Source organism: Amblyomma maculatum, chromosome 3 (genome assembly GCF_055883805.1).
Source record: "Amblyomma maculatum isolate TAMU_Amacu chromosome 3, ASM5588380v1, whole genome shotgun sequence".
In the NCBI taxonomy this organism is placed as follows: Eukaryota; Metazoa; Arthropoda; class Arachnida; order Ixodida; family Ixodidae; genus Amblyomma; species Amblyomma maculatum.
In genome coordinates, this window is record NC_139346.1 from 160,993,531 (window position 1) to 161,065,619 (window position 72,089).

The 72,089-nt window shown below is 45.1% G+C and overlaps 2 long non-coding RNA genes across 3 annotated transcripts; both read left to right on the plus strand.

Moving 5' to 3' along the window:
• The first annotated feature begins 5,996 nt into the window (after positions 1-5,996).
• On the plus strand, positions 5,997-12,928 carry LOC146196657 (uncharacterized). Of its 2 annotated transcripts, none has more exons than XR_014705645.1 (4): positions 5,997-6,178; positions 7,717-7,957; positions 8,368-8,498; positions 11,085-12,928. It is a non-coding gene; the product is annotated as an uncharacterized LOC146196657 (long non-coding RNA). The 2 variants fall into 2 exon arrangements; XR_014705644.1 differs by having other exon boundaries at positions 7,738-7,957.
• Positions 12,929-22,956: 10,028 nt separating this feature from the next.
• LOC146196658 (uncharacterized) lies at positions 22,957-26,530 on the plus strand. Its single transcript, XR_014706135.1, has 3 exons — positions 22,957-23,459; positions 24,989-25,139; positions 26,358-26,530. It is a non-coding gene; the product is annotated as an uncharacterized LOC146196658 (long non-coding RNA).
• Positions 26,531-72,089: the final 45,559 nt, after the last annotated feature.

The following is a 72,089-nucleotide window of genomic DNA, read 5'->3' on the forward strand; positions in this document are numbered from 1 at the left end:
AAATATCCACCTGTGCTGCCTTCCAGGTGCGACGCACCTGCATGCGTTGCCTCCCCCTGCGCTGCACAGAACTCCTACTATCGTTCGCGGTCGGGCAACCAGTGTGACGTAGACCCCTGTGGAGAGGAGGAGCGCGCAGGCCTTGTCCAGTCTAGGTGCAGCGGCCGACGCCACTGGGGTCCCGTACTAGGGACTCTCGCCTTCGAACTGCAAGCTATCTTAAACGCCATAGAAGCGTTACCTGCCGACCCTACGTTTAAACAAGTACATATAATGACTCGCTCTAAAGAAGCCCTAAAGCATTTAAAGAAAGTTCATGGCACTCTTAGGGTCGCACAGACTATACATGCTGCTTGTCACCGTTACGCAGTGACTATAATCATTCTCTGGGTTCAAGACAACACAAATTTGAATACCATAGCAGCAGACGTGCTTCCTCATGCAGCAGATGTGTCGCAACCTATTCATGATTCCTTCCTTGCCACCGGATCCACTCCTGACCCATTTGACATCATCAGCAACATGGTAAGCTGCATGTAACACTCTACACCATGTATTATTGTGTATGCTTTTATGCTTTAGTATATTGTAACGTAACGTTACAACGGTTTGCAGAGCATGACAAGGTGCGGCCTCTTCTTTAGGGTTCGCTCCGGCGGTGCATAAATGAGGCAAGGCAGTAACATCGTGAAGGACGGCAACAGCCGTGTCCTTTGCGAGATGCCGCATCTCCTTAGCAAAATTTGTCAGGAGGACAGTAGCACAGCTGTTCTGAAGTTGTACGAGTCCTCGAGCAACGGCTAATTCCTTCTCGAGTAGTAGCGGAAGGTGCCCATCCGCGATGCCCTCGTAATCGTGGAATAAGTCATGCTTTACAAGAACCAACACACTAGAACGTGCCGGAACCCTCACGTCATCGTCGACTATACGCAAAACGTTCAGACCCGGATCTTCGTTTTCAATGCGCGCCACGGCTCGTTTCGTCGAAAAGGAAACACGCGCTTCTTTCAGGTCAATGACAGCGCCGTTGGTCTGCAGGAAGTCTAGAGCAAGGATCAAGTCTTTCCAACATTCAGGAAGCACGATAAATTCTCCGACATACACAAAACCACGGATGCCGACCCGCGCTGTGCACTTGCCTGCAGGTTCGATCAAGTGACTTCCCGCCGTGCGAATTTTCGGGCCGGACCAATGTGTCAAAACTTTCTTCAGTTCTCGGGCGAGACCACGGCTCATTACTGAATAATCGGCACCAGTGTCGAGTAACGCGGTGACATCCACTCCATCAATCGTTACACATAAATCGGAGGTAGTATGCCTGATGCTGTCGCTACCTGACACAAGCGAAATCTCGTCGGGTCGGCCTGACGATGACGGAGGATCTTCACATTTCCCGACATCAGCGACCCTGCCTCCGAAGGCCGCTGGTATTAGTTTTCCCGGCTAGGGCTGGGAGAGGAGCGGCGTCAGGAAGAGTGGGGACTTGTCGAACGGTAGCTCGTCGGGGACGTAGATCGACGCTCTTGGTAACCGGACGTGACGGGATACTGTCGCGCTGCAAGGTCGCTTTCAACCTCAGTAGGCCGTTCGTCATTCCGAGGGTAGAGTTCCTCCGAGGCGAAACCCCTCATGTTGACGCGGCGGTACGGGCACGCCCGGTAAAGGTGACTGGCTTCCCCGCAATGATAGCACAGGGGCCGACGGTCCCGGGGCCGCCATACTTGACTTTTACTGGCTGGTAGATTGGCGGAGGGGAGTAGTGAGGCTCCCTGCGGCTCCATGCGAGTCCCTCCATGCGATGACCCTGCGGCTCCATTGCTGGAGCTGCGGCGTTGATATGGTCCGGCGGGGGAGCCCTAGGCAAGACGGACGCGTAGGTGGGCCTCGCGTCGAACGTCTGGTGGGGAACGCGTTGCTGGGGAACGTCAGCAACTTGCTGAGCTGCCATACGCACCTCGTCCCGGACGACTTCAGCCAGTGAAGGAAAAGCTGTTGTGTTGCAAGGCATCCGGAGCGCTTGCAGTTCCTCCCGCACGACAGAACGGATGAGATTTCGTAGTGCGTCCATGTCGCTGCCGACATGCACCCAATGACGTTCACGTTACGGTTGTACTGACGGGCTCGGTGTTGCAGCGTTGTCTCCATGGTCGCTGCCTCGCTGAGAAACTCCGCCACAGTGCACGGTGGACTGCGCACCAGTCCCGCGAAAAGTTCTTGTTTAACGCCGCGCATCAGGTGACGCAGTTCCTTATCTTCAGGCATTTGTGGGTCTGCACGCTTGAAAAGGCGTGTCATGTCCTCAAAGAACATACGCACGCTCTCGTTCTGGCGCTGATTGCGCGAGTGTAGCGCAGCTTCTGCTCGCTCCCGGCGGTCGGCGCTAGGAAAGGTGGCTTTCAAATCACGACAGAAGGCTGCCCAGGATGGAAAGGAAGCCTCATGGTTTTCAAACCATGTCCGTGCAGACTCTTCAAGAGCGAAGTACACGTTGTGCAGCTTGCGCTCATTAGTCCACCCGTTGTAACGCGCAACTCGCTCGTAGTTCTCAAGCCAGTCCTCGGCGTCCTCGAACACGTCGCCATGAAAAGAGGGGGGTGTTCGCGGCTGATGACACAGGATGTTGGTGGGAAGCCTGCTCTCAGATGTCATTGCAGCAGGTTCTACGGCCGTCTGAGGGTGCGTCGTCCTGGTAGCGGCCGGAAGCGGTCCGAATTCAGGAGGCTCTCCACGTAGGCGGCGGCCGAGGCGTTGATGTACGGGGGTAAGCTCCGTATTGGCAGGTTGATTATGCAGGACTGGATCGGTACCCGGCAATTCCTCCACCAGATTTGTAACGTAACGTTACACAGAAGGCGCTCTGACACTCTGGCACCGAAGAACACCAACAGTCAGTCAGGGCAGCACAAAAGCGGAGCACCGTTTCGCTTCGTCGTCTTCTCCGAATCGCCCGTTCAAATCTTCGTCGTCTATGGATGGCATGTGTCAATATTATGCTCACAGCCCTTCCTGTTACAATCCCTGATGGGATTCACAGTATCAAATAAATAAATAAATAAATAAATAAAATTTACTAGCAATTCCTCTCTTAAAGCACCTGGCCTTGCTAAAGGAGCCGAGCTCCTTCTTCTTCTTCTTCTTCTTCTTCTTCTTCTTCTTCTTCTTCTTCTTCTTCTTATTATTATTATTATCATCTATTCAGCGCGTAGTGACCAGACTTGTCATTCCACTGAGCAACAGGTATCCCGTGCCTTTCGGCGTTTTGAAAGTGTGAGGCGGATGTGTGACTGGGCCGAGGAGCGAGAAAGGCACAGGAGATAAATCAACAAGACAAAAGACTTCCGGAGATATACTGCCAGCGGTCCTTGCTTGGAAAGGAGAGAGCACATGCACAAAAAGAGGCGATGAGGCGGCGCGGCCGGCCACAGGTGTGTGGCCGGCCGCGCGTGTTAGAACAACGTGTTAGAACAAAAGTTCTTTTTCGGTCATTTCCTGCCTCGTGCCACACGCGTACTACAGAGACACTTGTGCCATGTGTGTGTGTGTGTGTGTTGAAAAATAAATAAAAAGCAAAGCGAAGAAAGCCGCTACCCGTTCATGCCGTCTGGTAAAAGGCCGCCAGCGCTTTGGGCGCTTCTACCGGCGGCACTTCGGTTTCTCTTTTCTTTGAAGTAGGAATTCAGAACCCGAGCAATATGGCACATTGAAAGTAAGGAGATAAATAAAACAAAAACTAAGCCAGTGTGCAATGCGCAGCATTGGCTTTTCCCCTCGGTAGAAGTGTATGTGTAGACGGCATGCTAGACCCCCCCCCCCCCACCCCCCCCACCCCGAAGCGAGAGCCAAGAGCTGGGCTCCGTCGGTCAATAGAAAGGCTCCTACAAAAAAAAAAAAAAGGAAAGAAATCTTCGGCAGGATGGGACGAGCAGGCTGTGTCTGGAGATGCGTCCTAAGGCGCGGGGCCATGCGTGCACGTGCTTTTTCGGCGCTTGGCAGTTCTGCCGTAGTTTTTATTTTCTACTCGGTGCGTCGAAACGTGCGGTGACTTGTGACAGTGCAGTGCGCGGAAAAAAGAAAAAAAGAAAAACAGGCATGGCTGAGCAAGCTCCGCAGCTCGGGCTGTTCTGTGGATTTCGGGCGATCGAGAATGTTGAGACTTAATTTAAGAATAATTGCTTGGTGCGCGGTCAGAAACTGTACGAAGCCTGCCCGTATATGGAGTACACGAGGAACTTCACAGTGCAGAGGTGAGTTTTATTCGGCCCTTTCGGCGTCTCTTCACCACATATATAATTCGTTCTTTTTTATGTAATTGTTGGCAAACGCATGCAATATCACGAATGTCAGTTGTATCTGCAAGACCGGGTGCCACTGTTAACGATGAGTCACATCGCTCTCGTATGATTTTTAAGGAAACCGAGAAACTTGATCATTCTGTTGCTTCCGGACGCTTTTTTTTTTCTTTATATCTATTATCACACCCATAAACACAGCAGTAAATCGAGCAGTTAGTTTAAAAGGACGTTTTCTCTTTGCGGCGAGCCATGAACGAGTGGCAAGACAGAAAGCGCACACGATCCTGCAATGTGCTTCGCTCTTGATGTTGTGCTTCCACGTAAGGCTAGTTTTCTCAAAAGCGAGCGTCGAGAACAGCCGAAAACTATAATTAGGAAGTGGCTAAAAAGAAAGAAAAAAACTTCCGCTGGGCAGGCTCCGCGCTCTCTACAACACAGGCTGTGTCCGAAGACCTGCCGAGCGCTGGTTCCAACCATGCATACATAGTAGGACTCTAGAGCTCGAGCTGGGGGCTCAGAAGTAAAAAACAAAAACAAAAAACCCTACCTTGTTTGTTTTTTTTTTGTTTTTTTCGCGTGCTGCGCGCTCGATACAAACAAGCGATCGTTCGTGCATGTTTGAAAGAAATCTAGCGAGCAGTACTGAACAAAAAAAAAAAAAAAAGAAAAGAAATTGGGAAATACGCAGCCGAAACGAAAAGCAATGGGTGCGATATGAGGTTGGAAATGACTATACAGGCCACAGTGAGTAGATCGATCATGGAAGACAGTTGGGCTAGTTGGTGTGTATTCGTTAATGACTGCGACATTGCAACTATAGCGTGGAAAAACACAAAGGACAGCGACAAAAGGTAACTAGCGTGCTGTCCCGTCGTTACCTTTTGTCCCTGTCCTTTGTGGTTTTCCACGCTTGTTACAATGTCGCAGTCATTAACAGTAAGTATAAGACCCTTGTTTCAGTCGGCGTTTATTTTTTTATTCTTACAGGGAGCCAGAAAGAAATCGGAACACAGCTGCGCGGCAGCATCTTCTGACGGCGCCACATGTTCGCCCAAAGCTGCAGCGCACCAGGCCCACAGCATAGGAGAGACGGCACACGGAGCACGCGAACTTGTGCACCGTATTTATAATAATGCCTTCGCAATAATGCCTTCGGGCGCTGCAGGAACTTGTAATAAATAAATAAATAAATAAATAAATAAATAAATAAATAAATAAATAAATAAATAAATAAATAAAAATCTGCACTCATAGCGAGACACGGCTGCGCACAATAGACAACGGACTTTCTACTCGGATTCCAACTCTGCCACTTCATTTGTAGTGCTGCCGATCATAAATTTGAGATAGTTGCCTCGTTTTCTACTGATGTTCTACAACAAATTTCTTGTGCGCTTTGTTCGGCTTCGCTGATCAATCAGTGGAAAATGCTGCCATCTGAAAGCAAGCAGCAGGTCGTTATTCCATATTGTCCCCAACTAGAAATTTCCTGGGTATTGCTCTGGTTTCTGCTGTCGCCAATATGCCCTTATGCCAAAGTACAGCATTACAAATAACACTAATACTACTAAAACTCGGAATACGCTCAAGTGTCCTTTTTGTAACGAAACTAAAACAGAAACTCTATGGTTTCACCATTTCACCGCCAGGCGACCCAGGCTACCTTAATTGCTCTCGCCAACATGGCTGCTTGCGCGTCGTAAACATTATAGTGAACTAGTAAACATGGAGGAAGTTCTTCCTCCATGGTCGTAACTAGAATTCTAGTTCATTATACGTAAGTGTATACGCCTGTGAAATGCTGTAGACAGTTGACGTTTAATGCAAACGGGCATTTATCGCGCTGACAAGTTTGCAGTGTTCGTGGAGGACGTCTAAGGCAAAAGGTAAGCATATTGTTCACATTCCGAGGCCGGCTGTGTGGGAAGAGCAACAATGGCCGACCGCATTGTTGCACTGGCTGCCGTTTGTTCTGGAATGTGACAGAACGGGCTGAAATGGAAAAGTCTGGAACGCACTTGATTTCAGCTGGCAGCCAAAATGTCATCGCTCATCAAGGTGGAAGTCGCGCCGATTGTTTCCGCAGATTTGCCGCAAGAAAATGGGACTCCTTTCCTAAAAAAAAAAAAAAATTAGCATATGCGTACTGTGCTTTCTTGCCTTTAATACGCGCAGGGGGTTCATGAAACGAAATGATTTTCTTGGCAGTTGGGTGATGAGCGCTGATTTGTCAAAGTCGGCCTCGTTCTGCGCGTTTCTGTTCGTGCTAGCTCACGTTAGTAAAAAAGGAAACACTGACACTGTGTTTGTACATAAAATGTTTAGCTGACTTTCAAGGTAATGCTAGTACTTTGCGGACGTAGGAACTCAAACCACTTTTTTTTTTCCATCCGTCATCGTGGCTTTTCCGCTCCGCTAATCATCCCAAGGTAGCAGGTTAGATTGAGGTGATATGGAGAAGCGCATAGATAGTGCCTTTTGAGTGCACGTAGCGGATTCACTGGGGTCTAAAAATATTCCTGGGCGATCCCGTATGATCATAGTCCATTTGCCTCTGCGGGAAGTTAAACCGCATAATTTACAAAGCATTATTTTGGGTTTCTACTATGCCCGCATTTCCTCCCGCATCAGGATTTACATTTTTAATCTCGATATGAGCTGTTTTTATCGTGAGGGTCTTGTATACGCTTGTCTGGAGTTAGTCTTTCAGTTTGTGATGCTTTTCGTCCCACTCTGACTTGTGTAAGTGTTTGTTCATGCAACTTTCCCAGCTTGAAAAATTACATCTCAACAGCATGTTCTATACAACCATCATCACTCGTCTGAATATCATGGGTTCAGTATGTTAGGTGTCATCCGGTGGCTTTGGAGATTGATAAAAAGGGGAACTGCGCAATGTTCAACCCACTAGCCCACAAAGACACACTCGTGAGCTTTGAAGAACACATTCACATTTAAATTTTATGCTGTCATTATTGTTTTTTGAACCTAATGGGTGACATCTCATCAATTGTTTTCTTCCACAGTTTCTGCCAAGATATTAAAAAAAAAACTTTCTAAAATTTCTTCAATAGGTGCTTTTTTTTTCAGTCATTCTGTGTGCCAGTATGCAAAGATCTGCATATTTCGGAACTCTGGAAATGCCTGTGTTGTTCTGGCACTCAGTGTAGCTGCAAAATGCCAATACCATTTCTGAATTTTTTTTTTCTCTCAGAAGCAAAAAGCTATCTCATGTAAGAATTCAGTAAATGGAGCAATATTGTGCAGAATAGTGCACCAACATTGGATATTTATGCCAGTGGTTATTGAACTGAATATGGAACTGTTACTTTTATATTTTTCAAAATACCTTTTTGCCAAAACCGATTGCACTTTAAGACATGCCAATGCCATTATTACTGCTAATCGGTCTTTTTTAATACAGGTTTGTCTAATTTACCTGCAGCTACTTCGGAACCCTCTGCTATGCCACCACTTATCACTGACAAGGACAAGGTGGCTCAAGCTGCAGTGCATTCTGTGGATCCAGCTTCAGACCATTTTTTGCCTGTCAGCTGCCCTGCTGCACACTCTCTGAGCTCTGGTATATTTATGCAAGCCATCACCCTCCTGCAACTGCCTGGAGCATACAACTAGAGTGAATGAAGTCATGCTTTTCAACTCAGGTTAGTTATGAGACGTAAATAATTATTAATTTTGGTATATCACCTCCTTTGACAGTGACATTTGTTGCTGATTATTATAATTAAGGCATCTACAAGGCCCATCAGGAGACATCAAACTAAACCCTAGACCACACACAGGAGCCTGCCTGCATTCCTTGGAATTTATCTTGAAAGCTTTATTGTGGCTGGAACTTACGTCTTAAGAGTCTTACAAGCAAAAACCCCTGATTGAGGTTGTCAAACTGCGCTAGATGGAAAAAAAAAAGGCATATTCTCGTTTTTTTTTAAATTTTATTATTATTATTTTTTTGTCGCGAAGTTTGAAAAATTAACCTCCTTGGCTGTATGGCTCACATTCTTTTTTTGTGTGTTTGATACCACACATTGCAGTACAATACGCTTATTTACAGGAAGATGTGCTGCCGGATTCCTGAACAAAATATGCCAAGTGCCTGTGATAGGTGGCCCCTGCTAGATTTTCTTTGGATCACATCCATACGGTCCGATATTCACATCTTTTTTTTTTTTTTTTGTCCCGAAGGTAAGGTTTGTTTTCGGTTTAACAGCTCTAAGGTTTAATTTCATGCTGCAAAGTGCAGGTTTTTTTCCTGTGAGCTGTTCCAAATACGAATTTTACTGCTCCAAAACTAAGATTTTGCTGCTCCAAAAATTGCTACAAATCCTATTTCTGATGTTGCACCCCTGATATCGGTTTCTTTCTGCACCTTGATGAAAAGTATAGAAAATGTCCACTCGGAGATTCACTCTCAGTGACAAACACACGACAACACTGAGAGTTGCACGCAGTTATCAAACTTTATTCCATCACAGATGATAAGGATAAGGATGTGTTCAGATAAGAACTACAGAGGTCCCATGACCATTTATTGTTTTCATTGAAAGTTGTGTGCGTGTTAGGCAAACGTTTCAACACAAAGAAATTAGCTTTAGTTTTGCAAGATACTGCATAGTTTTCTTGGGAAAAAAAATTGTATGTTTCTACAGGTAGAAAACGCCATTTTTGCCCTTTTAGAAAGTTTTTGTTGCGCTGTTTTTTCACTAATGGATAATCAACACGCCCAAGCAGCCGTTGTTGCAAAAAGAACCTAGAGGTTGGCTGAAATTAGCGGCCTGACGAACGTCACTGTGCCCCTTTAAGGAATCGGCGTCAAAAGTCCTATTTAGTATTTGCTGAATTTAGTTACATTTTAACTTATGCGATATCCATAGCCTTCTCAGTGCTTGTCATTTTCTGCTTGTTGGCAGTGTTGATGATTGCTTAAAGTGGAATAACTCACTATTTCTGCCAATTTCATAGAATACTAGTGACTGCTGAACTTTTTCTATATCCTGCATATCTTTTTTTGTTGCGAGGAGCTGTGCTATTCAATCCAGTTCTTAATTATATTATTTCTTTTCTCCTTCATGACAAAATTAACAATACTTAGTTCTAAAAGACCATTTTTCTAATGTTCACATAATTAGTCATAAGCAAAACGCTTTGCAGCATGATAGTTGAGGTGTAATCTTACATTTCTTTATAGCAGCAGCACGGATGAGATGAGATTAGCATTCTTGTTGACAGAGCCATCAAGGCCAGAAAAAAGGCCAGTCAATACGGAGTGAATCCGCGTATGCTTTGCAGGTTAGGTGGGAAAATTTTAAATTCCATGGAGAGCTAAACTTCATTTTGATTCCGTGGCACACTGTCTTCAGGGTTTGTTATAAGCTTTACAATAGAGACATTTAGTATAGCGTATGGACTTTCATACGATAAACGCCAGCAAATTACGGGATGTTACTCCGTGTGTCGCCTCGGCGCATTTAGTTGACCGTACGAAAACACGAGCGCATTTTTTTTTCACTCTGGAGCCAAAACTAGCCAAGTCGCGCCGGTACTTTAGTCAGTTATTTTGCTCCTGTGTTGAACACAGAGCCAGGATAACACATCACAAACTGCCAATTTCATTTTGCATCAATATTTGTGTTGTCATTATGGTGCGTACCGTTCAAAACTTCTGTTCACGGAAGCAAGCGTGTAAGCAGTGCAAGCCAAGGCAATCAACTTCATGGCATTGCCATGCCAACAAAACACCAATTTCAGGCTTAGGGACTGCTCAGCCGCTGAGCAAAATGAGAAAACAACATATAAATCACTAACTGTTTGCGCTGAAGGTAACATGAGGCAAAGCGAAAGCTCTGTGTACCATTTATTTATAGACATCAGCATGCCCAAAAACACGCTAACAAAGATAAATTCACACTGAAGCGGGTGACCTGGACGCCGCCATCTTGCCAATGCTATTTCCCCATCGTACGTGAGGGCCTGGCACGATAAACTCAAAATTTCGCGTACGCTGGCCGATCATTTGTGAGAACTCGTTCTCAGCTATCGTATAGCGCGTGCGCTGTGCGCATCACAATATTTTTGGCGTGCGCTATTTCTCTGCATGTGTTTCTGTGCGCTATACTAAAAGTCTCTAATCACTAGCTTTAAATATCGTATTGTGCAGAAGAAAATAATTCCTTTAGAGCTATGGTGATAAATTAAAGAGGAACAGAAGCATCAAAGAGCCTTAGAATTGTGAGCAAGAGCGGGTGCTACACTGTATCTGCAGATCAAGTAGTTTCCTGATCATACAACATGAAAAAACTGAAATGCTGCTTTCAAGTAAAGGGTAATTTTTAAAATGTGAAGTCTTTACCCACATACTTATCTGTCAGCATTCTACCTGTACTCATGCAACCTTTTTTTCTGCCTTATAACAAATTGTTAATGACATTTCTAAATGGCTTGCAGATTACAGTTGGCAAGGCAATTGTGTCGTGTTTGTTTTCATCTGTGTTTAATTTAAATTACAAACATAATGTGAGAATTTGAAATAATTAGAAAAAAAATGAAAGCTACCAATTTGGAAATTATAGATATGCTGGCCTTTGCCCAAAAATTTACATTTGGCTTAAACAGCTGTTGTGTGCATAAATATCAATCAAGCCATTTGTAACGTTAACATCCTTTGTATTGCAGTGAAATAATCTATAGCAATTAAGTAGCATTAAAAAGAGTGGGTTTGAAGGAATATCTCTTCAGCAATCAGTTCTGATGCAATTTTTATTGCCACCACAGGACTCCTGTTCCAGCTACTCCTGTCAGCATATACTTCGGGGAAAACATTGAAGATGCCAACCAGCTGCACATCCGGGTGGACCGTGAAAAGCTGTTGTCTTTGACAAGGGGAGGAGAGACTGGCAGCTGTTTTGTCCACCAAAATGGTCTTCAACATCCAGTATGACTTCAAACTGTTCAACACTTCTTTCATTGTGCATTTAGTGTACCTAGAGTGGTGGCTACAAAGTTCTGGAACATTTGCATAAAGTATGTCAATTTTAATCTGCTAGGAGTTGTATGTTGTGTTGTTTTGTCATAAATTTACTTGTCTTTTTTTTATATCTACACATTTCTTAGCCATTCCTATAGGAGAGGGTCCAGTTCACTAAATAAGTGATGCAATATTTTGCTCTGATATGTCTTTACATTGTGATATGCACTGTGATAAATTGTAGACATCCCTGCAGCCTAAGTAATTTTGAAATGTCCAACTCTATAAACCTGCCAAGAAAAGTAAAAGCTCGTTTATCGGGATCTCATTAACTCAGAGGTTTGGTTAACTCGTACTCACTGCGCTGTCTCGGCAAGACAGTATAGTTCAATGGCGGCAGACGCTCATTATCTCGGAGGCATTTACCTGCACATCAGTTAACTCTGAGGATGAGAGCTACTGACTTTCCTGCGTTACCGTACAATACAGCATGGATGTGCATACACAGCAGGCAGGCAACGGGAAATCCTATGTGAGACGACTTGGTCTCCGCGCTACTTGGCAAAAACAAACAGCAAAAAAAAAAAGCTGAAGGGCACGAAATGTGATGATGATAATAGCGGATCATGTAATTCATTTTGGATGAAAAACAGCACACAGGGACGTAAGACAAAGATAAGGAAACCACACGGACCAATTTTTTTGACAAAGATAAGGAAACCGCGCGGACGAGAGCTGTTTTTTAGACAAAGATAAGGAAACCACACAAACGAGCGCTTTTTTTAGGCAAAGATAAGGAAACCACACTTTTCACCAAAAATGAATGTATACCAACTCGCCCAGCTTTTCATTCTACTACAGGGGATCATATAAGCAGTGGCTAGGTGGCGCTGGTGACCATGCGCTTCAAAGGGAGAATCCATATCATCATCATCAGGGTGGCGAGACTGTATTTTGCTGTCAAAAATGACTGCCACTGCTGTCCCGCGGCTGCACTCACTGCACGCCTGATTTCTTTGTTCTTTGACCTGATTGTTTGTGATGTGATGGGGACCGCGCGCGAATCATGAAAATAAGTGCCCGTTTGCTTTGTTCGACTGTGTTTGGGGCCCGCTGCCGCTTCGCTCCACAACGATGGTGACCGCCACTCCAGTGAAGTGACGACGATGTTGTTGTTGCTGGCATGCTGACCGTTGACGACACATTATCGGAAGTTCTCGGTGAAGACTGAAATTGTTCTGGCAAAGAAAGTCATGAGCAGCCGATGTCGCGCTGTGCAAGAGGCCGCCGAGGCTCTCGCTGGACTGGGGAATTTTGCGTCAAATCACGCGACAATGAGCGTGCGCACTACAACTTGATGGGACTGAAAAAAAAAATGTTATCATGCAAATGACAATGAAAAAAACACAAAAATAATGCAGTTTTTCATGCAATAAAGGTATGTGTATGCCCAGTACATTTTTGTTTTGTTTTCATGGTAAATTCGATAATCCGGAATTCGGTTACCTCAAACATTTTTGCCAGTCCCTTGCGATCCGAATTAATGAGGTTTTACTGTAGTTTGCTGATAGTGTGAATAAACTTTGCTACCAAAACTGTGTCACTTGTATATGATTGTAAAGCTGCTTTGAGTAAAATGTAGTCAAGTGTATATTTGCCCTTGCTGCACCCAATTTTTCACATTACTGTTTCAGGAATCGCCTTGCCCTATTCTTGATATGTTCTTGGTTGGCATATTTGTCTGAACAATTGCCAAGCATGCAGGCATGCAGATAGGCCATGACATGCCAGGTACCATGACATGCAGATAGGCCTTCAAATGGAGCACTATACATGTCTAATTGTGTCTCAGCAAAATTACATATACCTACAACATTATATCTATGGAAAGTATTTTTGTTAGATGCTTATAGGGTGCTCCACATAGAATCATGAAGCAGAAGCCTGGGATTGATATGTGGCAGGAAATGCATGCACAAATATAGAATTCTGTGGGCCCGTATTCTTAGTTTGCATCGTTTTCGCCTTCAGCATATTGGTACAAACACATGAGCTCGTCAATGCTGACTGGCAACCGAACAGACATCTCTGCAATGCTGTAACCAGTGCCGGGGAAAGTAAAAATGACGCTTCGGGCATGTCAGGGGTACATGAAAACTTTGAATATCAGGGGTGGAATAATGTAACGATCCTATTCCATCCGAAAACTATTCCATTCCATCGCCTTCTCTGCCATTGGTCAAATAAAATTGAATCTGTGCATAATGAGGTTGCATTGCAGGACTTCACTGGACATCGGAAGTAAGTTAAGTGCACATAGTCGTTACCTCATATGCAATTTTGACATCATCGCCAACGGAATTGAATAGGTTTTGGAATCGCTATAAGATTTCGCCCTAGTTTTCATGCACCCCTGACCTGTCCGAAGTCTTCCGCGCTGGTAAAAGCATTGCAGAGATGTCTGTTTGCCTGTCAGCATTGACAAAAAGTTCCTGTGTTTGTACCAATCAGTTGAGAGCGAAAACGATGGAAACGAATATGGGCCCACAGAATTCTATAGTTATGCATGCATTTCCTGCCACACATCAATCCCAGGCTTCTGCTTCAGGTCGAATCTGTGTGGAGCATCTTTCGAGCACACTTAAAATTTTAAACTTGGCACACTTCTTTAAGGGTGCGGTATCTGCACCCTATTGGTTGTGCCCTTTAGGTAAGAAAGGGTGAGTGTCTGGGGACAAGCTGATTTGCATCCTTAAGGGTGAGAAATTGTTCAGCGTATATCTCACCGCAGCGCGGGCACGTTGAAGGAGCACTTTTCTTTCTTCCACCACGACTGAATGCGACGGTTGGCATCCTTTGATCTTGGCATCCATGACTGGGCATGGATAATATAGGAGGCTATGTCCCAAAAACAGCTTGGCCTGCTGTGTTCTTCCCTGACACGGAGGTGGCCCGAGCTAGCAGCGTGGCGTTTGCTCTGAGATCAAAGCTCGTGGGCCTCGTTGAACCCCCACGAAGTTCAGAACAGTGCACCTGAAAAAATTGCCATCTTTGTTTAACCTGTGTTATTCTACAGTATTCATGTGCCAGTAAAAAAAAATGGTTCTAACCAAAACTGGTCATTTTTGTGTAGTTTCTGATTTCGATTTTAACTGAATGCTGCATTTTTTAAGAATGAGCTAAGATACCGTAAGACCTGTATGCTGTCCATCCCTTCCAGATAATTTAACGTTATTTCAAATGAGAATATTGTCACGATATTGGCGACTAGGGCTAGGTTATCAGAGCCGGTGCAGGTGGAATTACAAGGTCCAAGCTTTAGGTACGTCCTTCTAGTCCGGAGCCGATTCACTTCGCCCTTTTTCTCCGAGCGCCACTTCAACGTCTTTCGCTCCGAGCGCCCCCTGGCATTCCTCCCTCCTTAAGCGTGACGCACACGGCACATGTGCACACAGGTGGACAAAAGCAAACGAAAAAAAAAGTTTGCAGATGCCGTCTTTCAGTTACCGCGTAAAATACGGCTTCATACGTAGGACATGAACTGTCTCTGGACGAGGTAGCCGACGGCCTCTCTGCTCTGGGCCATCTGGGAGGACCTCATAGTTAACGTCGCTGAGGCGCCGCAAGACTTTATATGGTCCGAAGTAACGACAAATCAGCTTTTCTGATAGGCCACAGCGTCAAACAGGAGTCCACACCCACACCTGGTCCCCGGTGTTGTAGGAAGCTTGTTTGTGGTGGAGGTTGTACCGGCGTGAATCCTTGTCCTGTTGCTGGGCGATGTGGACGCGTGCTAGTTGGCGTGCTTGCTCAGCATCTTGGGCAAAGTGTTCGGCGTCGGTAGAAAGCTCGGTATCTGTTTCGCAAGGGAGCATTGCGTCCAGCATCGTCCGAACCTCCCGGCCGTAAACTAGGCGAAACGGCGTGAAGCGTGTCGTCTCTTGTACTGCCGTATTGTACGCGAATGTCACATATGGTAGGATAGCATCCCAAGTCTTGTGCTGGGCGTCGACATACATCGCCAGCATGTCCGCAATGGTCTTATTAAGCCTTTCCGTCAGCCCGTTGGTCTGCGGATGGTAAGCAGTAGCTTTTCGATGCACCGTACCGCTGAGATGAAAAACTTCGGCCATCATTTGTGAAGTAAACGCAGTCCCTCTGTCAGTAATAATGCAGGTCGGAGCACCGTGCCGCAGCATGATCTGGTGTACAAAGAAATGGGCAACCTCCGATGCTGTACTACTAGGTAACGCTTTGGTCTCGGCATATCGAGTCAGGCAGTCTGTGGCGATGATTATCCAGCGGTTGCCCCCGGAGGATCGAGGGAAAGGACCGAGAAGGTCCATGCCGACTTGATCAAACGGTGCGCGTGGTGGTATTATGGACACGAGAAGGCCTGCAGGCTTTGATTGCGGAACCTTCCGACGCTGACATTGCCGACAGCTCTTAACATAGCGCTTAACGACAGTGGCAAGGTTGGGCCAGTAGAATGTTTTTCGTATTCTAGCAAGTGTGCGAGTATAGCCCAAGTGGCCAGAAGTTGGTTCATCGTGGCACGCGGAAAGGATTTCCTCTCGCAGAGCTGCGGGTACCACGAGGAGGTAGGTTCTCGAATCGGATCTAGAGCTGTGCTTATAGAGTACACCACTTCTCAGGCAGAGAGTTGAGAGGCTCCGAGAAAAGCACTTAGGTATTGTGGCTGGCTGACCTTCTAAATAATCGATCAGGGCTCGTAACTCTGGATCAGCGCGCTGCTGATGAGACATATCTGGAGCATCAACAGCTCCGAGAAAACTGCCAGAGTCACCCGTGTGTGGTGAAGCGAGCTCGACGGGCGCACGAGAGAGCGCGTCAGCATCTTCATGTTTATGTCCGGACTTATAGACTATAGTAAAGTCAAACTCCTGTAGGCGAAGGCTCCATCGCGCCAGGCGGCCGCATGGGTCACGCAGGTTGGCCAGCCAACACAAGGAATGGTGGTCAGTGACCACTTTAAATGGGCGACCATAAAGGTAGGGGCGAAATTTTGCAGCAGCCCAAATAATGGCGAGGCATTCCTTCTCAGTAGTTGAATAGTTCATCTCGGCGCGGTATAAAGCACGGCTGGCATAGGCGACAACTCGTTCCACACCCTCTTGACGCTGCACGAGAACCGCCCCAAGGCCAATATTACTGGCGTCAGTGTGGATTTCTGTCTCACCGTGCTCATCGAAATGGGCTAGAATAGGCGGCGATTGGAGACGGAGACGCAACTCGGTAAAAGCAGCTTCTTGCTCGTGACTCCAAACAAAAGGGGTGTCTCCCCGGGTGAGCCGAGTCAGCGGTTCAGCAAGATCAGCGAAGTTATCGATAAAACGGCGGTAATAACTGCACAAGCCGAGAAATCTGCGAACAGCTTTCTTGTCACGTGGAATCGGAAATTCCGCAACAGCAGTAAGCTTGTCAGGGTCAGGCTTCACGCCGGCAGCGCTTACGACATGACCGAGGAATTTAAGCTCTTGGTAGCCAAGTGACATTTCTGTAGCTTAAGTGTCAAGTTAGCGGATCGAAGGGCTTCGAGTACTGACCGCAGGCGCTTAAGATGTTGTGAAAACGATTCTGCGAAGACCACCACGTCATCTAGGTAGACTAGGCAACACTGCCACAGTGTCCATCATCCGCTGAAATGTGGCCGGCGCGGAACAAAGTCCGAAAGGTAGAACTTTAAATTCGTAAAGTCCGTCGGGTGTGACAAAGGCCATTTTTTCACGATCTCGCTCATCTACCTCAATCTGCCAGTAGCCACTTTTCAGATCGATTGACGAAAAGTACTTCGCACGCCGAAGGCGGTCGAGAGAGTCGTCAATCCGCGGCAAGGGGTATACATCCTTCTTGGTTACGGCGTTCAGCTTGCGGTAATCGACGCAAAAACGTAACGTGCCGTCTTTCTTTTTAACTAGAACGACTGGGGAGGACCATGGGCTATTTGAAGGCTGGATAACATCATCTTCGAGCATTTGTTTAACTTGTGACTTAATAACTTCGCGCTTGGTCGAAGAGGCGCGGTAGGGGTGCTGGTGAATTGGGCGCACATCATCGAACGTCACGATCTGGTGCTTGGCAATGGGAGTCTGATGCACTTTTGACGATGATGCAAAACACTCTCTGAATTCAAGTAACAATGAAAACAGCTGTTCACGCTGGCTCACCGATAGCTCTGAGCTAATATCGAGGTTGTCGAGGGATGTGGGCGGTGGCACGGTTTCTGTGGACAAGCACTCGGAGACTTCAGATATGCGTTCCGCGAAAGCTACGGAAGTATTCCGAAAAAGGTGTCGATACTCGTGCGAAAAATTGGTAACAAGTACCCTGGACTGACCACAGTTAAGATGGATCAAACTGCGAGCCACGCAGACTCCCTGCGTCAACAGTAACGAGAGGTTAGTTTCGGCTATTGCATCACCATCGTGAAGTGCATTGCATTTGACATTAACGAAGGTGCTGGTTCGGTGTGGAAGCGTGACACTGTCCGCGTAAACTCGAAGCACATTGAGTGGTCGCTGTGTACTGCTGAGGGCCACTGCTTTCTCAGTTGAAAACGAGACCTTAAAATCCCGGAGGTCAATAACTGCGCCATATTCACGAAGAAAATCTACTCCCAGAATTAGGCCACGTGAGCAGCTTTTCAGAACGAGGCAGCTTACCACAAATGTCGACTGTTGAATTTGAACCCTGGCCGTGCACATGCCTAGAGGAGTAAACCACCCGCAGTGGGAACGTGTGTGCCAGCCCACGGAGTCAAAACCTTCTTGAGAATCGCGGCAAACTGGCTGCTCAAAATAGAATAATCAGCGCCAGTATCCAACAAAGCTCGAACATGGCGACCATCCAGTATTACTGGTATGTCCAACGACAGCTTCTCGCGAATATCAGGCTTCTGAGTGTTTGAGTGCTCTGCGTCGGTGTACGCGGTATGCTTCACCTGCAATTCGTCGTTGTTGCGGGTGCATTGTTGCGTCGTCTGTTTCACCGGCAATTCGTCGTTGTTGCGGGTGCATTGTTGCGTTGTCTGTTTCCCCGGCAATTCGTCGTTGTTGCGGGTGCGTTGATGCGTCGTCGGTTCCACCGGCAATTCGTCGTCGTTGCGGGTGCGTCGTGGTGGCGTCGAGGTAGCGTTATAATCGGCAACTACGGACCTTTCCAGTGTCGATTCGTAGAGTTTCCGTGTCCGCGTCGATGGGGGGTCTCCCGCGCAGCGATGTCCAGCGAGCCTACCGCCGAAGGTCGCTGGTTTCAGTTTTCCCGCTGGGGGCTTGGCAATCGGCCCTGCGCTGCCCATGAGGACCTCGCAGCAGATGGCGAAGGGCGAGCCCTAGGCGACGGTGATCGAGATTGCCGCAGACGAGACGGAACACCACGGCGCTGGTCATTGAGGAAATCTTCAACGGCTCGGGGCCGTTCGTCGTAGCGAGGCCGCGGAGGATCGGCGGAAAAACCTTCGAGGCTCAGTCGACGATAGGGACAGCGCCGATAGACATGTCCCGGTTCACCGCAGTGAAAGCATAAAGGCCGTCGGTCGGGGGTACGCCACTCGTCTGCTTTCCGTCTAGACTGTCGGGAATTCGTTACGTACTGGATCACGGGGGCCGGTGTTTTTGGTACAGCTACGTTAGCAGGAATGAGGGTCGGCGACTGGGGTGGCGAGTATTGTAGCACCTCGGCGTATGTGGGACGCTGGCACTCAGGTGGCGTAAGAGGAGGAGCAGGGTGAGGTTCACAGCTTGGAAACGGAGGCCGGAGCGCTTGCTGCACTTCGTCGCGGACAACGCTCGCAATGGAGGTAGAAGCTGGTTGATGCGCGCCATACAGCAGTCTGAGTTCGTCGCGCACAATCGAACGTACGAGCTCACGTAGCACCGATGCGTCCATGCCATGCGATGGTAACTCGGCAGAGACGGAGGTGGCGTGGACGGTACGATTCTGTGCCGAAGCTCGCTGCTGAATCACGTTTTCTATCGTGGATGTTTCCGCAAGGAATTCTGCGACAGTTTTCGGTGGGCTGCGCACCAGGCCAGCAAAAAGCTGCTCTTTAACGCCAAGCATGAGGTAGCGCAGCTTTTTGTCCTCGGACATTGTAGGGTCTGCCCGCTTGAAGAGGCGTGTCATGTCTTCGATATATGCCGCGACGGTTTCGTTAGGCATTTGAACCCGAGATTGGAGAGCGCGTTCGGCCCGTTCGCGGCGATCTGAGCTACCGTAAGCAGCCGCAAGATGACGCTTGAACTCACTCCAGGAAGACCGCTGGTCTTCATGGTTCTCGAACCATGTCCGCTTTTTAGTAAACATGAAAGCCCAATCTTAGTCTTTAGCAATGGTAGTTTGTGTTCTGCTAGTGCTTTATTTTTGGTGTTTTTAGATATTACTATGCTCTAAAAAATCGCAGCCAAGCAGTAAACTTTCCCGATATGCGTAATACTTGACAAGATTGATGTGTGCAATTGAAGAGAGTGATCGAATTTTGAATCACTTTCAAGACTGTCAAAAGCTGCGGTGAATCATGTTAGAAAAATGCCTTTCATGCACATGGTCACTGGCAGGTGATGAGCCACTGAGTATATTGTCATAGTAGTGTGAAACTATATTTTGTCTCCAACTGCATTCTGGTCTTAAGCGCACAAGATATTAAATTTGATAATACTTTGCTTGTCACTATGAATATACAGTGCGCAAAGCTGTTCCAGCTGTTAGTGAAACAAGCATGTGTAAGGTGGGAGAAAACTCTGCTTTGCTCTAACATTCAAAATCAATGTGGTAAGCATTGTTATGCTGCAGACTGGGTCCACATTCCTAATATTTCATTTTTCATTTAAATCCATTTGGTCCTGTGGCTTCTTCACGCAGCCACAGTGGTTAGGTACACATATATTATGCTGAGGCATGCAAAAGGAAAGAAAAATAAAGAGCCTCTGCCCGTGTCACTGGTTAGGTACACAGTCGAACCCGGATATATTGAACTCGAAGGGGAGCGCGAATAGTTCTATATAACGATAATTCAATATACAGAAATTGGCTTGAGATGCCACTTGCGATCGTGAAAAGTGTTACTGTATTTGTCGCGTAGTCAATCCACTCATAATGAACCCACTCTCCACTTTTGCCCCCGAGAATTTGAAAAAGAAAAACGTTCAGTGGCGCATCCCGCCGTTTCGACCATCGCAACCACAGCTCATTTTTGGCAGCGCGCCAAGATGCTACGCAGCGATAATGTCACAGCGTGTTTATCTTTTGACTAATTTTCATAGAACCTGCGGTAGCAAGAAGCGAACTTGGCAGAGTGGCTGTGATGGCTTGATAGCACAAGCCTGGTTCTCTTTATCACGTCGCACTTCGGGCGGGCTCAGTCCACTGTCACAAAATCATTGGAAAACGCGATAACTACAAATGCTGTTCGAAGCGAACAGTGCTAAAACCCGGTGTCATGATCGTAGCTGGCCGCATGCTTTCGTTGATTCATAAATGCAAGAAAAATAATCTGCGCCTTAACGTCCGCAGCCGCCATAGCTTACGCTGCGCCGCACGTTCAGTACAACAAGTAAGGACAACTCTGGCAAAAAAAAAAAACAAAATTGCTGCTTCTTAAAGTCCATAGCTGCCATAGCATACGCTATGTTACAAGTTCAGCACGACGGCAAAGATGAACGATTCTCGCAAAAAATAAACTGCCGCTTCTTAACATCCGCAGCCGCCATAGCTTACGTTGCGCCGCACGTTCAGCACAAGTAAGGACAACTCTGGCAAAAGAAAAAAAAATTGCTGCTTCTTAAAGTCCTAGCCGCCATAGCATACGCTACGCTGCGAGTTCAGCACGACAGCAAAGATGAACGATTCTCGCAAAAAAAAAATTGCCGCTTCTTAACATCCGCAGCCGCCATAGCTTACGTTGCGCCGCACGTCCAGCACCACAAGGACAACTCTGGCAAAATAAAAAAAAATGCTGCTTCTTAACGTCCATAGCCTCCATAGCATACGCTATGTTGCAAGTTCAGCACGACGGCAAAGATGAACAATTCTCGAAAAAAAATTTGCCACTTCTCGCAAAAAAAACAACAAAATCTGCCGCTTCTTAACATCCGCAGCCGCCATAGCTTACGCTGCGCCGCACGTACAGCCCCACAAGGATAACTCTGGCAAAATAAAAAAATGCTGCTTCTTAACGTCCATAGCCGCTATAGCATACGCTATGTTGCAAGTTCAGCACGACGGCAAAGATGAACAATTCTCGAAAAAAAAAATTTGCCACTTCTCGCAAAAAAAAAAATCTGCCGCTTCTTAACATCCGCAGCCGCCATAGCTTACGCTGCGCCGCACGTTCAGCACAAGTAAGGACAACTCTGGCAAAAGAAAATCAATTGCTGCTTCTTAATGTCCATAGCATATGCTATGTTGCAAGCTCAGCACGACGGCAAAAATGAAAGATTTTCGAAAAAAAAACCTGCCACTTCTTAACGTCCGCAGCCGCCATAGCTTACGCTGCGCCGCACATTCAGCACAAGTAAGGATAACTGTGGCAAAAGAAACAAAATTGCTGCTTCTTAACGTCCATAGCCGCCATAGCATACGCTATGTTGAGATGTTCGGCACGACGGCAAAGATGAACGATTCTCGCAAAAAGAAACAAAATCTGCCGCTTCTTAACATTAGCAGCCGCCATAGCTTACGCTGCGCCGCACGTTCAACAGAACAAGGACAACTCTGGCAAAAGAAAAAAAATTGCTGCTGCTTAACGTCCATAGCATACGCTATGTTGCATGTTCAGCATGACAGCAGAGATGAACAAGTCTCGAAAAAAATATCTGCCACTTAACATCCGCAGCCACCATAGCTTATGTTGCGCCGCACGTTCAGCAAAACAAGTAAGGACAACTCTGGCAAAAGAAAAAAATTCTTGCTTCTTAACGTCCATAGCATATGCTATGTTGCAAGTTCAGCACGATGGCAAAGATGAACGATTCTCGCAAACAAAATCTGCCGCTTCTTAAAATCCGTAGCCGCCATAGCTTACGTTGCACCGCATGTTCAGCACAACAAGTAAGGACAACTCTGGCAAAAGAAAACAAATTGCTGCTTCTTAACGTCCATAGCATATGCTATGTTGCAAGTTCAGAATGACGGCAAAGATGAACGATTCTCGCAAAAAAAAAAACTCTGCCGCTTGTTAACATCCGCAGCCGCCATAGCTTACGTTGCTCCGCACGTTCAGCACAAGTAAGGACAACTCTGGGAAAAGAAAAAAATTGCTTCTTAAATTCCATAGCCGCCATAGCCGCTGTTGCAAGTTCAGCAAGATGGCAAAGATGAACGATTCTCGCAAAAAAAAATATCCGCTTCTTAAAGGGGTCGTGAGACGTTTTCCGGAAATTTTGCACGGCTTAGTTAAATGGAATCCTTGTCCTGCATCATATAATATACCTCGATTCGTTTCATCGCCCGCGTTGATTTAATAGCGACAAAAACAGAATTTCGATTTCCTAGCGCGCGTTCTCCTCAACTCAACAGATACGTCATAGCGCTAAGCCAATGAGAAGCTCCCGTTGCCGGAGCCTGCTGAGCCAAAGTTGACCAAGCTCGGTGTATTTTAGAGGTTCTAATTGTGCCCTACTCTACGCTCACACAGGGTTTTTTAATATGGCCGACGCCTAGGTTGCTCCGTGGGTTCCAGCGTCGCTGTGCTGCTATAGTGAACTAGAATATAGTCGCTACTGTTAAAACATGGTTACATCGTGGGCTTTGAGTCTTACGCCGACGCAACTTTTCGGGTGCCAGGTCGGCGAAGATGGACCCTGCGAGCGACCGGTACAGTAACACTTGTGTCGAAAGGCCGCGGTAACCGCGGCACAACTCCGGCTTGCAGAAGCCCCGACCGTCAGCCTCCCGATCCCAGCCGTTTCGGAACTACGCATTGGTATGTATGTCCGAGTCTTGCAGCCTAGCCTACGTTTGACCGTTGCGAGTGCGCAATCGCTAACCGAAGCTTTCGAACAGGTGCAGCTGCGGGCGGTGCGTGCCGATGCCGACTGCTCTTGAGAGCATCTGGCGAGATCCCGGCGGCGACTACGTAGTTGAAGCAGCCGTCTGGGTGTTACAGATCATCCGCATTTACTCCAAATGCTTCTTGATCATGGACTGCTAGTTGAGAACACAAGGTAAGAACCTTGAGCGAAAGGCGACATAACTTGAACAAGCGGCACCTGTTTTTCATTTTCTCGAGCAAGAAATGCTGTAATGAAATCTATTGCGGAAGGCAGTGTTAATAAAATAAAGCTTCCCCTTTAACGTTACTTACCTGCGATCATCTACACTGTCTACAGTGTTGATATTGCGCCACGTTAGTGCGAACACATCGCTGGTTTTCATATTTTTCTTGTTTTCGTAGAAGCGCATGAGCATGACGTTTCACCATGCAAATTACTGGTTTGCTTAATTCCATGCACGAGTAAATGAGAAAACACGCATCATCTGATAGTGTGAACTTGCTAAATGGAAAGGGCATGCACATTGATGTGAAGTAACGAGGGGGGCGGGGGACGCTGTCCGGACACATTTGCTTGTTTTATTAGCCAGGTATGACCTTCAGCAAGTGCAGCACTTCAAAACATAAATACATAAGGAATGCCACAAGAAATGCAGTAAATAAGTACAAAAGCAATCTCATTTCGGAGGACTCTGTGCTAAGTGAAATTGCATGCAGTGAAGTAGCCTGTCTCCTGCGGAAGCCGTGGGAAAATGCACTAAAAAACGACACAGAAAAGAAAAACACACAGAGCAGGACTGGCTTCTGCAGACGATCACTAACTAGCCCGACAACTGTTGTTATAGCCTGTCCCCACTTGCTGCCAGAACAATCACCATACCAGCACTCAAAGTTTTATTTGCTAGTTTTTTTTTACCCACTTGCATTAGGTGAGTGTTGTATAGTGTGCAAATATAATTAAAAAAATTGACTTCACTGATACCATCATCAACACCTGCACACAGTAAACCTCTCCAAAATGCTTTGACACTGACATTTTACATGTGCTGAAATGTAACAACCAAAAAAAAAGAAAGACGTTCTCCCAAAGGCCAGTACACCGAAACTTCCACAGTTTGAGTAAGTGTTGGAAATTTTACAGTTAGCAAATGAAGTTATAGAGTAGTTTTGCGGCACTTGCAGAAAGTTTGGCACGTGCCGTGTTGTGGGAAAACAACGGAGAGCTGTTGACAGAAGTGCACTTGTAGTTTATGGCTCCTTCGAATAGAATGACTCCATGCACGGAGCTGCTTAATGCATAAGTCGCATACTTAACATCTTCGTGCTATGCGGATGATATCAGCGTGCACATTGACATCGGCCACAACACTAGTATAGAGGGTGTAAGACGACTACCAGGTTTTGTCAGTCAAAAGCTGCATTGCCTTCAGGCATTATTTTGCTGCAGTAGCAAATTGTGATTGCACTGGAGTTCTAATATTGGGTGGGTCTCATTCTCTCTCAATCGCCTGCAGCAGAATTCAAAGTTTGCCATACTTCCAGGGAGAATAAATTGACAGTGAAAGTTACACTGTACAGCTTCTGTTAGACGGGAATTAATTGTACAGATGCATGAATAACTTTCAAATTTGTAAAAGACCTAAATCATATTTTCATTTTGCTATGCTGAAAAGTGAATATTGCTTTTTCTCTTGTCAACAGGAGGCACCACTACATCTGCTACAGCCAGCTTGCGCATGGCTTTGGGGATGCCTCAGCAGACATCACAGTAAAGTCCTCCCTATTTGTAATGCAAGCCAAATAAGGGAAAGGTTTCCATCTGACAGTTACACTGGTTTCCAGTTTGTGCAAGGTTTGTAGAGTCATCACCTTATTCATTCTGAAACAAGCCGGAAAATATGAGAAGAGAGAATTGCAGGACAGCTGGACTAATAACTGGAATTTTACTAAAGGATAGAGGCAAAAGAAGACTTGCACAGAGATGCACATGTAAAAAAGGCCCCAAAAGACTGACCGATTTCTTAGCCACACACACGTCCTTAGCCTTTGCAGTATAGTGTGCCTTTGGACGGATCTGTGGCTTCCCTTTTGTAACGAGTGGTTCTTGACCATAAGGAATTTGCTTTTTTTTAGATTTTGATTTTTTAGACCCTTTCTGCTTTCCACGCTTTCACTGCTTTGCGGGGTTTTTCGTGCACGTGCATTTCTGTGCGAATCTTCTTTTGCCTCTGTCCTTCAGTAACATTTCAGTTGTTAGTCAAACTTTGTCTTGTGCTCCTCTCACGTGTTTTGTCTTCTGGCTGGTTTTAAGATGAATCAGTACCAACTCATCCAGTTGTTAGTCTTGTTGATATCACTAGCCTGACTGCACCCACTGCTGGGTAAATGCTTCTCCCATATCCATCCGAATAACCCGATCCTGTGCCAGGTGCATGATTCTCGCAAACTTCCTAATTTCATCTACTTGCCCGAGTTTCTGCCGCCCCCTGCTAAACTTGCCTCCCCTTGGAATCTAAAAGACATATATAGGCTCACTTAGAATGAATTTTGTGTACTCACTCCCTTCCTTTACCTTTGACGGGTAGAATTTTTCTTCTTTTGGAACTGACCGCAGATACATCAGCTGCATCCATATGATCCCCGCAGACTTCCTAATCTCATCTGTCTGCCCGTATTTCTGCCGCCCCCTGCTACGCTTGCCTTCCCCTGGAATCTACAAGACATATATAGGCTCACTTAGAATGAATTTTGTGTGTTCACTCCCCACCTATACCTTTGATGGGTGGACTTTGTTTTAGCACTGACCGCAAATGCATCATAATTGTGCAGTTGTGTATATACCTGCTTGTATAGATGTCTCTCCCATATCTATCCAAATAACCCGATCCTCTGTCAGCTGCATCCATCTGATCCCCGCAAACTTTTTATCTGCCTGCCTGAGTTTCCGCTGCCCCCTGCTATACTTGCCTTCCCTTGGAATCTACAAGACATATATAGGCTCACTTAGAATGAATTTTGTGTACTCAATCTCTAACTATACCTTTGTCGGATGCATTTTTTTTTTATTTAGCACTGACCTCAACACATCATGATTGTGAAGCTGTATATACACATTTGTATATTTAGGAGAGAGGAAGACAGCAAAGAAGCGTGAATAAAAGATGCCTTGCTCTAGGTCAACTTCCTTCTAGCCTAAAAATTTTGTATGCACTGATGAACCTGCGGCCAACCAATAAATTATTTTGAAAGCAACATGTCTCTAACACTCATTTGGCAACATTAGATAATGCCCAAATGTACTACAAAGTGGTGGTCCTTGTGGCACTGACAAACCTAGATTTTCTAGTTGCCGCGTTCACCTTTACACGACCTTGAAAAATAGTGGCTCATGGGGAATAGAAAAATCAAACCGTTTTCTGCAAAAGCTGCTTTGAAAGGTGGCCACTGTTTTCAGCATTTTGCAGTCTCATTCAGAAGCAAGCCAGCATAATCTGCAATCTGTAGACATGCATACAATAATATGTGCCTTATACTTTGAAATGTACCAGACTTTAACCAGTCATAAAACAGCGTGCTGAAAAGGTATGTATAGTAAAGCCTCCTTCGTTGATGATACCCGTAGTTTGCATGAAAACATCTGCACTAGAACCTGCATGACGTTGAGTTAATTGGCCTTCTGGTTGAATATGCCACCAAAATGCTGGTAATACAATGAACTTTGTCGGTGCTGGGGTCAAGTCTAGAAATATAAAGTTGGGATGATTTAATTGTGAAACCTTGCTGCTGAATTCACTGCAGGCTAGAATGTAACAGGATTAAAGGGCAGCTGTAGACGTAAGGGCAGTCCACATTGTCACGGCATCTTATGCGTCCTAGTACACATATCTACATACCGTGCATGTTTTGCTAGTAAACAATGTAACCACAGATTTGCGAAGCTCCAAGAATGCTACACTGATGCTGTTTGAGTAGCTGCTTGTGTCGCTGAATATTGTGAAAGCCTTTTGATGGAACGAAAACCGCTTGGTGAATACTTATGCAGAGTGAGGTTGGTCAGGAGCGCAGGTGATATGTACACCCTCGCAATTTAACCATACAAGCACAGACTATGACACTCATACAAATTGAAAAATATAAGGGAAGGAATTGAACTGAAGACTTCGCGGTTCGACAGTCCAAACTTCTACTACATATGCTTTGGGCTGTGTGTGCTAGCCCGCCTGCAATCTGATTGCCCGAGCTAGGAAAATGGTACACACCCATATGAGCACCACTCCCAGCACTCTGTAACATGTACATAGAAGTGCAGGTGCTTGGGATAAACTTTGGCTGCTGCAATACACCTCAAACAATGGCATGTTAGCCAGAATAGCAGGTTGGGCTTGTTGGTTTTCCATCCTGAGGTAACAGCGCAAAACGTGGATGGGAGCACAAGACGAGAAGACGATGAGACATTGTGTCGTCTTCTCGTCTTGTGTTCCCATCCACGTTTTGTGCTGTTACTTCAGAATGTCACGTGCCTGCCCAATATCTACATAATTGTCACACGAACCACTTTGTGTGCATTTACGACTACTTGCACAACACCATTGCCACCCACTGATGATGAGCAGCTGAACAGCAGTTTTTCACGTACACTCCGCTGCCATTAATTACAAATGCTATCACGCTACGACTTCCCATACCACCCCACCCAACCTCTGTGTGTAATGACTCAACCTTTGGTGCGTTTGCATGTTCTCGGGATACTGGAGAAATCCAAGATATCAATTAGTAGATTCAAGCAACTTAATCTGACATACATCTGGTGAGAATATTACAACTCTATCCATGTATACACAGATCTGTATCACCGCAAGCGTCGCCTACAATTGTGGTGATGCCGCTCAGAACATGACTCATCTTTTTTTTAAGGGCATAATTCTCCACAAACCGCTGCTGAGCTTGTAGCCCCTTGGTAAGAGGCTTTCCACATCTGTGGGAAACTACTTTAGAAGTGGTGTGAATTCACAGTTTCAAAGCCTGCATTACAAATTTTTGGAAGTTTTCAACACCACACCCTTACCAGCCTTTGGCACTACACATCACTGAGTTCCTTATATCTACTTGTGCTCAAGGCCACAAGGTAGTGCTTTAGTGGATCCATACCCACTTGCCAATTATATGCCATTATGCATGCTTTCTCCATAGACTGCATCTAAATGTGGTTTCACACGCAAATATTTATACTTAATTGGACAGGCGGACTGCCCAGAATGTTCCACATGTGACATTACGGAGACTGGAGCGTGTACTAGTGGTGTGTCCCAGTATATGCGTGCAAAACAATAACTCGAGTTACTTCTTTGAAGTGTTTTGGCAACAGGCCTCTCTCAGAGGACTTATTGGCCGGTTGGCCAGAAATGGAAGGCTCTACAGGCAGTGCAGGCTTTCTGCTGCTTCTTGCATGACACAGGACTTGACTCGTGACTGTGGTGCAAGATTCCTGTATATATTTTAATCAAGTCATGACCCTCTTTGTTCTTCTCTTTCTGTAGCAGGTCAGATATTAAACTTTTAAGCCAATCTATCCGCCTTTCCAATCAATAACACTTGCGTGAATGCATTTCTCCTGGATGGTTGATCTGGTAATCACACCATCGTAATGCAAGGACATGGGGCGTATGAGCTTTTGAGGTGAACAATTTTTACCCTAGAAATGTCTTTTAAATGATGTGAAGGATTCTGTATATATTTTAATCAAGTCACGACCCTCTTTGTTCTTCTCTTTCTTTAGCAGGTCAGATATTAAACTTTTAAGCCAATCTATCCGCCTTTCCAATCAATAACACTTGCGTGAATGCATTTCTCCTGGATGGTTGATCTGGTAATCACACCATCGTAATGCAAGGACATGGGGCGTATGAGCTTTTGAGGTGAACAATTTTTACCCTAGAAATGTCTTTTAAATGATGTGAAGGATTCTGAGCTCTGCTCAACATGATCCTCCTCTTTGGAGTCTTCATCAGGTTCTATGGGACTAGATGAGTTCTGTGGAAAAAACGTGATCGAAGTGGAACCAAGGGGCCTGTTCTGGGTGGTACGATATGCTGGTAGGGGCACCTGTTGTGCTGGCCTCACGGTATCGTTCAAAATAAAAAAAAAATCCAAAATGCGCATATTACTGCTATGAGGGCAATCTGGCAGGAAACAATCAAATAGAACTGGTGGCTTCTGCGAGTCGAGTAGTTCTCAAATAAGCATATCTGTAAGGCTACAAATCGCAACTACGTTTACTGCCTTTATCATGCGAGCGAGCTACACTTTTTTTTGCCAATGCACTGAGCCAGCGGTTTTGCGTCGGTACGACGCATCGTTTGAGGTGAGCTTTCTTCGTTTCCGGTCCATGCCGAGGCTTCGAATGACGCCGAGGTTCATTTAGGACTTCCAGTAGAAAGTAGTACGAACACATGAACCCAATCGGTGTGCCAAAACTTGTGAAAGCGAACGTTACTTCCACTCGGAGAAGCCGTGCTGCAATCGATCGCGACGTACACGGTTGGCATAGTGAGCACTCAAACCCGCAACCCACGCCTAAACCCAGAACCTAACGGTGACAGGAAAAATAGGCGAAGTCTGAGCACTGTAGACGTTGTAGGAAGTATGCTTCCTCTTTTTTTTTTCTTTCTTTCTTTTTTTTTTGAGAAAGGTTACGAGAGAGGCGTCGGGAAGGTGGGGGAGCAAAGCTGCGACAACGCGTATGGTGAAAGGGCCACCCAAGTACATTGTAGCAACCTTTTTTTTTTTCGGTTTCCGGCTTTCCGTGTAGTGCCATAGTTCAGGTCATCCGGCCGAAATAAAGGAAGTGAAGCTCGACACGCTATTCTCAGTGATGCAGCGCGGAGGCGAGCAACTAATATACGAGTACGCGCCGCGGCGCCCGCTCCTGAAACACTCCACCCACCACTCGGATTGAACACACTTGTCGATTTCTTTGACCTGGAACCGTATTTAGATCGTATCTTTAATGACGCCAAGAATAATAATAATAATAAAAATTACAGCAGCGGCCGCACAACCAAGTTGTGTTGGTGGTATGAGACTGCTCAAGACGTTGTGCTCCATCACGAATGTTCACAAAAAAAGAAAAAGAAAATAACAACAACAAATTAGATTGGAACCATTGTCATTTGGAGTACCCGGCGGAGCGAGGTATAGCCGTCGTTACCGAAAATCTGAACTTGAGCGTCACCTCTCGCTCTGTTCCAGAGCGCAGCGAGAAGCAGACACCACCCGTAAAGTGGGCTTTACCACCCGTCCTGCTCTGCCGCCGCCGCCGACCGCGCGTCACGTGACAGTATTGTTGAAGAAATGCGTTTGCGTGAGCGAATAATTGATATAATATATTTTTATTTGCTAACTTTAACAGCAACCTATTATTGTATGGGAAATAATGATTATATCTGCGTTTCCAAATGGCTAAACATGACGTAGGCGAGTACTTCTAATTCCGGCCTACAGGGTCGCATGGTCGCTTCAGGAACGCAAAAATGCTTTGATTTCAGAATGGTATTATTAAATGCAGAAGCAATATTTCGACGAGATATTTTGGAATAGGCATACCTAATGTTTACTGAAGCAAGGAAAATTGCAACTGGGCTGCTACATTTTCGTTTCACGACCCCTTTAACATCCGCAGCCGCCATAGCTTACGTTGCGCCGCACGTTCAGCACAAATAAGGACCACTCTGGCAAAAGAAAAAAAATTGCTGCTTAAATTCGATAGCCGCCATAGCCGCTATGTTGCAAGTTCAGCAAGACGGCAACGATGAACGATTCTCGCAAAAAAAAATCTGCCGCTTCTTAACATCCGCAGCCGCCATGCTTACGTTGCGCCGCACGTTCAGCACAAGGACAACTGTGGCAAAAGAAAAAAATTGCATCTTAAATTCTATAGCCGCCATAGCCGCTATGTTGCAAGTTCAGCAAGACAGCAAAGATTAACGATTCTCGCAAAAAAAAAATCTGCCGCTTCTTAACATCCGCAGCCGTCATAGCTTACGTTGCGCCGCACGTTAAACACGAGTAAGGACAACTCTGGCAAAAGAAAGAAAAATTGCTTCTTAAATTTCATAGCCGCCATAGCCTCTATGTTGCAAGTTCAGAAAGACGGCAAAGATGAACGATTCTCGCAAAAAAAATCTGCCGCTTCTTAACATCCGCAGCTGCCGTAGCGTACGTTGCGCCGCACGTTCTGCACAAGTAAGGACAACTCTGGCAAAAGAAAATAAAATTGCTTCTTAAATTCCATAGCCGCCATAGCCACTATGTTGCAAGTTCAGCAAGACGGCAAAGATGAACGATTCGCGCAGAAAAAAACTGCCGTTTCTTAACATCTGCTGCCGCCATAGCTTACGTTGCGCCGCACGTTCAGCACAAGTAAGGACAACTCTGGCAAAAGAAACAAAATGCTGCTTCTTAACGTCCATAGCCGCCATAGCATAAGCTGTGTTGCAAGTTCAGCACGACAGCAAAGATGAACAATTCTCGAAAAAAAAAATTTGCCACTTCTCGCAAAAAAAAACATCAAAATCTGCCGCTTCTTAACATCCAGAGCCGCCATAGCTTAGGCTGCGCCGAACGTTCAGCACAAGTAAGGACAACTCTGGCAAAAGAAAAACAATTGCTGCTACTTAACGTCCATAGCATATGCTATGTTGCAAGTTCAGCACGACGGCAAAGATGAAAGATTTTCGAAAAAAAAACCTGCCACTTCTTAACGTCCGCAGCCGCCATAGCTTACGCTGCTCCGCACATTCAGCACAAGGACAACTGTGGCAAAAGAAACAAAATTGCTGCATCTTAAAGTCCAAAGCCGCCATAGCATACGCTATGTTGCAAGTTAGGCACGACGGCAAAGATGAACGATTCTCGCAAAAAAAAAACAAAATCTGCCGCTTCCTAACATTAGCAGCCGCCATAGCTTACGTTGCGCCGCATGTCCAGCACAACAAGGCAACTCTGGCAAAAGAAAAACAAATTGCTGCTTCTTAGCGTCCATAGCCGCCATACCGTGTGCTATGTTGAGATGTTCAGCACGACGGCAAAGATGAACGATTCTCGCAAAAAAAAACAAAATCTGCCGCTTCTTAACGTTACCAGTCGCCATAGCTTACGCTGCGCCGCACGTTCAGCACAACAAGTAAGGACAACTCTGGCAAAAGAAAAAAAATTGCTGCTTCTTAACGTCCATAGCATACGCTATGTTGCAAGTTCAGCACGACGGCAAAGATGAACAATTCTCGAAAAAAAAATCTGCCACTTCTTAACATCCGCAGTCACCATAGCTTACGTTGGGCCGCACGTTCAGGACAAGTAAGGACAATTCTTGCAAAAGAAAAAAAATTGCTGGTTCCTAACGTGCATAGCCGCCATAGCATATGCTATGTTGCGAGTTCAGCACGACGGCAAAAATGAATGATTCTCGCAAAAAAATCTGCCGCTTCTTAACATCCTTAGCCGCCATAGCTTACATTGCGTCGCACGTTCAGCACAAGTAAGGACAACTCTGGTAAAAGAAAAAATTGCTGCTTCTTAACGTCCATAGCATATGCTATGTTGCAAGTTCAGCATGACAGCAAAGATGAACGATTCTCGCAAAAAAATCTGCCGCTTCCTAACATCCGTAGCCGCCCATAGCTTACATTGCGTCGCACGTTCCGCACAACAAGCAAGGACAACTCTGGCAACAGAAAAAATTGCTGCTTCTTAACGTTCATAGCATATGCTATGTTGCAAGTTCAGCACGATGGCAAAGATGAACGATTCTCGCAAAAAAACAATCTGCCGCTTCTTAACATCCGCAGCCGCCATAGCTTACGCTGCGCCGCACGTTCAGCACAACAAGGACAACTCTGGCAAAAGAAAAAAATTTGCTGCTTATTAACGTCGATAGCCGCCATAGCATACGCTATGTTGCAAGTTCAGCACGACGGCGAAGATGAACGATTCTCGCAAAAAAACAATCTGCCGCTTCTTAACATCCGCAGCCTCCCATAGCTTACATTGCGCCGCACGTTCCGCACAACAAGCAAGGACAACTCTGACAACTGAAAAAATTGCTGCTTCTTAACGTCCATAGAATATGCTATGTTGCAAGTTCAGCACGACGGCAAAGATGAACGATTCTCGCAAAAAAAATCTGCCACTTCTTAACGTCCGCAGCCGCCATAGCTTACGCTGCGCCGCACGTTCAGCACAAATATGGACAACTCTGGCAAAAGAAAAAAATTGCTTCTTAAATTTCATAGCCGCCATAGTCACTATGTTGCAAGTTCAGCAAGACGGCAAAGACAAACCATTCTCGCAAAAAAAAAAATCTGCCGCTTCTTAACATCCACAGCCGCCGTAGCTTACGTTGCGCCGCACGTTCAGCACAAGTAAGGACAACTCTGGCAAAAGAAAAAAAATTGCTTCTTAAATTCCATAGCGGCTATGTTGCAAGTTCAGCAAGACGGCAAAGATGAATGATTCTCGCAAAAAAAATCTGCCGCTTCTTAACATCCGCAGCCGCCATAGCTTACGTGGTGCCGCACGTTCAGCTCAAGCAAGGACAATTCTGGCAAAAGAAAAAAAATTGCTTCTTAAATTCCATAGCCGCCATAGCCGCTATGTTGCAAGTTCAGCAAGACGGCAAAGATGAACGATTCTCGCAAAAAAAATCTGCCGCTTCTTAACATACGCAGCCGCCATAACTTACGTTGCGCCGCACGTTCAGCACAAGTAAGGACAACTCTGGCAAAAGAAAAAAAAATTGCTTCTTCAATTCCATAGCCGCCATAGCCGCTATGTTGCAAGTTCAGCAAGACAGCAAAGATCAACGACTCGCGCAAAAAAAAACTCTGCCGCTTGTTAACATCCGCAGCCGCAATAGCTTACGTTGCGCCGCACGTTCAGCATAAGTAAGGACAACTCTGGCAAAAGAAAAAAAAAATGCTTCTTAAATTCCATATATCCGCTATGTTGCAAGTTCAGCAAGTCGGCAAAAATGAACGATTCTCGCAAAAAAAATCTGCCGCTTCTTAACATCCGTAGCCGCCATAGCTTACGTTGCGCCGCACATTCAGCACAACAAGTAAGGACAACTCTGGCAAAAGAAAAAAATTGCTGCTTCTTAAAGTCAATAGCCGCCATAGCATACGAAATGTTGCAAGTTCAGCAAGACGGCAAAAATGAACAATTCTCGCAAAAAAAAGAAATCTTCCTCTTCTTAACATCCGCAGCCGCCATAGCTTACGTAGCGCCGCACGTTCAGCACAAGTAAGGACAACTCTGGCAAAAGAAAAAAAAAATGCTTCTTAAATTCCATATATCCGCTATGTTGCAAGTTCAGCAAGTCGGCAAAAATGAACGATTCTCGCAAAAAAAATCTGCCGCTTCTTAACATCCGTAGCCGCCATAGCTTACGTTGCGCCGCACATTCAGCACAACAAGTAAGGACAACTCTGGCAAAAGAAAAAAATTGCTGCTTCTTAACGTCCATAGCTTACGCTATGTTGAAAGTTCAGCACGACGGCAAAGATGAACAATTCTCGAAAAAAAAATGCCACTTAACATCCGCAGTCACCATAGCTTACGTTGCGCCGCACATTCAGCACAAGTAAGGACAACTCTGGTGAAAGAAAAAAAAATTGCTTCTTAAATTCCACAGCCGCCATAGCCGCTATGTTGCAAGTTCAGTAATACTGCAAAGATGAACGATTCTCGCAAAAAAAATCTGCCGCTTCTTAACAACCGCAGCCACCATAGCTTACGTTGCGCCGCACATTCAGCACATATAAGGACAACTCTAGCAAAAGAAAAAAATTGCTTAAATTCCATAACCGCCATAGCCACTATGTTGCAAGTTCAGCAAGATGGCAAAGATGAACGATTCTCGCAAAAAAAAAATCTGCCGCCTCTTAACATCCGCAGGCACCGTAGCTTACGTTGCGCCGACATTCAGCACAAGGACAAGTGTGGCAAAAGAAAAAAATGCTGCTTAAGTTCCATAGCCACTATGTTGCAAGTTCAGCAAGACGGCAAAGATGAACGATTCTCGCAAAAAGATAAAAATCTGCCGCTTCTTATCATCCGCAGCCGCCATAGCTTACATTGCGCTGCACGTTCAGCACAAGTAAGGACAACTCTGGCAAAAGAAAAAAAATTGCTGCTTCTTAACGTCCATAGCATACGCTATGTTGAAAGTTCAGCACGATGGCAAAGATGAACAATTCTCGTAAAAAAAATGCCACTTAACATCCGCAGTCACCATAGCTTACGTTGCACCGCACATTCAGCACAAGTAAGGACAACTCTTGCAAAAGAAAAAAAATTGCTGGTTCCTAATGTCCATAGTCGCCATAGCATATGCTATGTTGCAAGTTCAGCACGACGGCAAAGATGAACGATACTTGCAAAAAAATTGCAGCTTCTTAGCATCTGTAGCCGCCATAGCTTACATTGCGCCGCACGTTCAGCTCAACAAGTAAGGAAGCTCTGGCAAAACAAATGGTTGTTCCTAACGTCCATAGTCGCTATAGCATATGCTATGTTGCAAGTTCAGCACGACGGCAAAAATGAATGATTCTCGCAAAAAAATCTGCCGCTTCTTAACATCCGTAGCCGCCATAGCTTACATTGCGCCGCACGTTGAGCACAAGTAAGGGCAACTCTGGCAAAAGAAAAAAAATTGCTGCTTCTTTATGTCCATAGCATATGCTATGTTGCATGTTCAGCACGACGGCAAAGATGAACGATTCTCGCAAACAAAATCTGCCGCTTCTTAAAATCCGTAGCCGCCATAGCTTACGTTGCGCCGCAAGTTCAGCACACCAAGTAAGGACAACTCTGGCAAAAGAAAACAAATTGGTGCTTCTTAACGTCCATAGCATATGCTATGTTGCAAGTTCAGCACGACAGCAAAGATTAAGGATTCTTGCCAAAAAAATCTGCTGCTTCTTAACATCCGCAGGCGTCATAGCTTACGTTGCGCCGCACGTTCAGCACAAGGACAACTCTGGCAAAAGAAAAAAAATTGCTGCTGCTTAACGTCTATAACCGCCTTAGCATACACTATGTTGCAAGTTCAGCACGATGGCAAAGATGAACGATTCTCGCAAAAAAAATCTGCCGCTTCTTAACATCCGCACCCGCCATAGCTTAAGGTGCGCCGCACGTTCAGCAAATCAACTAAGGACTACTCTGGCAAAAGAAAAAGATTGCTGCTTCTTAAAGTCCATAGCCGCCACAGCATACGCTATGTTGCAAGTTCAGCAAGACGGCAAAGATGAACGATTCTCGCAAAAAAAAATCTGCCGCTTCTTAACATCCACAGCCCCGTAGCTTATGTTGCGCCGCACGTTCAGCACAAGTAAGGACAACTCTGGCAAAAGAAAAAAAATTGCTTCTTAAATTCCATAGCCGCTATGTTGCAAGTTCAGCAAGACGGCAAAGATGAATGATTCTCACAAAGAAATTCTGCCGCTTCTTAACATCCGCAGCCGCCATAGCTTACGTTGTGCCGCACGTTCAGCTCAAGTAAGGACAACTCTGGCAAAAGAAAAAAAATTGCTTCTTAAATTCCATAGCCACCATAGCCGCTATGTTGCAAGTTCAGCAAGACGGCAAAGATGAACGATTCGCGCAAAAAAAACTGCTGCTTCTTAACATCCGCAGCCGCCATAGCTTACATTGTGCCGCACGTTCAGCACATGTAAGGACAACTCTGACAAAAGAAAAAAAATTGCTTCTGAAATTCCATAGCCGCCATAGCCGCTATGTTGCAAGTTCAGCAAGACGGCAAAGATGAACGATTCTCGCAAAAAAAAAATCTGCCGCCTCTTAACATCCGCAGGCGCCATAGCTTACGTTGCGCCGACGTTCAGCACAAGAACAACTGTGGCAAAAGAAAAAAAATGCTGCTTAAATTCCATAGCCGCTATGTTGCAAGTTCAGCAAGACGGCAAAGATGAATGATTCTCGCCAAAAAAAAATTTTCCGCGTTTTAACATCCGCAGCCACCATAGCTTACGTTGCGCCGCACGTTCAGCACAAGTAAGGACAACTCTGGCAAAAGAAAAAAAATTACTTCTTAAATTCCATAGCCGCTATGTTGCAAGATCAGCAAGACGGGAAAGATGAACGATTCTCGCAAAAAACAAATCTGCCGCTTTTTAACATCCGCAGCCGCCATAGCTTACGTTGCGCCGCACGTTCAGCACAAATAAGGACAACTCTGGTAAAAGAAAAAAAAAATTGCTTCTCAAATTCCACAGCCGCCATAGCCGCTATGTTGCAAGTTCAGTAATACTGCAAAGATGAACGATTCTCGCAAAAAGATAAAAATCTGCCTCTTCTTATCATCCGCAGCCGCCATAGCTTACATTGCGCAGCACGTTCAGCACATGTAAGGACAACTCTGACAAAAGAAAAAAAATTGCTTCTGAAATTCCATAGCCGCCATAGCAGCTATGTTGCAAGTTCAGCAAGACGGCAAAGATGAACGATTCTCGCAAAAAAAATCTGCCGCTTCTTAACATCCGCAGCCGTCATAGCTTACGTTGCGCCGCACGTTCAGCACATATAAGGACAACTCTGGCAAAAGAAAGAAATTGCTTCTTAATTTCCATAGCCGCCATAGCCGCTATGTTGCAAGTTCAGCAAGACAGCAAAGATGAACGATTCTCGCAAAAAAAAAAATCTGCCGCCTCTTAACATCCGCAGGTGCCATAGCTTACGTTGCGCCGACGTTCAGCACAAGGACAACTGTGGCAAAAGAAAAAAAATGCTGCTTAAATTCCATAGCCGCTATGTTGCAAGTTCAGCAAGACGGCAAAGATGAACGATTCTCGCCAAAAAAAAATTTCCCGCTTCTTAACATCCGCAGCCACCATAGCTTACGTAGCGCAGCATGTTCAACACAAGTAAGGACAACTCTGGCAAAAGAAAAAAAAATTGCTTCTTAAATTCCATAGCCGCCATAGCCGCTATGTTGCAAGTTCAGCAAGACGGCAAACATGAACGATTCTCGCAAAAAAATCTGCGGCTTAACATCCGTAGCCGCCATAGCTTACGTTGCGCCGCACGTTCAGCACAACAAGTAAGGACAACTCTGGCAAAAGAAAAAAAAATGCTGCTTCTTAATGTCCATAGCTTACGCTATGTTGAAAGTTCAGCACGACGGCAAAGATGAACAATTCTCGAAAAAAAAAATGCCACTTAACATCTGCAGTCACCATAGCTTACGTTGCGCCGCACATTCAGCACAAATAAGGACAACTCTGGTGAAAGAAAAAAAAATTGCTTCTTAAATTCCACAGCCGCCATAGCAGCTATGTTGCAAGTTTAGTAATACTGCAAAGATGAACGTTTCTCGCAAAAAGATAAAAATCTGCCGCTTCTTATCATCGGCAGCCGCCATTGCTTACGTTGCGCCGCACGTTCAGCACATGTAAGGACAACTCTGACAAAAGAAAAAAATTGCTTCTGAAATTCCATAGCCGCCATAGCAGCTATGTTGCAAGTTCAGCAAGATGGCAAAGATGAACGATCCTCGCAAAAAAACCTGCCGCTTCCTAACATCCGCAGCCGCCATAGCTTACGTTGCGCCGCACGTTCAGCTCAAGTAAGGACAACTCTGGCAAAAGAAAAAAAATTGCTTCTTAAATTCCATAGCCGCCATAGTCGCTATGTTGCCAGGTCAGCAAGACGGCAAAGATGGACGATTCTCGCAAAAAAAATCTGCCGCTTCTTAACATCCGCAGCCGCCATAGCTTACGTTGCGCCGCACGTTCAGCACAACAAGTAAGGACAACTCTGGCAAAAGAAAAAAAATTGCTTCCTAAATTCGATAGCCGCCATAGCCTCTATGTTGCAAGTTCAGAAAGATGGCAAAGATGAACGATTCTCAAAAAAAAATCTGCCGCTTCTTAACATCCGCAGCTGCCGTAGCGTACGTTGCGCCGCACGTTCTGCACAAGTAAGGACAACTCTGGCAAAAGAAAATAAAATTGCTTCTTAAATTCCATAGCCGCCATAGCCACTATGTTGCAAGTTCAGCAAGACGGCAAAGATGAACGATTCGCGCAGAAAAAAACTGCCGTTTCTTAACATCTGCTGCCGCCATAGCTTACGTTGCGTCGCACGTTCAGCACAAGTAAGGACAACTCTGGCAAAAGAAACAAAATGCTGCTTCTTAACGTCCATAGCCGCCATAGCATAAGCTGTGTTGCAAGTTCAGCACGACGGCAAAGATGAACAATTCAGAAAAAAAAAAATTTGCCACTTCTCGCAAAAAAAAACATCAAAATCTGCCGCTTCTTAACATCTAGAGCCGCCATAGCTTAGGCTGCGCCGAACGTTCAGCACAAGTAAGGACAACTCTGGCAAAAGAAAAACAATTGCTGCTACTTAACGTCCATAGCATATGCTATGTTGCAAGTTCAGCACGACGGCAAAGATGAAAGATTTTCGAAAAAACCTGCCACTTCTTAACGTCCGCAGCCGCCATAGCTTACGCTGCTCCGCACATTCAGCACAAGGACAACTGTGGCAAAAGAAACAAAATTGCTGCATCTTAAAGTCCATAGCCGCCATAGCATAGGCTATGTTGCAAGTCAGGCACGACGGCAAAGATGAACGATTCTCGCAAAAAAAACAAAATCTGCCGCTTCCTAACATTAGCAGCCGCCATAGCTTACGTTGCGCCGCATGTCCAGCACAACAAGGCAACTCTGGCAAAAGAAAAACAAATTGCTGCTTCTTAGCGTCCATAGCCGCCATAGCATATGCTATGTTGAGATGTTCAGCACGACGGCAAAGATGAACGATTCTCGCAAAAAAAAAATCTGCCGCTTCTTAACGTTACCAGTCGCCATAGCTTACGCTGCGCCGCACGTTCAGCAGAACAAGGACAACTCTGGCAAAAGAAAAAAAATTGCTGCTGCTCAACGTCCATAGCATACGCTATGTTGCAAGTTCAGCACGACGGCAAAGATGAACGTTTCTCGCAAAAAAAAATCCGTCACTTCTTAACATCCGTAGCCGCCATAGCTTACATTGCGCCGCACGTTCAGCACAACAAGTAAGGACAACTCTGGCAAAAGAAAAAAAATTGCTGCTTCTTAACGTCCATAGCATATGCTATGTTGCAAGTTCAGCACGACGGCAAAGATGAACAATTCTCGAAAAAAAAAAATCTGCCACTTCTTAACATCCGCAGTCACCATAGCTTACGTTGGGCCGCACGTTCAGGACAAGTAAGGACAATTCTTGCAAAAGAAAAAAAATTGCTGGTTCCTAACGTGCATAGCCGCCATAGCATATGCTATGTTGCAAGTTCAGCACGACGGCAAAAATGAATGATTCTCGCAAAAAAATCTGCCGCTTCTTAACATCCTTAGCCGCCATAGCTTACATTGCGTCGCACGTTCAGCACAAGTAAGGACAACTCTGGCAAAAGAAAAAATTGCTGCTTCTTAACGTCCATAGCATATGCTATGTTGCAAGTTCAGCACGACGGCAAAGATGAACGATTCTCGCAAACAAAATCTGCCGCTTCTTAAAATCCGTAGCCGCCATAGCTTACGTTGCGCCGCACGTTCAGCACAACAAGTAAGGACAACTCTGGCAAAAGAAAACAAATTGCTGCTTCTTAACGTCTATAGCATATGCTATGTTGCAAGTTCAGCATGACAGCAAAGATGAACGATTCTCGCAAAAAAATCTGCCGCTTCCTAACATCCGTAGCCGCCCATAGCTTACATTGCGTCGCACGTTCCGCACAACAAGCAAGGACAATACTGGCAACAGAAAAAATTGCTGCTTCTTAACGTTCATAGCATATGCTATGTTGCAAGTTCAGCACGATGGCAAAGATGAACGATTCTCGCAAAAAAACAATCTGCCGCTTCTTAACATCCGCAGCCGCCATAGCTTACGCTGCGCCGCACGTTCAGCACAACAAGGACAACTCTGGCAAAAGAAAAAAATTTGCTGCTTATTAACGTCGATAGCCGCCATAGCATACGCTATGTTGCAAGTTCAGCACGACGGCGAAGATGAACGATTCTCGCAAAAAAACAATCTGCCGCTTCTTAACATCCGCAGCCTCCCATAGCTTACATTGCGCTGCACGTTCCGCACAACAAGCAAGGACAACTCTGACAACAGAAAAAATTGCTGCTTCTTAACGTCCATAGAATATGCTATGTTGCAAGTTCAGCACGACGGCAAAGATGAACGATTCTCGCAAAAAAAATCTGCCACTTCTTAACGTCCGCAGCCGCCATAGCTTACGCTGCGCCGCACGTTCAGCACAAATATGGACAACTCTGGCAAAAGAAAAAAATTGCTTCTTAAATTTCATAGCCGCCATAGTCACTATGTTGCAAGTTCAGCAAGACGGCAAAGACAAACCATTCTCGCAAAACAAAAATCTGCCGCTTCTTAACATCCACAGCCGCCGTAGCTTACGTTGCGCCGCACGTTCAGCACAAGTAAGGACAACTCTGGCAAAAGAAAAAAAATTGCTTCTTAAATTCCATAGCCGCTATGTTGCAAGTTCAGCAAGACGGCAAAGATGAATGATTCTCGCAAAAAACATCTGCCGCTTCTTAACATCCGCAGCCGCCATAGCTTACGTGGTGCCGCACGTTCAGCTCAAGTAAGGAAAACTCTGGCAAAAGAAAAAAAATTGCTTCTTAAATTCCATAGCCACCATAGCCGCTATGTTGCAAGGTCAGCAAGACGGCAAAGATGACGATTCTCGCAAAAAAAAAATCTGCCGCTTCTTAACATCCGCAGCCGCTATAGCTTGCGTTGCGCCGCACGTTCAGTACAAGTAGGGACAATCTGGCAAAAGAAAAAAAGTTGCTTCTTAAATTCCATAGCCGCCATAGCCGCTATGTTGCAAGTTCAGCAAGACAGCAAAGATCAACGACTCGCGCAAAAAAAAACTCTGCCGCTTGTTAACATCCGCAGCCGCAATAGCTTACGTTGCGCCGCACGTTCAGCACATGTAAGGACAACTCTGACAAAAGAAAAAAAATTGCTTCTGAAATTTCATAGCCGCCATAGCCGCTATGTTGCAAGTTCAGCAAGACGGCAAAGATGAACGATTCTCGCAAAAAAAAATCTGCCGCCTCTTAACATCCGCAGGCACCATAGCTTACGTTGCGCCGACGTTCAGCACAAGGACAACTGTGGCAAAAGAAAAAAAATGCTGCTTAAATTCCATAGCCGCTATGTTGCAAGTTCAGCAAGATGGCAAAGATGAACGATTCTCGCCAAAAAAAAATTTCCCGCTTCTTAACAACCGCAGCCACCATAGCTTACGTAGCGCCGCATGTTCAACACAAGTAAGGACAACTCTGGCAAAAGAAAAAAAATTGCTTCTTAAATTCCATAGCCGCCATAGCCGCTATGTTGCAAGTTCAGCAAGACGGCAAAGATGAACAATTCTCGAAAAAAAATGCCACTTAACATCTGCAGTCACCATAGCTTACGTTGCGCCGCACATTCAGCACAAGTAAGGACAACTCTGGTGAAAGAAAAAAAAATTGCTTCTGAAATTCCATAGCCGCCATAGCAGCTATGTTGCAAGTTCAGCAAGACGGCAAAGATGAACGATTCTCGCAAAAAAAAATCTGCCGCTTCTTAACATCCACAGCCCCGTAGCTTATGTTGCGCCGCACGTTCAGCACAAGTAAGGACAACTCTGGCAAAAGAAAAAAAATTGCTTCTTAAATTCCATAGCCGCTATGTTGCAAGTTCAGCAAGACGGCAAAGATGAATGATTCTCGCAAAGAAATTCTGCCGCTTCTTAACATCCGCAGCCGCCATAGCTTACGTTGTGCCGCACGTTCAGCTCAAGTAAGGACAACTCTGGCAAAAGAAAAAAAATTGCTTCTTAAATTCCATAGCCACCATAGCCGCTATGTTGCAAGTTCAGCAAGACGGCAAAGATGAACGATTCGCGCAAAAAAAACTGCTGCTTCTTAACATCCGCAGCCGCCATAGCTTACATTGTGCCGCACGTTCAGCACATGTAAGGACAACTCTGACAAAAGAAAAAAAATTGCTTCTGAAATTCCATAGCCGCCATAGCCGCTATGTTGCAAGTTCAGCAAGACGGCAAAGATGAACGATTCTCGCAAAAAAAAAAATCTGCCGCCTCTTAACATCCGCAGGCGCCATAGCTTACGTTGCGCCGACGTTCAGCACAAGAACAACTGTGGCAAAAGAAAAAAAATGCTGCTTAAATTCCATAGCCGCTATGTTGCAAGTTCAGCAAGACGGCAAAGATGAATGATTCTCGCCAAAAAAAAATTTTCCGCGTTTTAACATCCGCAGCCACCATAGCTTACGTTGCGCCGCACGTTCAGCACAAGTAAGGACAACTCTGGCAAAAGAAAAAAAATTACTTCTTAAATTCCATAGCCGCTATGTTGCAAGATCAGCAAGACGGGAAAGATGAACGATTCTCGCAAAAAACAAATCTGCCGCTTTTTAACATCCGCAGCCGCCATAGCTTACGTTGCGCCGCACGTTCAGCACAAATAAGGACAACTCTGGTAAAAGAAAAAAAAATTGCTTCTCAAATTCCACAGCCGCCATAGCCGCTATGTTGCAAGTTCAGTAATACTGCAAAGATGAACGATTCTCGCAAAAAGATAAAAATCTGCCTCTTCTTATCATCCGCAGCCGCCATAGCTTACATTGCGCAGCACGTTCAGCACATGTAAGGACAACTCTGACAAAAGAAAAAAAATTGCTTCTGAAATTCCATAGCCGCCATAGCAGCTATGTTGCAAGTTCAGCAAGACGGCAAAGATGAACGATTCTCGCAAAAAAAATCTGCCGCTTCTTAACATCCGCAGCCGCCATAGCTTACGTTGCGCCGCACGTTCAGCACATATAAGGACAACTCTGGCAAAAGAAAGAAATTGCTTCTTAATTTCCATAGCCGCCATAGCCGCTATGTTGCAAGTTCAGCAAGACAGCAAAGATGAACGATTCTTGCAAAAAAAATCTGCCGCCTCTTAACATCCGCAGGTGCCATAGCTTACGTTGCGCCGACGTTCAGCACAAGGACAACTGTGGCAAAAGAAAAAAAATGCTGCTTAAATTCCATAGCCGCTATGTTGCAAGTTCAGCAAGACGGCAAAGATGAACGATTCTCGCCAAAAAAAAATTTCCCGCTTCTTAACATCCGCAGCCACCATAGCTTACGTAGCGCAGCATGTTCAACACAAGTAAGGACAACTCTGGCAAAAGAAAAAAAAATTGCTTCTTAAATTCCATAGCCGCCATAGCCGCTATGTTGCAAGTTCAGCAAGACGGCAAACATGAACGATTCTCGCAAAAAAATCTGCGGCTTAACATCCGTAGCCGCCATAGCTTACGTTGCGCCGCACGTTCAGCACAACAAGTAAGGACAACTCTGGCAAAAGAAAAAAAATTGCTGCTTCTTAATGTCCATAGCTTACGCTATGTTGAAAGTTCAGCACGACGGCAAAGATGAACAATTCTCGAAAAAAAAAATGCCACTTAACATCTGCAGTCACCATAGCTTACGTTGCGCCGCACATTCAGCACAAATAAGGACAACTCTGGTGAAAGAAAAAAAAATTGCTTCTTAAATTCCACAGCCGCCATAGCAGCTATGTTGCAAGTTTAGTAATACTGCAAAGATGAACGTTTCTCGCAAAAAGATAAAAATCTGCCGCTTCTTATCATCGGCAGCCGCCATTGCTTACGTTGCGCCGCACGTTCAGCACATGTAAGGACAACTCTGACAAAAGAAAAAAATTGCTTCTGAAATTCCATAGCCGCCATAGCAGCTATGTTGCAAGTTCAGCAAGATGGCAAAGATGAACGATCCTCGCAAAAAAACCTGCCGCTTCCTAACATCCGCAGCCGCCATAGCTTACGTTGCGCCGCACGTTCAGCTCAAGTAAGGACAACTCTGGCAAAAGAAAAAAAATTGCTTCTTAAATTCCATAGCCGCCATAGTCGCTATGTTGCCAGGTCAGCAAGACGGCAAAGATGGACGATTCTCGCAAAAAAAATCTGCCGCTTCTTAACATCCGCAGCCGCCATAGCTTACGTTGCGCCGCACGTTCAGCACAACAAGTAAGGACAACTCTGGCAAAAGAAAAAAAATTGCTTCCTAAATTCGATAGCCGCCATAGCCTCTATGTTGCAAGTTCAGAAAGACGGCAAAGATGAACGATTCTCAAAAAAAAAATCTGCCGCTTCTTAACATCCGCAGCTGCCGTAGCGTACGTTGCGCCGCACGTTCTGCACAAGTAAGGACAACTCTGGCAAAAGAAAATAAAATTGCTTCTTAAATTCCATAGCCGCCATAGCCACTATGTTGCAAGTTCAGCAAGACGGCAAAGATGAACGATTCGCGCAGAAAAAAACTGCCGTTTCTTAACATCTGCTGCCGCCATAGCTTACGTTGCGTCGCACGTTCAGCACAAGTAAGGACAACTCTGGCAAAAGAAACAAAATGCTGCTTCTTAACGTCCATAGCCGCCATAGCATAAGCTGTGTTGCAAGTTCAGCACGACGGCAAAGATGAACAATTCAGAAAAAAAAAAATTTGCCACTTCTCGCAAAAAAGACATCAAAATCTGCCGCTTCTTAACATCTAGAGCCGCCATAGCTTAGGCTGCGCCGAACGTTCAGCACAAGTAAGGACAACTCTGGCAAAAGAAAAACAATTGCTGCTACTTAACGTCCATAGCATATGCTATGTTGCAAGTTCAGCACGACGGCAAAGATGAAAGATTTTCGAAAAAACCTGCCACTTCTTAACGTCCGCAGCCGCCATAGCTTACGCTGCTCCGCACATTCAGCACAAGGACAACTGTGGCAAAAGAAACAAAATTGCTGCATCTTAAAGTCCATAGCCGCCATAGCATAGGCTATGTTGCAAGTCAGGCACGACGGCAAAGATGAACGATTCTCGCAAAAAAAAACAAAATCTGCCGCTTCCTAACATTAGCAGCCGCCATAGCTTACGTTGCGCCGCATGTCCAGCACAACAAGGCAACTCTGGCAAAAGAAAAACAAATTGCTGCTTCTTAGCGTCCATAGCCGCCATAGCATATGCTATGTTGAGATGTTCAGCACGACGGCAAAGATGAACGATTCTCGCAAAAAAAAAATCTGCCGCTTCTTAACGTTACCAGTCGCCATGGCTTACGCTGCGCCGCACGTTCAGCAGAACAAGGACAACTCTGGCAAAAGAAAAAAAATTGCTGCTGCTCAACGTCCATAGCATACGCTATGTTGCAAGTTCAGCACGACGGCAAAGATGAACGATTCTCGCAAAAAAAAATCCGTCACTTCTTAACATCCGTAGCCGCCATAGCTTACATTGCGCCGCACGTTCAGCACAACAAGTAAGGACAACTCTGGCAAAAGAAAAAAAATTGCTGCTTCTTAACGTCCATAGCATATGCTATGTTGCAAGTTCAGCACGACGGCAAAGATGAACAATTCTCGAAAAAAAAAAAAATCTGCCACTTCTTAACATCCGCAGTCACCATAGCTTACGTTGGGCCGCACGTTCAGGACAAGTAAGGACAATTCTTGCAAAAGAAAAAAAATTGCTGGTTCCTAACGTGCATAGCCGCCATAGCATATGCTATGTTGCAAGTTCAGCACGACGGCAAAAATGAATGATTCTCGCAAAAAAATCTGCCGCTTCTTAACATCCTTAGCCGCCATAGCTTACATTGCGTCGCACGTTCAGCACAAGTAAGGACAACTCTGGCAAAAGAAAAAATTGCTGCTTCTTAACGTCCATAGCATATGCTATGTTGCAAGTTCAGCACGACGGCAAAGATGAACGATTCTCGCAAACAAAATCTGCCGCTTCTTAAAATCCGTAGCCGCCATAGCTTACGTTGCGCCGCACGTTCAGCACAACAAGTAAGGACAACTCTGGCAAAAGAAAACAAATTGCTGCTTCTTAACGTCTATAGCATATGCTATGTTGCAAGTTCAGCATGACAGCAAAGATGAACGATTCTCGCAAAAAAATCTGCCGCTTCCTAACATCCGTAGCCGCCCATAGCTTACATTGCGTCGCACGTTCCGCACAACAAGCAAGGACAATACTGGCAACAGAAAAAATTGCTGCTTCTTAACGTTCATAGCATATGCTATGTTGCAAGTTCAGCACGATGGCAAAGATGAACGATTCTCGCAAAAAAACAATCTGCCGCTTCTTAACATCCGCAGCCGCCATAGCTTACGCTGCGCCGCACGTTCAGCACAACAAGGACAACTCTGGCAAAAGAAAAAAATTTGCTGCTTATTAACGTCGATAGCCGCCATAGCATACGCTATGTTGCAAGTTCAGCACGACGGCGAAGATGAACGATTCTCGCAAAAAAACAATCTGCCGCTTCTTAACATCCGCAGCCTCCCATAGCTTACATTGCGCCGCACGTTCCGCACAACAAGCAAGGACAACTCTGACAACAGAAAAAATTGCTGCTTCTTAACGTCCATAGAATATGCTATGTTGCAAGTTCAGCACGACGGCAAAGATGAACGATTCTCGCAAAAAAAATCTGCCACTTCTTAACGTCCGCAGCCGCCATAGCTTACGCTGCGCCGCACGTTCAGCACAAATATGGACAACTCTGGCAAAAGAAAAAAATTGCTTCTTAAATTTCATAGCCGCCATAGTCACTATGTTGCAAGTTCAGCAAGACGGCAAAGACAAACCATTCTCGCAAAACAAAAATCTGCCGCTTCTTAACATCCACAGCCGCCGTAGCTTACGTTGCGCCGCACGTTCAGCACAAGTAAGGACAACTCTGGCAAAAGAAAAAAAATTGCTTCTTAAATTCCATAGCCGCTATGTTGCAAGTTCAGCAAGACGGCAAAGATGAATGATTCTCGCAAAAAACATCTGCCGCTTCTTAACATCCGCAGCCGCCATAGCTTACGTGGTGCCGCACGTTCAGCTCAAGTAAGGACAACTCTGGCAAAAGAAAAAAAATTGCTTCTTAAATTCCATAGCCACCATAGCCGCTATGTTGCAAGGTCAGCAAGACGGCAAAGATGGACGATTCTCGCAAAAAAAAAATCTGCCGCTTCTTAACATCCGCAGCCGCTATAGCTTGCGTTGCGCCGCACGTTCAGTACAAGTAGGGACAATCTGGCAAAAGAAAAAAAGTTGCTTCTTAAATTCCATAGCCGCCATAGCCGCTATGTTGCAAGTTCAGCAAGACAGCAAAGATCAACGACTCGCGCAAAAAAAAACTCTGCCGCTTGTTAACATCCGCAGCCGCAATAGCTTACGTTGCGCCGCACGTTCAGCACATGTAAGGACAACTCTGACAAAAGAAAAAAAATTGCTTCTGAAATTTCATAGCCGCCATAGCCGCTATGTTGCAAGTTCAGCAAGACGGCAAAGATGAACGATTCTCGCAAAAAAAAATCTGCCGCCTCTTAACATCCGCAGGCACCATAGCTTACGTTGCGCCGACGTTCAGCACAAGGACAACTGTGGCAAAAGAAAAAAATGCTGCTTAAATTCCATAGCCGCTATGTTGCAAGTTCAGCAAGATGGCAAAGATGAACGATTCTCGCCAAAAAAAAATTTCCCGCTTCTTAACAACCGCAGCCACCATAGCTTACGTAGCGCCGCATGTTCAACACAAGTAAGGACAACTCTGGCAAAAGAAAAAAAATTGCTTCTTAAATTCCATAGCCGCCATAGCCGCTATGTTGCAAGTTCAGCAAGACGGCAAAGATGAACAATTCTCGAAAAAAAAAATGCCACTTAACATCTGCAGTCACCATAGCTTACGTTGCACCGCACATTCAGCACAAGTAAGGACAACTCTGGTGAAAGAAAAAAAATTGCTTCTGAAATTCCATAGCCGCCATAGCAGCTATGTTGCAAGTTCAGCAAGATGGCAAAGATGAACGATCCTCGCAAAAAAAAACCTGCCGCTTCCTAACATCCGCAGCCGCCATAGCTTACGTTGCGCCGCACGTTCAGCTCAAGTAAGGACAACTCTGGCAAAAGAAAAAAAATTGCTTCTTAAATTCCATAGCCGCCATAACCACTACGTTGCAAGTTCAGCAAGACGGCAAAGATGAACGATCCTCGCAAAAAAAAACCTGCCGCTTCCTAACATCCGCAGCCGCCATAGCTTACGTTGCGCCGCACGTTCAGCTCAAGTAAGGACAATCTGGCAAAAGAAAAAAAGTTGCTTCTTAAATTCCATAGCCGCCATAACCACTACGTTGCAAGTTCAGCAAGACGGCAAAGATGAACGATTCGCGCAAAAAAAACTCTGCTGCTTCTTAACATCCGCAGCCGCCATAGCTTACATTGCGCCGCACGTTCAGCACATGTAAGGACAACTCTGACAAAAGAAAAAAATTGCTTCTGAAATTCCATAGCCGCCATAGCAGCTATGTTGCAAGTTCAGCAAGACGGCAAATATGAACGATTCTCGCAAAAAAAAAAAATCTGCCGCTTCTTAACATCCGCATCCGCCATAGCTTACGTTGCGCCGCACGTTCAGCACATATAAGGACAACTCTGGCAAAAGAAAAAATTGCTTCTTAATTTCCATAGCCGCCATAGCCGCTATGTTGCAAGTTCAGCAAGACAGCAAAGATGAATGATTCTCGCAAAAAAAAAATCTGCCACCTCTTAACATCCGCAGGTGCCATAGGTTACGTTGCGCCGACGTTCAGCACAAGGACAACTGTGGCAAAAGAAAAAAAATGCTGCTTAAATTCCATAGCCGCCATAGCCGCTATGTTGCAAATTCAGCAAGACGGCAAACATGAATTATTCTCGCAAAAAAAATCGGCGGCTTCTTAGCATCCGCAGCCGCCATAGCTTATGTTGCGCCGCACGTTCAGCACAAGTAAGGACAACTCTGGCAAAAGAAAAAAAAATGCTTCTTAAATTCCATATATCCGCTATGTTGTAAGTTCAGCAAGTCGGCAAAAATGAACGATTCTCGCAAAAAAAATCTGCCGCTTCTTAACATCCGTAGCCGCCATAGCTTACGTTGCGCCGCACGTTCAGCACAACAAGTAAGGACAACTCTGGCAAAAGAAAAAAAAAATTGCTGCTTCTTAACGTCCATAGCTTACGCTATGTTGAAAGTTCAGCACGACGGCAAAGATGAACAATTCTCGAAAAAGAAATGCCACTTAACATCCGCAGTCACCATTGCTTACGTTGCGCCACACATTCAGCACAAGTAAGGACAACTCTGGAAAAAGAAAAAAATTGCTTCTTAAATTCCACAGCCGCCATAGCCGCTATGTTGCAAGTTCAGTAACACTGCAAATATGAACGATTCTCGCAAAAAGATAAAAATCTGCCGCTTCTTATCATCCGCAGCCGCTATAGCTTAGGTTGCGCCGCACGTTCAGCACATGTAAGGACAACTCTGACAAAAGAAAAAATATTGCTTCTGAAATTTCATAGCCGCCTTAGCAGCTATGTTGCAAGTTCAGCAAGACGGCAAAGATGAACGATTCTCGCAAAAAAAAAATCTGCCACCTCTTAATATCCGCAGGCGCCATAGCTTACGTTGCGCCGACGTTCAGCACAAGGACAACTGTGGCAAAAGAAAAAAAATGCTGCTTAAATTCCATAGCCGCTATGTTGCAAGTTCAGCAAGATGGCAAAGATGAACGATTCTCGCCCAAAAAAAATTTGCCGCTTCTTAACATCCGCAGCCACCATAGCTTACGTAGCGCCGCATGTTCAACACAAGTAAGGACATCTCTGGCAAAAGAAAAAAAATTGCTTCTTAAATTCCATAGCCGCCATAGCCGCTATGTTGCAAGTTCAGCAAGACGGCAAACATGAACGATTCTCGCAAAAAAAAAATCTGCGGCTTCTTAACATACGTAGCCGCCATAGCTTACGTTGCGCCGCACGTTCAGCAATACAAGTAAGGACAACTCTGGCAAAAGAAAAAAAATTGCTGCTTCTTAACGTCCATAGCTTACGCTATGTTGAAAGTTCAGCACGACGGCAAAGATGAACAATTCTCGAAAAAAAATGCCACTTAACATCTGCAGTCACCATAGCTTACGTTGCGCCACACATTCAGCACAAGTAAGGACAACTCAGGAAAAAGAAAAAAAAATTGCTTCTTAAATTCCACAGCCGCCATAGCCGCTATGTTGCAAGTTCAGTAATACTGCAAATATGAACGATTCTCGCAAAAGATAAAAATCTGCCGCTTCTTATCATCCGCAGCCGCTATAGCTTAGGTTGCGCCGCACGTTCAGCACATCTAAGGACAACTCTGACAAAAGAAAAAAAATTGCTTCTGAAATTCCATAGCCGCCATAGCAGCTATGTTGCAAGTTCAGCAAGATGGCAAAGATGAACGATTCTCGCAAAAAAAAATCTGCCGCTTCTTAACATCCGCAGCCGCCATAGCTTACGTTGCGCCGCACGTTCAGCACAAGTAAGGACAACTCTTGCAAAAGAAAAAAAAATGCTTCCTAAATTCCATATATCCGCTATGTTGCAAGTTCAGCAAGTCGGCAAAAATGAACGATTCTCGCAAAAAAAATCTGCCGCTTCTTAACATCCGTAGCCGCCATAGCTTACGCTGCGCCGCACGTTCAGCACAACAAGGAAGGACAACTCTGGCAAAAGAAAAAAAATTGCTGCTTCTTAACGTCCATAGCTTACGCTATGTGGAAAGTTCAGCACGACGGCAAAGATGAACAATTCTCGAAAAAAAATGCCACTTAACATCCGCAGTCACCATAGCTTACGTTGCGCCGCACATTCAGCACAAGTAAGGACAACTCTGGTGAAATAAAAAAAAATTGCTTCTTAAATTCCACAGCCGCCATAGCCGCTATGTTGCAAGTTCAGTAATACTGCAAAGATGAACGATTCTCGCAAAAAAAATCTGCCGCTTCTTAACATCCGCAGCCGCCATAGCTTACGTTGCGCCGCACATTCAGCACATATAAGGACAACTCTAGCAAAAGAAAAAAATTGCTTCTTAAATTCCATATCCGCCATAGCCGCTATGTTGCAAGTTCAGCAAGATGGCAAAGATGAACGATTCTCGCAAAAAAAAATCTGCCGCCTCTTAATATCCGCAGGCGCCATAGCTTACGTTGCGCCGACATTCAGCACAAGGACAAGTGTGGCAAAAGAAAAAAAATGCTGCTTAAATTCCATAGCCGCTATGTTGCAAGTTCAGCAAGACGGCAAACATGAACGATTCTCGCAAGAAAAAAAAATCTGCGGCTTCTTAACATCCGCAGCCGCTATAGCTTATGTTGCGCCGCACGTTCAGCACAACAAGTAAGGACAACTCTGGCAAAAGAAAAAAAATTGCTGCTTCTTAACGTCCATAGCTTACGCTATGTTGAAAGTTCAGCACGACGGCAAAGATGAACAATTCTCGTAAAAAAAATGCCATTTAACATCCGCAGTCACCATAGCTTACGTTGCACCGCACATTCAGCACAAGTAAAGACAACTCTTGCAAAAGAAAAAAAATTGCTGGTTCCTAATGTCCATAGTCGCCATAGCATATGCTATGTTGCAAGTTCAGCACGACGGCAAAGATGAACGATACTTGCAAAAAAATTGCAGCTTCTTAGCATCTGTAGCCGCCATAGCTTACATTGCGCCGCACGTTCAGCTCAACAAGTAAGGAAGCTCTGGCAAAACATGGTTGTTCCTAACGTCCATAGTCGCTATAGCATATGCTATGTTGCAAGTTCAGCACGACGGCAAAAATGAATGATTCTCGCAAAAAAATCTGCCGCTTCTTAACATCCGTAGCCGCCATAGCTTACATTGCGCCGCACGTTGAGCACAAGTAAGGGCAACTCTGGCAAAAGAAAAAAATTGCTGCTTCTTTACGTCCATAGCATATGCTATGTTGCAAGTTCAGCACGACGGCAAAGATGAACGATTCTCGCAAACAAAATCTGCCGCTTCTTAAAATCCGTAGCCGCCATAGCTTACGTTGCGCCGCAAGTTCAGCACACCAAGTAAGGACAACTCTGGCAAAAGAAAACAAATTGGTGCTTCTTAACGTCCATAGCATATGCTATGTTGCAAGTTCAGCACGACAGCAAAGATTAAGGATTCTTGCCAAAAAAATCTGCTGCTTCTTAACATCCGCAGGCGTCATAGCTTACGTTGCGCCGCACGTTCAGCACAAGGACAACTCTGGCAAAAGAAAAAAAATTGCTTCTTAAATTCCATAGCCGCTATGTTGCAAGTTCAGCAAGACGGCAAAGATGAATGATTCTCGCAAAGAAATTCTGCCGCTTCTTAACATCCGCAGCCGCCATAGCTTACGTTGTGCCGCACGTTCAGCTCAAGTAAGGACAACTCTGGCAAAAGAAAAAAAATTGCTTCTTAAATTCCATAGCCACCATAGCCGTTATGTTGCAAGGTCAGCAAGACGGCAAAGATGGACGATTCTCGCAAAAAAAAATCTGCCGCTTCTTAACATCCGCAGCCGCTATAGCTTGCGTTGCGCCGCACGTTCAGTACAAGTAGGGACAATCTGGCAAAAGAAAAAAAGTTGCTTCTTAAATTCCATAGCCGCCATAGCCACTATGTTGCAAGTTCAGCAAGACGGCAAAGATGAACGATTCGCGCAAAAATAACTCTGCTGCTTCTTAACATCCGCAGCCGCTATAGCTTACATTGCGCCGCACGTTCAGCACATGTAAGGACAACTCTGACAAAAGAAAAAAAATTGCTTCTGAAATTCCATAGCCGCCATAGCCGCTATGTTGCAAGTTCAGCAAGACGGCAAAGATGAACGATTCTCGCAAAAAAAAATCTGCCGCCTCTTAACATCCGCAGGCACCATAGCTTACGTTGCGCCGACGTTCAGCACAAGAACAACTGTGGCAAAAGAAAAAAAATGCTGCTTAAATTCCATAGCCGCTATGTTGCAAGTTCAGCAAGACGGCAAAGATGAATGATTCTCGCCCAAAAAAAATTTTCCGCGTTTTAACATCCGCAGCCACCATAGCTTACATTGCGCCGCACGTTCAGCACAAGTAAGGACAACTCTGGCAAAAGAAAAAAATTACTTCTTAAATTCCATAGCCGCTATGTTGCAAGATCAGCAAGACGGCAAAGATGAACGATTCTCGCAAAAAACAAATCTGCCGCTTCTTAACATCCGCAGCCGCCATAGCTTACGTTGCGCCGCACGTTCAGCACAAATAAGGACAACTCTGGTAAAAGAAAAAAAAATTGCTTCTCAAATTCCACAGCCGCCATAGCCGCGATGTTGCAAGTTCAGTAATACTCCAAAGATGAACGATTCTCGCAAAAAGATAAAAATCTGCCTCTTCTTATCATCCGCAGCCGCCATAGCTTACATTGCGCCGCACGTTCAGCACATGTAAGGACAACTCTGACAAAAGAAAAAAAATTGCTTCTGAAATTCCATAGCCGGAATAGCAGCTATGTTGCAAGTTCAGCAAGACGGCAAAGATGAACGATTCTCGCAAAAAAAATCTGCCGCTTCTTAACATCCGCAGCCGCCACAGCTTACGTTGCGCCGCACGTTCAGCACATATAAGGACAACTCTGGCAAAAGAAAGAAATTGCTTCTTAATTTCCATAGCCGCCATAGCCGCTATGTTGCAAGTTCAGCAAGACAGCAAAGATGAACGATTCTCGCAAAAAAAAAATGTGCCGCCTCTTAACATCCGCAGGTGCCATAGCTTACGTTGCGCCGACGTTCAGCACAAGGACAACTGTGGCAAAAGAAAAAAAAATGCTGCTTAAATTCCATAGCCGCTATGTTGCAAGTTCAGCAAGACGGCAAAGATGAACGATTCTCGCAAAAAAAAAAATCTGCGGCCTCTTAACATCCGCAGGTGCCATAGCTTACGTTGCGCCGACGTTCAGCACAAGGACAACTGTGGCAAAAGAAAAAAAATGCTGCTTAAATTCCATAGCCGCTATGTTGCAAGTTCAGCAAGAAGGCAAAGATGAACCATTCTCGCCAAAAAAAAATTTCCCGCTTCTTAACATCCGCAGCCACCATAGCTTACGTAGCGCCGCATGTTCAACACAAGTAAGGACAACTCTGGCAAAAGAAAAAAAAAATTGCTTCTTAAATTCCATAGCCGCCGTAGCCGCTATGTTGCAAGTTCAGCAAGACGGCAAAGATGAACAATTCTCGAAAAAAAAAAATGCCACTTAACATCTGCAGTCACCATAGCTTACGTTGCGCCGCACATTCAGCACAAGTAAGGACAACTCTGGTGAAAGAAAAAAAAATTGCTTCTGAAATTCCATAGCCGCCATAGCAGCTATGTTGCAAGTTCAGCAAGATGGCAAAGATGAACGATCCTCGCAAAAAAAACCTGCCGCTTCCTAACATCCGCAGCCGCCATAGCTTACGTTGCGCCGCACGTTCAGCTCAAGTAAGGACAACTCTGGCAAAAGAAAAAAAATTGCTTCTTAAATTCCATAGCCGCCATAGCCGCTATGTTGCAAGGTCAGCAAGACGGCAAAGATGGACGATTCTCGCAAAAAAAAAATCTGCCGCTTCTTAACATCCGCAGCCGCCATAGCTTGCATTGCGCTGCACGTTCAGCACAAGTAAGGACAATCTGGCAAAAGAAAAAAAGTTGCTTCTTAAATTCCATAGCCGCCATAACCACTACGTTGCAAGTTCAGCAAGATGACAAAGATGAACGATTCGCAAAAAAAAACTCTGCTGCTTCTTAACATCCGCAGCCGCCATAGCTTACATTGCGCCGCACGTTCAGCACATGTAAGGACAACTCTGACAAAAGAAAAAAAATTGCTTCTGAAATTCCATAGCCGCCATAGCAGCTATGTTGCAAGTTCAGCAAGACGGCAAATATGAACGATTCTCGCAAAAAAAAATCTGCCGCTTCTTAACATCCGCATCCGCCATAGCTTACGTTGCGCCGCACGTTCAGCACATATAAGGATAACTTTGGCAAAAGAAAAAATTGCTTCTTAATTTCCATAGCCGCCATAGCCGCTATGTTGCAAGTTCAGCAAGACAACAAAGATGAATGATTCTCGCAAAAAAAAAAATCTGCCACCTCTTAACATCCGCAGGTGCCATAGGTTACGTTGCGCCGACGTTCAGCACAAGGACAACTGTGGCAAAAGAAAAAAAATGCTGCTTAAATTCCATAGCCGCCATAGCCGCTATGTTGCAAATTCAGCAAGACGGCAAACATGAATGATTCTCGCAAAAAAAAAATCGGCTGCTTCTTAGCATCCGCAGCCGCCATAGCTTATGTTGCGCCGCACGTTCAGCACAAGTAAGGACAACTCTGGCAAAAGAAAAAAAATGCTTCTTAAATTCCATATATCCGCTATGTTGTAAGTTCAGCAAGTCGGCAAAAATGAACGATTCTCGCAAAAAAAATCTGCCGCTTCTTAACATCCGTAGCCGCCATAGCTTACGTTGCGCCGCACGTTCAGCACAACAAGTAAGGACAACTCTGGCAAAAGAAAAAAAATTGCTGCTTCTTAACGTCCATAGCTTACGCTATGTTGAAAGTTCAGCACGACGGCAAAGATGAACAATTCTCGAAAAAGAAATGCCACTTAACATCCGCAGTCACCATAGCTTACGTTGCGCCACACATTCAGCACAAGTAAGGACAACTCTGGAAAAAGAAAAAAAATTGCTTCTTAAATTCCACAGCCGCCATAGCAGCTATGTTGCAAGTTCAGCAAGACGGCAAAGATGAACGATTCTCGCAAAAAAAAATCTGCCGCTTCTTAACATCCGCAGCCGCCATAGCTTACGTTGCGCCGCACGTTCAGCACATATAAGGACAGCTCTGGCAAAAGAAAAAAATTGCTTCTTAAATTCCATAGCCGCCATAGCCGCTATGTTGCAAGTTCAGCAAGACGGCAAAGATGAACGATTCTCGCAAAAAAAAAATCTGCCGCCTCTTAATATCCGCAGGCGCCATAGCTTACGTTGCGCCGACGTTCAGCACAAGAACAACTGTGGCAAAAGAAAAAAAATGCTGCTTAAATTCCATAGCCGCTATGTTGCAAGTTCAGCAAGATGGCTAAGATGAATGATTCTCGCCAAAAAAAAAATTTCCGCTTCTTAACATCCGCAGCCACCATAGCTTACGTTGCGCCGCACGTTCAGCACAAGTAAGGACAACTCTGGCAAAAGAAAAAAAATTACTTCTTAAATTCCATATCCGCTATGTTGCAAGATTAGCAAGACGGCAAAGATGAACGATTCACGCAAAAAACAAATCTGCCGCTTCTTAACATCCGCAGCCGCCATGGCTTACGTTGCGCCGCACGTTAAGCACAAATAAGGACAACTCTGGTAAAAGAAAAAAAAATTGCTTCTCAAATTCCACAGCCGCCATAGCCGCTATGTTGCAAGTTCAGTAATACTGCAAAGATGAACGATCCTCGCAAAAAGATAAAAATCTGCCGCTTCTTATCATCCGCAGCCGCCATAGCTTACATTGCGCCGCACGTTATGCACATGTAAGGACAACTCTGACAAAAGAAAAAAAATTGCTTCTGAAATTCCATAGCCGCCATAGCAGCTATGTTGCAAGTTCAGCAATACGGCAAAGATGAACGATTCTCGCAAAAAAATCTGCTGCTTCTTAACATCCGCAGCCGCCATAGCTTACGTTGCGCCGCACGTTCAGCACATATAAGGACAACTCTGGCAAAAGAAAGAAATTGCTTCTTAATTTCCATAGCCGCCATAGCCGCTATGTGTCAAGTTCAGCAAGACAGCAAAGATGAACGATTCTCGCAAAAAAAAAATCTGCTGCCTCTTAACATCCGCAGGCGCCATAGCTTACGTTGCGCCGACGTTCAGCACAAGGACAACTGTGGCAAAAGAAAAAAAATGCTGCTTAAATTCCATAGCCGCTATGTTGCAAGTTCAGCAAGACGGCAAAGATGAACGATTCTCGCCCAAAAAAAATTTGCCGCTTCTTAACATCCGCAGCCACCATAGCTTACGTAGCGCCGCATGTTCAACACAAGTAAGGACAACTCTGGCAAAAGAAAAAAAATTGCTTCTTAAATTCCATAGCCGCCATAGCCGCTATGTTGCAAGTTCAGCAAGACGGCAAACATGAACGATTCTCGCAAAAAAAAATCTGCGGCTTCTTAACATCCGTAGCCGCCATAGCTTACGTTGCGCCGCACGTTCAGCAATACAAGTAAGGACAACTCTGGCAAAAGAAAAAAAATTGCTGCTTCTTAACGTCCATAGCTTACGCTATGTTGAAAGTTCAGCACGACGGCAAAGATGAACAATTCTCGAAAAAAAATGCCACTTAACATCTGCAGTCACCATAGCTTACGTTGCGCCGCACATTCAGCACAAGTAAGGACAACTCTGGTGAAAGAAAAAAAAATTGCTTCTTAAATTCCACAGCCGCCATAGCCGCTATGTTGCAAGTTCAGTAACACTGCAAAGATGAACGATTCTCGCAAAAAGATAAAAATCTGCCGCTTCTTATCATCCGCAGCCGCCATAGCTTACGTTGCGCCGCACGTTCAGCACATGTAAGGACAACTCTGACAAAATAAAAAAATTGCTTCTGAAATTCCATAGCCGCCATAGCAGCTATGTTGCAAGTTCAGCAAGATGGCAAAGATGAACGATTCTCGCAAAAAGATAAAAATCTGCCGCTTCTTATCATCTGCAGCCGCCATAGCTTACGTTGCGCCGCAAGTTCAGCACATGTAAGGACAACTCTGACAAAAGAAAAAAATTGCTTCTTAAATTCCACAGCCGCCATAACCGCTATGTTGCAAGTTCAGTAATACTGCAAAGATGAACGATTCTCGCAAAAAGATAAAAATCTGCCGCTTCTTATCATCCGCAGCCGCCATAGCTTACGTTGCGCCGCACGTTCAGCACATGTAAGGACAACTCTGACAAAAGAAAAAAATTGCTTCTGAAATTCCATAGCCGCCATAGCAGCTATGTTGCAAGTTCATCAAGACGGCAAACATGAACGATTCTCGCAAGAAAAAAAATTGTGGCTTCTTAACATCCGCAGCCGCCATAGCTTACGTTGCGCCGCACGTTCAGCACAACAAGTAGGACAACTCTGGAAAAAGAAAAAAATTGCTGCTTCTTAACGTCCATAGCTTACGCTATGTTGAAAGTTCAGCACGACGGCAAAGATGAACAATTCTCGAAAAAAAAAATGCCACTTAACATCCGCAGTCACCTTAGCTTACGTTGCGCCACACATTCAGCACAAGTAAGGACAACTCAGGAAAAAGAAAAAAAATTGCTTCTTAAATTCCACAGCCGCCATAGCCGCTATGTTGCAAGTTCAGTAATACTGCAAATATGAACGATTCTCGCAAAAGATAAAAATCTGCCGCTTCTTATCATCCGCAGCCGCTATAGCTTAGGTTGCGCCGCACGTTCAGCACATGTAAGGACAACTCTGACAAAAGAAAAAAAATTGCTTCTGAAATTCCATAGCCGCCATAGCAGCTATGTTGCAAGTTCAGCAAGATGGCAAAGATGAACGATTCTCGCAAAAAAAATCTGCCGCTTCTTAACATCCGCAGCTGCCATAGCTTACGTTGCGCCGCACGTTCAGCACAAGTAAGGACAACTCTTGCAAAAGAAAAAAAAATGCTTCTTAAATTCCATATATCCGCTATGTTGCAAGTTCAGCAAGTCGGCAAAAATGAACGATTCTCGCAAAAAAAATCTGCCGCTTCTTAACATCCGTAGCCGCCATAGCTTACGCTGCGCCGCACGTTCAGCACAACAAGGAAGGACAACTCTGGCAAAAGAAAAAATTGCTGCTTCTTAACGTCCATAGCTTACGCTATGTTGAAAGTTCAGCACGACGGCAAAGATGAACAATTCTCGAAAAAAAATGCCACTTAACATCCGCAGTCACCATAGCTTACGTTGCGCCTCACATTCAGCACAAGTAAGGACAACTCTGGTGAAAGAAAAAAAATTGCTTCTTAAATTCCACAGCCGCCATAGCCGCTATGTTGCAAGTTCAGTAATACTGCAAAGATGAACGATTCTCGCAAAAAGATAAAAATCTGCCGCTTCTTATCATCCGCAGCCGCCATAGCTTACGTTGTGCCGCACGTTCAGCACAAATAAGGACAACTCTGGTAAAAGAAAAAAAATTGCTTCTTAAATTCCACAGCCGCCATAGCCGCTATGTTGCAAGTTCAGTAATACTGCAAAGATGAACGATTCTCGCAAAAAGATAAAAATCTGCCGCTTCTTATCATCCGCAGCCGCCATAGCTTACATTGCGCCGCACGTTGAGCACATGTAAGGACAACTCTGACAGAAGAAAAAAAATTGCTTCTGAAATTCCATAGCCGCCATAGCAGCTATGTTGCAAGTTCAGCAAGACGGCAAAGATGAACGATTCTCGCAAAAAAAATCTGCCGCTTCTTAACATCCGCAGCCGCCATAGCTTACGTTGCGCCGCACGTTCAGCACATATAAGGACAACTCTGGCAAAAGAAAGAAATTGCTTCTGAAATTCCATAGCCGCCATAGCCGCTATGTTGCAAGTTCAGCAAGACGGCAAAGATGAACAATTCTCGAAAAAAAAATGCCACTTAACATCTGCAGTCACCATAGCTTACGTTGCGCCGCACATTCAGCACAAGTAAGGACAACTCTGGTGAAAGAAAAAAAAATTGCTTCTGAAATTCCATAGCCGCCATAGCAGCTATGTTGCAAGTTCAGCAAGATGGCAAAGATGAACGATCCTCGCAAAAAAAACCTGCCGCTTCCTAACATCCGCAGCCGCCATAGCTTACGTTGCGCCGCACGTTCAGCTCAAGTAAGGACAACTCTGGCAAAAGAAAAAAAATTGCTTCTTAAATTCCATAGCCGCCATAGCCGCTATGTTGCAAGGTCAGCAAGACGGCAAAGATGGACGATTCTCGCAAAAAAAAAAAATCTGCCGCTTCTTAACATCCGCAGCCGCCATAGCTTGCATTGCGCCGCACGTTCAGCACAAGTAAGGACAATCTGGCAAAAGAAAAAAAGTTGCTTCTTAAATTCCATAGCCGCCATAACCACTACGTTGCAAGTTCAGCAAGACGACAAAGATGAACGATTCGCACAAAAAAACTCTGCTGCTTCTTAACATCCGCAGCCGCCATAGCTTACATTGCGCCGCACGTTCAGCACATGTAAGGACAACTCTGACAAAAGAAAAAAAATTGCTTCTGAAATTCCATAGCCGCCATAGCAGCTATGTTGCAAGTTCAGCAAGACGGCAAATATGAACGATTCTCGCAAAAAAAAAAATCTGCCGCTTCTTAACATCCGCATCCGCCATAGCTTACGTTGCGCCGCACGTTCAGCACCTATAAGGATAACTCTGGCAAAAGAAAAAATTGCTTCTGAAATTCCATAGCCGCCATAGCCGCTATGTTGCAAGTTCAGCAAGACAGCAAAGATGAACGATTCCCGCAAAAAAAAAAATCTGCCGCCTCTTAACATCCGCAGGCCCCATAGCTTACGTTGCGCCGACGTTCAGCACAAGGACAACTGTGGCAAAAGAAAAAAAATGCTGCTTAAATTCCATAGCCGCTATGTTGCAAGTTCAGCAAGACGGCATAGATGAACAATTCTCGACCAAAAAAAATTTGCCGCTTCTTAACATCTGCAGCCACCATAGCTTACGTAGCGCCGCATGTTCAACACAAGTAAGGACAACTCTGGCAAAAGAAAAAAAAATTGCTTCTTAAATTCCATAGCCGCCATAGCCGCTATGTTGCAAGTTCAGCAAGACAGCAAACATGAACGATTCTCGCAAAAAAAATCTGCGGCTTCTTAACATCCGCTGCCGCCATAGCTTATGTTGCGCCGCACGTTCAGCACAAGTAAGGACAACTCTGGCAAAAGAAAAAAAATTGCTGCTTCTTAATGTCCATAGCTTACGCTGTGTTGAAAGTTCAGCACGACAGCAAAGGTGAACAATTCTCGAAAAAAAAAATGCTACTTAACATTCGCAATCACCATAGCTTACGTTGCGCCGCACATTCAGCACAAGTAAGGACAACTCTGGTGAAAGAAAAAAAATTGCTTCTTAAACTCCACAGCCGCCATAGCCGCTATGTTGCAAGTTCAGTAATACTGCAAAGGTGAACGATTCTCGCAAAAAGATAAAAATCTGCTGCTTCTTATCATCCGCAGCCGCCATAGCTTACGTTGCGCCGCACGTTCAGCACATATAAGGACAACTCTGGCAAAAGAAAAAATTGCTTCTTAAATTCCATAACCGCCATAGCCGCTATGTTGCAAGTTCAGCAAGATCGCAAAGATGAACGATTCTCGCAAAAAAAGAAATATGCCGCCTCTTAACATCCGCAGGCGCCATAGCTTACGTTGCGCCGACGTTCAGCACAAGGACAAGTGTGGCAAAAGAAAAAAAAATGCTGCTTAAATTCCATAGCCGCTATGTTGCAAGTTCAGCAAGACGGCAAAGATGAACGATTCTCGCAAAAAGATAAAAATCCGCCTCTTCTTATCATCCGCAGCCGCCATGGCTTACGTTGCGCCACACGTTCAGCACAAGTAAGGACAACTCTGGAAAAAGAAAAAAAATTGCTTCTTAATTTCCATAGCCGCCATAGCCGCTATGTTGCAAGTTCAGCAAGACGGCAAACATGAACGATTCTCGCAAGAAAAAATAATCTGCGGCTTCTTAACATCCGCAGCCGCCATAGCTTACGTTGCGCCGCACGTTCAGCACAACAAGTAAGGACAACTCTGGCAAAAGAAAAAAAATTGCTGCTTCTTAACGTCCATAGCTTACACTATGTTGAAAGTTCAGCACGACGGCAAAGATGAACAATTCTCGTAAAAAAATGCCACTTAACATCCGCAGTCAACATAGCTTACGTTGCACCGCACATTCAGCACAAGTAACGACAACTCTTGCAAAAGAAAAAAAATCGCTGGTTCCTAATGTCCATAGTCGCCATAGCATATGCTATGTTGCAAGTTCAGCACGACGGCAAAGATGAACGATTCTCGCAAAAAATTGCAGCTTCTTAGCATCTGTAGCCGCCATAGCTTACATTGCGCCGCACGTTCAGCTCAACAAGTAAGGAAGCTCTGGCAAAAGAAATGGTTGTTCCTAACGTCCATAGTCGCTATAGCATATACTATGTTGCAAGTTCAGCACGACGGCAAAAATGAATGATTCTCGCAAAAAAATCTGCCGCTTCTTAACATCCGTAGCCGCCATAGCTTACATTGCGCCGCACGTTGAGCATAAGTAAGGGCAACTCTGGCAAAATAAAAAAATTGCTGCTTCTTAACGTCCATAGCATATACTATGTTGCAAGTTCAGCACGACAGCAAAGATTAAGGATTCTCGCCAAAAAAATCTGCCGCTTCTTAATATCCACAGGCGTCATAGCTTACGTTGCGCCGCACGTTCAGCACAAGGACAACTCTGGCAAAAGAAAAAAAAAATTGCTGCTGCTTAACGTCTATATCCGCCTTAGCATACGCTATATTGCAAGTTCAGCACGACGGCAAAGATGAACGATTCTCGCAAAAAAAAATCTGCCGCTTCTTAACATCCGCAGCCGCCATAGCTTAAGGTGCGCCGCACGTTCAGCACATCAAGTAAGGACTACTCTGGGAAAAGAAAAAAAATTGCTGCTTCTTAAAGTCCATAGCCGCCACAGCATACGCTATGTTGCAAGTTCGGCAAGAAGGCAAAGATGAATGATTCTCGCAAAGAAAATCTGCCGCTTCTTAACATCCGCAGCCGCCATAGCTTACGTTGCGCCGCACGTTCAGCTCAAGTAAGGACAACCCTAGCAAAAGAACAAAAATTGCTTCTTAAATTCCATAGCCGCCATAGCCGCTATGATGCAAGGTCAGCAAGACGGCAAAGATGGACGATTCTCGCAAAAAAAATCTGCCGCTTCTTAACATCCGCAGCCGCCATAGCTTGCGTTGCGCCGCACGTTCAGCACAAGTAAGGACAATCTGGCAAAAGAAAAAAAGTTGCTTCTTAAATTCCATAGCCGCCATAGCCACTATGTTGCAAGTTCAGCAAGACGGCAAAGATGAACGATTCACACAAAAAAACTCTGCTGCTTCTTAACATCCGGAGCCGCCATAGCTTACATTGCGCCGCACGTTCAGCACATGTAAGGACAACTCTGACAAAAGAAAAAAATTGCTTCTGAAATTCCATAGCCGCCATAGCAGCTATGTTGAGAGTTCAGCAAGACAGCAAAGATGAACGATTCTCGCAAAAAAAAATCTGCCGCCTCTTAACATCCGCAGGCGCCATAGCTTACGTTGCGCCGACGTTCAGCACAAGGACAACTGTGGCAAAAGAAAAAAAAATGCTGCTTAAATTCCATAGCCGCTATGTTGCAAGTTCAGCAAGACGGCAAAGATGACAGATTTTCACCAAAAAAAATTTGCCGCTTCTTAACATCCGCAGCCACCATAGCTTACGTTGCGCCGCAAGTTCAGCACAAGTAAGGAAAACTCTGGCAAAAGAAAAAAAAATTGCTTCTTAAATTCCATAGCCGCCATAGCCGCTATGCTGCAAGTTCAGCAAGACGGCAAACATGAATGATTCTCGCAAATAAAAATCGGCGGCTTCTTAACATCCGCAGCCGCCATAGCTTATGTTGCGCCGCACGTTCAGCACAAGTAAGGACAACTCTGGCAAAAGAAAAAAATTGCTGCTTCTTAACGTCCATAGCATATGCTATGTTGAAGTTCAGCACGACAGCAAAGATGAACGATTCTCGCAAACAAAATCTGCCGCTTTTTAAAATCCGTAGCCGCCATAGCTTACGTTGCGCCGCAAGTTCAGCACACCAAGTAAGGACAACTCTGGCAAAAGAAAACAAATTGGTGCTTCTTAACGTCCATAGCATATGCTATGTTGCAAGTTCAGCACGACGGCAAAGATGAACGATTCTCGCAAAAAAAAATCTGCCGCTTCCTAATGTCCGCAGCCGCCATAGCTTAAGCTGCGCCGCACGTTCAGCACATCAAGTAAGGACTACTCTGGCAAAAGAAAAAAAAATGCTGCTTCTTAAAGTCCATAGCCGCCACAGCATACGCTATGTAGCAAGTTCAGCAAGACGGCAAAGATGAACGATTTTCGCAAAAAAAATCTGCCGCTTCTTAACATCCACAGCCGCCGTAGCTTAAGTTGCGCCGCACGTTCAGCACAAGTAAGGACAACTCTGGCATAAGAAAAAAAATTGCTTCTTAAATTCCATAGCCGCTATGTTGCAAGTTCAGCAAGACGGCAAAGATGAATGATTCTCGCAAAAAAAATCTGCCGCTTCTTAACATCCGCAGCCGCCATAGCTTACGCTGCGCCGCACGTTCAGCTCAAGTAAGGACAACTCTGGCAAAAGAAAAAAAATTGCTTCTTAAATTCCATAGCCGCCATAGCCGCTATGTTGCAAGGTCAGCAAGACGGCAAAGATGGACGATTCTCGCAAAAAAAAAATCTGCCGCTTCTTAACATCTGCAGCCGCCATAGCTTACATTGCGCCGCACGTTCACCACATGTAAGGACAACTCTGACAAAAGAAAAAAAATTGCTTCTGAAATTCCATAGCCGCCATAGCCGCTATGTTGCAAGTTCAGCAAGACGGCAAAGATGAATGATTCTCGAAAAAAAAATCGGCGGCTTCTTAACATCCGCAGCCGCCATAGCTTATGTTGCGCCGAACGTTCAGCACAAGTAAGGACAACTCTGGCAAAAGAAAAAAAATTGCTGCTTCTTAACGTCCATAGCATATGCTATGTTGCGAGTTCAGCACGACGGCAAAGATGAACGATTGTCGCAAACAAAATCTGCCGCTTCTTAAAATCCGTAGCCGCCATAGCTTACGTTGCGCCGCAAGTTCAGCACACCAAGTAAGGACTACTCTGGCAAAAGAAAAAAAATTGCTGCTTCTTAAAGTCCATAGCCGCCACAGCATACGCTATGTTGCAGAGTTCAGCAAGATGGCAAAGATGAACGATTCTTGCAAAAAAAAATCTGCCGATTCTTAACATCCACAGCCCCCGTAGCTCACGTTGCGCCGCACGTTCAGCACAAGTAAGGACAACTCTGGCAAAAGAAAAAAAATTGCTTCTTAAATTCCATAGCCGCTATGTTGCAAGTTCAGCAAGACGGCAAAGATGAATGATTCTCGCAAAGAAAATCTGCCGCTTCTTAACATCCGCAGCCGCCATAGCTTACGTTGCGCCGCACGTTCAGCTCAAGTAAGGAGAACTCTGGCAAAAGAAAAAAAATTGCTTCTTAAATTCCATAGCCGCTATGTTGCAAGTTCAGCAAGACGGCAAAGATGAACGATTCTCGCAAAAAGATAAAAATCCGCCTCTTATCATCCGCAGCCGCCATAGCTTACGTTGCGCCACACGTTCAGCACAAGTAAGGACAACTCTGGCAAAAGAAAAAAAATTGCTTCTTAATTTCCATAGCCGCCATAGCCGCTATGTTGCAAGTTCAGCAAGACGGCAAACATGAACGATTCTCGCAAGAAAAAATAATCTGCGGCTTCTTAACATCCGCAGCCGCCATAGCTTACGTTGCGCCGCACGTTCAGCACAACAAGCAAGGACAACTCTGGCAAAAGAAAAAAAATTGCTGCTTCTTAACGTCCATAGCTTACACTATGTTGAAAGTTCAGCACGACGGCAAAGATGAACAATTCTCGTAAAAAAAATGCCACTTAACATCCGCAGTCACATAGCTTACGTTGCACCGCACATTCAGCACAAGTACCGACAACTCTTGCAAAAGAAAAAAAATTGCTGGTTCCTAATGTCCATAGTCGCCATAGCATATGCTATGTTGCAAGTTCAGCACGACGGCAAAGATGAACGATTCTCGCAAAAAAATTGCAGCTTCTTAGCATCTGTAGCCGCCATAGCTTACATTGCGCCGCACGTTCAGCTCAACAAGTAAGGAAGCTCTGGCAAAAGAAATGGTTGTTCCTAACGTCCATAGTCGCTATAGCATATACTATGTTGCAAGTTCAGCACGACGGCAAAAATGAATGATTCTCGCAAAAAAATCTGCCGCTTCTTAACATCCGTAGCCGCCATAGCTTACATTGCGCCGCACGTTGAGCATAAGTAAGGGCAACTCTGGCAAAATAAAAAAATTGCTGCTTCTTAACGTCCATAGCATATACTATGTTGCAAGTTCAGCACGACAGCAAAGATTAAGGATTCTCGCCAAAAAAATCTGCCGCTTCTTAATATCCACAGGCGTCATAGCTTACGTTGCGCCGCACGTTCAGCACAAGGACAACTCTGGCAAAAGAAAAAAAAAATTGCTGCTGCTTAACGTCTATATCCGCCTTAGCATACGCTATGTTGCAAGTTCAGCACGACGGCAAAGATGAACGATTCTCGCAAAAAAAAATCTGCCGCTTCTTAACATCCGCAGCCGCCATAGCTTAAGGTGCGCCGCACGTTCAGCACATCAAGTAAGGACTACTCTGGGAAAAGAAAAAAAATTGCTGCTTCTTAAAGTCCATAGCCGCCACAGCATACGCTATGTTGCAAGTTCGGCAAGAAGGCAAAGATGAATGATTCTCGCAAAGAAAATCTGCCGCTTCTTAACATCCGCAGCCGCCATAGCTTACGTTGCGCCGCACGTTCAGCTCAAGTAAGGACAACCCTAGCAAAAGAACAAAAATTGCTTCTTAAATTCCATAGCCGCCATAGCCGCTATGATGCAAGGTCAGCAAGAGGGCAAAGATGGACGATTCTAGCAAAAAAAATCTGCCGCTTCTTAACATCCGCAGCCGCCATAGCTTGCGTTGCGCCGCACGTTCAGCACAAGTAAGGACAATCTGGCAAAAGAAAAAAAGTTGCTTCTTAAATTCCATAGCCGCCATAGCCACTATGTTGCAAGTTCAGCAAGACGGCAAAGATGAACGATTCACGCAAAAAAACTCTGCTGCTTCTTAACATCCGGAGCCGCCATAGCTTACATTGCGCCGCACGTTCAGCACATGTAAGGACAACTCTCACAAAAGAAAAAAAATTGCTTCTGAAATTCCATAGCCGCCATAGCAGCTATGTTGAGAGTTCAGCAAGACAGCAAAGATGAACGATTCTCGCAAAAAAAAATCTGCCGCCTCTTAACATCCGCAGGCGCCATAGCTTACGTTGCGCCGACGTTCAGCACAAGGACAACTGTGGCAAAAGAAAAAAAAATGCTGCTTAAATTCCATAGCCGCTATGTTGCAAGTTCAGCAAGACGGCAAAGATGACAGATTTTCACCAAAAAAAATTTGCCGCTTCTTAACATCCGCAGCCACCATAGCTTACGTTGCGCCGCAAGTTCAGCACAAGTAAGGAAAACTCTGGCAAAAGAAAAAAAAATTGCTTCTTAAATTCCATAGCCGCCATAGCCGCTATGCTGCAAGTTCAGCAAGACGGCAAACATGAATGATTCTCGCAAATAAAAATCGGCGGCTTCTTAACATCCGCAGCCGCCATAGCTTATGTTGCGCCGCACGTTCAGCACAAGTAAGGACAACTCTGGCAAAAGAAAAAAATTGCCGCTTCTTAACGTCCATAGCATATGCTATGTTGAAGTTCAGCACGACAGCAAAGATGAACGATTCTCGCAAACAAAATCTGCCGCTTTTTAAAATCCGTAGCCGCCATAGCTTACGTTGCGCCGCAAGTTCAGCACACCAAGTAAGGACAACTCTGGCAAAAGAAAACAAATTGGTGCTTCTTAACGTCCATAGCATATGCTATGTTGCAAGTTCAGCACGACGGCAAAGATGAACGATTCTCGCAAAAAAAAATCTGCCGCTTCCTAATGTCCGCAGCCGCCATAGCTTAAGCTGCGCCGCATGTTCAGCACATCAAGTAAGGACTACTCTGGCAAAAGAAAAAAAAATGCTGCTTCTTAAAGTGCATAGCCGCCACAGCATACGCTATGTAGCAAGTTCAGCAAGACGGCAAAGATGAACGATTTTCGCAAAAAAAATCTGCCGCTTCTTAACATCCACAGCCGCCGTAGCTTAAGTTGCGCCGCACGTTCAGCACAAGTAAGGACAACTCTGGCATAAGAAAAAAAATTGCTTCTTAAATTCCATAGCCGCTATGTTGCAAGTTCAGCAAGACGGCAAAGATGAATGATTCTCGCAAAAAAAATCTGCCGCTTCTTAACATCCGCAGCCGCCATAGCTTACGCTGCGCCGCACGTTCAGCTCAAGTAAGGACAACTCTGGCAAAAGAAAAAAAATTGCTTCTTAAATTCCATAGCCGCCATAGCCGCTATGTTGCAAGGTCAGCAAGACGGCAAAGATGGACGATTCTCGCAAAAAAAAATCTGCCGCTTCTTAACATCCGCAGCCGCCATAGCTTGCGTTGCGCCGCACGTTCAGCACAAGTAAGGACAATCTGGCAAAAGAAAAAAAGTTGCTTCTTAAATTCCATAGCCGCCATAGCCACTATGTTGCAAGTTCAGCAAGACGGCAAAGATGAACGATTCGCGGAAAAAAAACTCTGCTGCTTCTTAACATCTGCAGCCGCCATAGCTTACATTGCGCCGCACGTTCACCACATGTAAGCACAACTCTGACAAAAGAAAAAAAATTGCTTCTGAAATTCCATAGCCGCCATAGCAGCTATGTTGCAAGTTCAGCAAGACGGCAAAGATGAACGATTCTCGCAAAAAAAAAAATCTGCCGCTTCTTAACATCCACAGCCGCCGTAGCTTACGTCGCGCCGCACGTTCAGCACATATAAGGACAACTCTGGCAAAAGAAAAAAATTGCTTCTTAATTTCCATAGCCGCCATAGCCGCTATGTTGCAAGTTCAGCAAGACGGCAAAGATGAATGATTCTCGAAAAAAAAAAATCGGCGGCTTCTTAACATCCGCAGCCGCCATAGCTTATGTTGCGCCGAACGTTCAGCACAAGTAAGGACAACTCTGGCAAAAGAAAAAAATTGCTGCTTCTTAACGTCCATAGCATATGCTATGTTGCGAGTTCAGCACGACGGCAAAGATGAACGATTGTCGCAAACAAAATCTCCCGCTTCTTAAAATCCGTAGCCGCCATAGCTTACGTTGCGCCGCAAGTTCAGCACACCAAGTAAGGACTACTCTGGGAAAAGAAAAAAAATTGCTGCTTCTTAAAGTCCATAGCCGCCACAGCATACGCTATGTTGCAGAGTTCAGCAAGATGGCAAAGATGAACGATTCTTGCAAAAAAAAAATCTGCCGATTCTTAACATCCACAGCCCCCGTAGCTCACGTTGCGCCGCACGTTCAGCACAAGTAAGGACAACTCTGGCAAAAGAAAAAAAATTGTTTCTTAAATTCCATAGCCGCTATGTTGCAAGTTCAGCAAGACGGCAAAGATGAATGATTCTCGCAAAGAAAATCTGCCGCTTCTTAACATCCGCAGCCGCCATGGCTTACGTTGCGCCGCACGTTCAGCACAAGTAAGGACAACTCTGGTGAAAGAAAAAAAATTGCTTCTTAAATTCCACAGCCGCCATAGCCGCTATGTTGCAAGTTCAGTAATACTACAAAGATGAACGATTCTCGCAAAAAGATAAAAATCTGCCGCTTCTTATCATCCGCAGCCGCCATAGCTTACGTTGCGCCGCACGTTCAGCACAAATAAGGACAACTGTGGTAAAAGAACAAAAATTGCTTCTTAAATTCCACAGCCGCCATAGCCGCTATGTTGCAAGTTCAGTAATACTGCAAAGATGAACGATTCTCGCAAAAAGATAAAAATCTTCCGCTTCTTATCATCCGCAGCCGCCATAGCTTACATTGCGCCGCACGTTCAGCACATGTAAGGACAACTCTGAGAGAAGAAAAAAAATTGCTTCTGAAATTCCATAGCCGCCATAGCAGCTATGTTGCAAGTTCAGCAAGACGGCAAAGATGAACGATTCTCGCAAAAAAAAAAATCTGCCGCCTCTTAACATCCGCAGGCGCCATAGCTTACGTTGCGCCGACGTTCAGCACAAGGACAACTGTGGCAAAAGAAAAAAAATGCTGCTTAAATTCCATAGCCGCTATGTTGCAAGTTCAGCAAGACGGCATAGATGAACGATTCTCGACCAAAAAAAATTTGCTGCTTCTTAACATCTGCAGCCACCATAGCTTACGTAGCGCCGCATGTTCAACACAAGTAAGGACAACTCTGGCAAAAGAAAAAAAATTGCTTCTTAAATTCCATAGCCGCCATAGCCGCTATGTTGCAAGTTCAGCAAGACGGCAAACATGAACGATTCTCGCAAAAAAAATCTGCGGCTTCTTAACATCCGCAGCCGCCATAGCTTATGTTGCGCCGCACGTTCAGCACAAGTAAGGACAAGTCTGGCAAAAGAAAAAAAAATGCTGCTTAAATTCCATAGCCGCTATGTTGCAAGTTCAGCAAGACGGCATAGATGAACGCTTCTCGACCAAACAAAATTTGCCGCTTCTTAACATCTGCAGCCACCATAGCTTACGTAGCGCCGCATGTTCAACACAAGTAAGGACAACTCTGGCAAAAGAAAAAAAATTTGCTTCTTAAATTCCATAGCCGCCATAGCCGCTATGTTGCAAGTTCAGCAAGACGGCAAAGATGAACGATTCGCGGAAAAAAAACTGCTGCTTCTTAACATCCGCAGCCGCCATAGCTTACATTGCGCCGCACGTTCACCACATGTAATGACAACTCTGACAAAAGAAAAAAAA